Source organism: Brienomyrus brachyistius, chromosome 10, assembly GCF_023856365.1.
Source record: "Brienomyrus brachyistius isolate T26 chromosome 10, BBRACH_0.4, whole genome shotgun sequence".
Taxonomy (NCBI): Eukaryota; Metazoa; Chordata; class Actinopteri; order Osteoglossiformes; family Mormyridae; genus Brienomyrus; species Brienomyrus brachyistius.
This window is the reverse complement of record NC_064542.1, coordinates 16108159-16180247: the sequence shown is the minus strand read 5'-3', so window position 1 is coordinate 16180247 and position 72089 is coordinate 16108159.

The following is a 72089-nucleotide window of genomic DNA, read 5'->3' as shown; positions in this document are numbered from 1 at the left end:
CACACTCTCACTCATGATGTGTGCCCCCGAGTTCAAGATGTTTGAAACCAGTGGGAAAACCACTCCATTTGTATGGTACCTACAATGTGATTAATTCTCCCATTCTGACAGCAGTTGCCTCGTTGCCAGGGCACTTGAGAAAAATTTGATAATGCTGCATATTTATTAAAGTCTCAGGTTGTTTGGCTCCCGTTTAGTTCTTATATCAGTGCCGTCCCATCGGAATACGTACGTGGCCCAAATGCTAATAACTAATTCTGCCCCTTTAATCATATTGGATTCAGGGAGGAGAATTACAAATGAATTGTCTCATTGGTAGGAAGTGATTGAAACGCTATGAGGAGTGAATTGACAAAAGGTATACTTAACATGGAGCAGTGCTGTGGAGTTTAAATCCTACCTCCCACTGTGGGGGTGCAAGATCTCCCTATGTTATGTGGGTTTCCTTCAGATGCTCTGTTTTATACTAGCAGTCTAAAAATGTGCAGTTAGGCTAGGTAACGGGCGTGTTTCTGAATTGTTTGTAGAGTATTGTGGCTGAGTCCTGTGGTGGACTGCCATCCTGTATAGCGTGTACCCTAGCGGTGGACTGCCATCCTGCATAGCGTGTACCCTAGCGGTGGACTGCCATCCTGCACAGCGTGTACCCTAGCGGTGGACTGCCATCCTGCATAGCGTGTACCCTAGCGGTGGACTGCCATCCTGCATAGCGTGTACCCTAGCGGTGAACTGCCATCCTGCATAGCGTGTACCCTAGCCGTGGACTGCCATCGTGTGTAGTGTGTATCCTAGAGGTGGACTCGCATTCTATACAGCATGTACCTTAGTGGTGGTTTGTATAGTTGAAAGAAGCAGGCTGCCAGTGATGGACTAGACCCGCCCCAAGTTCCTGGGGTCATCCTATCCATCAGAAGGGTCAGAGAGATTCGATCAGGGGAGATGGGGAGCATGGGGCACAGCTCAGCTCAGCCAGGTCGGAGGCTGAGATTATCAGGTACACTACCAGCAGCATTTTGAAATAACATGTACAAATTGAGGAAACAGACCAATCGAATAGCAATCATAGCTTTCATTTAACTTAGTGCTGTTATCTGTCAAATTAACACAGAGCAAAGAGATAAAGGACAAAGGTTTTCAAAAATCATGATTGGCACAGAGGGTATTACCTCACACGGCTTGGGTTGGTGGTTTGAATCCCATCTCATCCTCTGTGATAACCACAGATCCCAGACATGCACTTGGACTGATTGTCATCTCTGAATCTCCTGTGATATGTGACTGTGTGTGTGTGAATGTCCCGGACAGGGTATACCCCTGCCTCGTGCACTGTGCTGTCCCGCACAGGCCCCTGGCCCCCAGTTATCCTGTCCTTATAAAGAGGAGTGAAAAACTGGGAAAGTTCAAAAGGATGTCAGCTTTAACAGAGACACGCTCTGCATCAGAAGAGGAATTCCCAAACTGCAGAGTCTGCTCACAAATTAATGAAATCAGGCTGGAAGCTTGTTTTAAATTATCTACATAGCTCGGAAAGTGTTTCCCCTACCACAGCACCTCCACTGTCGAAACCTGCCCCCCCCTTTATGGTGTCAGGTTTGTGCCATTTCGAAAGGCATGCGTGATGAAGGGCCCTCATTACTGGAAAAAAAAGCTGGAAAGTGAGCTAAGAGCACGACCTGGACTTCCCCATCACGGGGCCGTGTGGGAAATGCGTATTTTCACCCGTCTCATACGTGTCAAAAAGGGGTTTGACCCTCTGCCAGGGGGAGGACAAACGATCGTTGGCATTTGTGAAAAGACAGCCTCCACGGGGTATCAGATGCACCTCCCCCCCCCAACAGGTGTTCGATGCTCTTCCTTCCTAATTAGCGTCAAGTAGAAGCCTATACCTTTCAAGGCCAAATTAGCTCAGCGGCGTGCTAGCCCTGACGGGACGCACGCCAGTCTCTGTGGCGATGGCCCCAGCGTCTGTGACAGCACGACACACCCTAACGGGTGCTGCTTTCAACATTTAAAGGAAGTGTGAGGGCTGGGCCACCAGGTGGGGGGGGGGGGATCAGGGCAGGAGGAGGACAGCATGGAGGCAGGAAGAAGCCTCCCACACCCCCTGCAGGCATTAGCTTCTGTCAGGTCTCGTGCATCGGGGGGGGAGACCAATGTAAACAAATTAGATTGTCGTCTGCCAGTCGAAGGGAGGAGCCACAGATTAACTGGGTTAATCTGCCAGAGCCCCGAAGGTGGCGCCATCCCTGTCGCTACCCTGTCCCGCTCCCCGAGAAGCTGGCGGGGAGACACATAACAGCCCGCATGCTATAACGGGCCTGCCATTCTGTGGGCACCCAGTGCCGAACACAGAGCTCCTGCAGGTTGGTTGCCCTCGGAGGGGACCTGCCCCCTCCCTGGTGGGTCTTGCCGCCTGAGCACACACTGGCTGTACATACCCGCCGCCGTCTCCTATCCTCTGGAGTGGCTCCTCCCCAGCCCTCGAGTTTGGTGGGAGGCGGGAGCCAGCCCACAACATGTCCTTCGGAGCGGGATACTCAGGGAACCCTGAACTGTCACCTCGGTTTAATCCCCTGGATGGCTTTGATCACTCGCCTGCCATCGTTGCCAAGACCACCACATATGTGAGATCCATTTGAGCGGGTGGGGTAATCCATTTCAATTATCACTCCGCACCCCTCGACCAGCCCCCTCCCTCGCCCAGCTTTTGTTACGCAAGGTTGATCACCACATTGAAGACTAGTGGCAAATCAGTGGCAAAATACCCGCTTTCCAGCCAGCCAATTGCACAGTGTGGGCTGCAGATCAGACTGCCTCTTAGTATTCCATCGCATTTTAATTGGATGGCCCAGGATACACACGAGTTCTAAGGTAAACACACACACACATACACATACACACATGTGTTCTGGGGTAAACTCACGCATGTTCTGGGGTAAACACACACATGTTCTAGGGTAAACATACACACACAAGTGCTGGGGTAAACACGTGTGTTTTGGGGTAAACACACACACATATGTTTCTATGGTAAGCATGCACATACTTATGTCCTGGGGTAAATACACACACACATGTTCTCTCTCTCTCTCTCACACACACACACACACTCTCCTATACATGGATGTTAGATCAAAATTCTCGCACAGGATTTCTCCCCCCTTGGAATATCAGTGTAACAACTTTGAATTTCTAGAAAGTCTCAGAGGACACAGCCATGTAGGACAGGCGTGGGCAACCTGATCGACAAAGGGCCGGTGTGTATGCAAGATTTTGGGAAAACCTTTAGGTCAGCTGGTCAAACCCAGGCATGAGGACTCTTCAGCCAGTCAGTCCTCTAATTAGTTATCTAAGTGGGGAGTTTGCACCAAAAATCCGCATACGCAGCAGCCCTTTCTGGATAAGATCACCCACCCCTGATCTAGAAGGACGAAAGAGGGAATATTTGGGAAACCATGGAATGTAATGGTTGGAGAATCCAGCAACACAAAAATAACCATCGCTGTCTAACCCGAATCCTCACGAGTCAGATATTTCTCCTGGGCCCCCTGGGGGGTGGGGCTTATGCCCCTCACTTTACCTGCCATTATTCTGAAATGCAGATCAGTTTGATTTAACTCTTTATTGCGACATCATGTAATGAAAGTGTCTTAGAAGGTTACGGAGCATCTTCCGGGTTCCTGCCACTCGCTGGCTGTCCGCCATAACCACCCCCCCCCCCCCCCCCCCCCCCCCCCCCCCACACACACACACACATGCACACGGACCTCTTGCAGGCTGTCTTAGCAAAGGGAGCATCAAAACCCCAGTGATGGACAATGGCGAGAGGACAGCAGGAAGGCAGGAGCTGGGGGCGGAGCCTCTGACAAACAGGTCTTTAATGAGAGTGCAGACCTTGGGGATCAGTTACTACCCTTATGGGATATTCTGGGAGGTAAAATCACAGTGGCGTGATGTCCCTCCATTAAAGACAGGGGACCCATGGGGGGGTCCAGACAGAGCTGCGTCCAGGGGAGGCAATTTATCTGCCCGCAGGGGGTGCCCTGACGAAAGGGGGTCGTCCGGGCATCTGCTGACAATGTCATCGAGGAGTCGAGGTGGAAGGGTGTCTGTGCATCAGGGGCAAGCGACTGAGTGCACTGGAGGATCGCGGAGGCTAGTGGTGATGGCAGGGGCTCCTGCCTGAGCGCCGCCTTACCGGCTTGGAGATGGATGGTTCGGGCAAGTCATGGGACAGCGCGTTTCATAACCGCCCTGCCTCAGGCATGCAGCGCTGCCTTATCTGTGCAAACAGCACGCAGATAACCACCCTTTTCATATCCTATTTGTGCAAACACCCCCCAGGACTATCCGTCAAGGCGTCCCAAAAAAAGCTCTGGAGTTCCCCATTGTAAAAGTTGTCTTACATTCATTTGCTCGCGATAAAATAATGACAATGGAATGATGGGGGGGGGGGGGGGGGGGGGGGGGAAATCACCCAACTGAGCCTCACATTTCCAGCTGGCTTATCTCAGGTACGGAGGGGAGTGTGGAATATGGGATGTGAGGTGCGGGTGGAGGGAGGGGATCTCTTATTAGGAAAGGAGTTAGCATGAGAACAGCAAGAGTGATGCTGACATCACAGAGAGCGGCTAGCGGCTTATTAACGTGCGGCCATGTCCGCTCTGCTCCCTGTAACTGGGTTATATACAGTGGCAGGTAAGGGGGAAACCATCGGCGCTGAACGCAGCCAGCAGTCCAAATGGGCTTTTAGCTCTGGGTCCCAATCATACAAAATGACACACATTTCCCAATAAGCCATATTTTTTACAATCATTTAGTTTTCATCTGCAAAAGGATTTTAAGTAGGCTGAAGCGATGTGATAGTGTTTAACTTTATATCACTTCATTTTGATTTAGTGACCCTGCACATTAACTTGTATTATAAGATTATATTAAAGAGTACAAAAATTGTTTCATGTGTTGAAATTATTTCTAGAAGTAAAGCATGTTATTAATAAAGATAATAATAAAAGGCCAAGAATTCCATTTGTGTCTTGCATTGCAATCTATTCAGCATGAAACAATGCAAATATATTTAATAAAAATATAACATGTTAATATTTACAGAAGCTCTCCACATAATAATGGAAACTGGGCTTCTGCCTTGACATCAAAAGCCGCACGAGAGGATTCGGTTAGCCAAATGTGGAATGCCAGCGGGCTTGCTTATTTTCTAGAATTTTCTTTCTCTTAATTACACAGAGTGTGAAAGGGCCCACTTAGTTGATGTTGGTTGTTTGGCGTGTAGATGAATTGCACTGATGGCTGAAGAGGAAAAATACACCAGACTTAGCCTGAGTGCAGTTATAATGGTCATAAGCCTCCCTTCATATGAACTTCCTAAGTAAATAGTTTCTGGCAATATGTAATGTTGTCATAATGATTGGCAAAACGATTTCACTTCGCATCCCCCTCCTTGTTATAAAATTTCCCTCATTAATTTCACCCTACATGAGTGCCATGGGTGACCCTTATCATTCTACGGTTGACCATATCCCGCAGGAGGTTCTGAATGTGACGCACAGCCATTCCCAGCCTCACTGTCCGTCACGCCAGTGAGGAGGGAGTCTGCAGGCACTGGATGCCAATTACGTGTCTGGCTGACAGGAAGAACAAAGCCAGGGACGCGAGCTGGTGACAGGAGGCCTGAACGAGCATGCACAGCAGCGCCGGACCCCTGCGGACACTGCCATGCCACATCACTCCATACCTTCTGGAAACGGCCCCTTCCCGATACCCTCAGGTCGTCGGGCGGGCATCGAGAGGGACGGATGGCATGGCCGTTGATACCGAGCTGAAATCTGGCGTTCATGTGCCTGTCAGTGGCTGCTTGGATGCTTTTCATAAGCGGGAACTGGGATGAGTCCAAACCAAGCAGGGGAAAACAAAACAGGCTTCAAAAAGGACTGCTGCTGAGAATCCACTGGGGCAAATAAATTTTTAAAAAAAATCATAATGCTCTTTTATACATATACAATATGGCATAAAATGAATCAGTATTTCTGTCTCTACACCTGCCCTGTTCCAGGAGATCCACCACAGGCCATTCGATCAAACTGTTTAAAGTTATGCATAAATTAGAAAGTGGATATTAGGCTGATAAGTGTTTGATTCGGCGTCCTGTGTGGATAAAGTGACCCTGTCATTGGACAGCATGTGGACTGAATATGATGACTGAAGCACTGTGCGGCTGCCGGCATCATAGGCTGTAGAAATACCCAGAATTCTGCGGACACATCACCTGCAATTACTACCATAATACAGTCATGGTGTGATGGTACTGATACAAGGAAGCACAATAAATAATAAATGTGCTCTTTATAAACAAGATACTAGGCGTTTCCTAGTGTTTTTCAACTAATCCCTGCCCCAAGGAGGCGGAGACCCGGATTGGGGGGGTGGCAATTAAAAATTCGGGTGGGCAACTGTTCACACAATGGACTGTACCGCAGTGCAGAAGTAGCTTGTGACCAGAACAATAGGTGGGCCACATGGGCATAATTCATATTTTATGTCTGAACTATTTATCAGCTCTACATCATGCTGTTATGGTCTTCTCTCTAATCAGGAAGACAAATTATTATTACTGATATTATTATTATTTGATTTCTGTAAGGTGCTTTGGATAGATGTGTCTGACAACCAAGAAACGTAACATAAACGTAAACTTATTAAAGACAAATTGGAACTCAACTCATGAACTGGTAACTTATGAGCAGAGCGTGTTGTTTATTTTTGTGAAGGACTAATTTAAGTGAATTACAGCACGTAGTCTGTCTACCAGGTAACTTGATGGCAGTAAAACTGTTACTACGTGGGAATGCATGTGCATGTGTGTCCATACCAAAATCTCACTCCATCCAGCTGACCAAAGTTGCCAACACTGTGCTGATATCGTCGTAGAAAACTGTCAAATGTTAAATACAGTAGTGCACCTGTATCTACATGGGATGCGATCCAACACCTACCGTGAGATCTGAAACTGGATAGAATGCCTTGTTTGTTGTGTACATACATATCTATGATAAAAATTTAATTCACAAATTAAAAAGAGAGCGCAGTTACCAAATCAGTGATCTGTTATGGAATATTATTTAGCATTATGTAAAATAGAATATAAGTATTATGATATTACTACAAAGTATGCCAAATATCCGTGATGTAATTAGTACAATGTAAAGATTATAATGTAATCAACACCATGTAATCAATTGAGTAGCTACTTTATGTTAGTGCTGAATCTATGAATATCCACTTTTATTAGTGTATATTTTATCACTATGTTAAAGGACAAATATATTATCAACCCTCTAGTTAGACAATGTGCAACAGGCTGAAACTGCCAAGGTTACTACTGAAGGAAGGGATTCGCCCGAGTTCACCAGAAGTTCACGGCTGAGCATTAAAAAAAAACAACCAAGCGGAGCTGCTCGCGCCACCATTATGTTCGGCAGAGGGACCAAACGGTAAAAGTAATGGCTGACAAACTTATACCTAGGGGTGTGGATTAAGGGAAAAAACAATGATTGTGAATGGCTGAAGGAATGATGATGCTTAAATGACGAGATATTGTTAAATGATAAGAACTTGTATAAACTTTTATGTAAAACTCATCATGTATTGGATACACCAAGTGTCCGGCCTTGGTTGTAACTTCATTGTTGCAATAAAGACTGAATTGGATGCTACACAATCGGCTTCTGACTTCTGATTTGGTGGGGAAGGGAAAAGCACAACACTGTTCTAGTGAGCTTCCTGGCCAGCTAGCTAAATATCTAAGAGTTAACTAAGCCATTGCTAGCAAAGATCCTTATTCAACACAACGTTACAGCAAACTACAATCTGTAACCCGAAACAATATTGAAAAGGATTCAGATCTCATAAAACCATATATAAATATTAGTGATGCATAATATCTGTTAGTGTAAGTGCATACTACGTGTGTAATATCAAATGTCTTGGTGTGTGTGCTTCGCTCATTTTTGCCTCAGCAACCAGCCTCCCAAGAGAGTCTAGCTGCAGAAGCCTGTAGAGTGGAGCTCCACCCCAAATTCGTCACCTCATAGGAAACACGTGATCTTTAAGGACGCAGAACCAGGTAATGAACTCCGGTTAGGGTTAGGGTTAAGGTTAGGGTTAAGGTTAGGGTTTATTCGCTGTACACATGGAGTTGAGGTCACGTGTTTCCTGTGGAATGACGTATTTCCGGTGGAGCTCCACTCTACAGGCATCTGCAGATGAACCGTTCTCCAAAAACTGGTACCGCGCCGCATGACCTAGCAACGCGTGGTGGGGTAATATTTTTTTTTTACTGAATTCTAAAAATTGCTTTAGTGTATTATACGGCTGGACGTATATTAATAGCAACATCGCATGTTATGCACATGCAGTTCTTTGCTGTTGAGCTAGATTAAGATCAGGCTTTTTCTTATTTTCAATTCTCTATACGGGACATTGCAGTGCAGGGTGTTTCGTTAAATTATTTTTACTCTGTTTTCTGTCATGGAATAAAAACTTATCGAGCTTTTAAATTCTAATTATTATTCCTTTTATAGATTATCTGTGTTGAAAAATCAGCTTAAAGGTTACCTCCACTGCATGCATTCTCCGAGACAATCATAATAATTTTCCTTGCTATTTAAATCACTCGAAGACGGGTTTGCGAGAAATGTATTAACTCCTTTTTTGTTTTATAAATAGCCTAATATTTATTACAATAAAATCACATTGCCATATTTCCAACAAAATCACATCACTGTCCTAGTATCTTAAAATACTTTTTACATTTCTTGTTATGCCATCCTTATCTTATTGTTGTATCTGTTCTTCCGACCAGATTAAAATATGTTTTTTTTACATTGTTTATCTTTGTCTGAGTTTTCTGAGCAGTTGACTTCGCAACTGCCTTCAAGGTGGCGTTTGTATTGTGTTTCAGAGGCAGGCTGTTTGCATAACCAATGGACAAAGAAAGTGTTTCAAATCCCATCCCAAAGTACCGAAGTACCAAAGATGTACCCCAGCAGGTCCGGCACTTTCAGTACTAGAAATTTTGTACTTATACTGCAGCGGAAGACAATGGAAAAGCGAAAGTACCAAAAATACCATACCAAAAGTAAGGTACTTCAAGCAGTGGAATCGCGGCCCACACACTCTGACCAAACTCCTGTCCTCCCTCCCACATCTCCTCCTGCAGGACCCTCCTCTCACCATCACTTCAGCCCCCCCTCATTTGGTCTTCTCCCCCTTGAAGTGCAGGAGAAGCCAAACTGTGATCTACCAGAAAAGCGATCCTGTGACCCCAACACCTGCTGATTTGTTCTTACCCCCCGCCATCTCTGTCAGGGCTTATCTCATCAGAATTTGAAATAAAAACCCTTGCAAACTTTTCTCTACTTAATCCTCGCTTTTTATCCCCCTGCTGACCTCCTCCTTCTCCACTGTACCTGCGATGGCTTCCCAGAACTACTGGGCACTAATAGTATTAGAATGTGCATCCTTCAGCACTTTATGTAAGCCTTCATGTTAAGCTTCTTCTCCCTCCACCATCTCCATTGCCCTGCTTTCTCTAACAGGCAACAACCCATCTGTCCCATTCAAACCTTACATTCGACCGTATGGTCACCCGGTTCCGCTCCACACTTCGTGACCAGTGCTGCCTCCCATACATTCTACCGTTCGATACAATTATGTGGTTCTGCTCCACACATCGTGATCAGTGCTGCCTGCCTTACATTCCACTGTTAGGTTCCATTACCCGGTTCCGCTCCACACCTCGTGGTCAGTGCTGCCTCCCTTACATTCCACCGTTAGGTACAGATACCTGGTTCCGCTCCACACCTCGTGATCAATGCTGCCTCCCTTACATTCCACGGTTTAATACGGTTACCCAGTTCCGCTCCACACCTCGTGATCAGTGCTGCCTCCCTTACATTCTACCGTTAGGTACGGTTACCCAATTCTGCTCTACACCTCGTGATCAATGCTGCCTCCCTTACATTCCACTGTTCAATATGGTTACCTAGTCCCTTACATTCTTAGCTAAAATATCAGACTTTGAGTACCGATATCAGCCCTAGGCATTTTCTAACTCCTTCTCAAATTTCTTTCTCCCTTCCATCTCAGATACATTTAAAATTGTTTCCTCATCTTTGTTTTCCTGTCTGACACCCTTGATCTTAAGCACTTAATTTTCTAGACCCTCTACAGCAACTGATCTCCACTGAGAGTCACCAGCGCAGTGCTGAGCTTAATAACCTTGTAGTACCTCAGGGGTTGTGTGTCCCAGAACCTCTCTAGTGGGATACTGCTGACCTGCATCCACCTCCCATGACTCGCATTGCCTCTGCAGCGGCAGTTCCTCAGGGCTCCATCCACGGTCTCCGTGACTTTCCTCCACATCACATCCATTAGCCTTGCTTTCTCTTTTCCATGCGACTCCCAACAACTTCACTTCCTTTACTGCCGCTTCACATCACTATACCCCCTGGAATAAAAAAAACTAAAACACCTTAATCTGCATATTCATTTAAATCTTCCTGCTCCATCATAGCAGATAGCCATCCTTTTGAAAGAAAAACCTTTGTGTTTTGTAAAATCTATGAATTAAACAAATACGCTTCTCTGCATGCTGAATAACTCAACGGAGATAAGAACAACAGTGTTTGCATTACAAAATGAAAGCTGTTCAAATTTTCCTCAAATATCCACTCAGTTATTGTTCACATGATTTATTTTTACAATTCACTGCTTTTTTTATCAAATGCCCGATTATATATACTGGATATATGGTTACCTTCATTGTTATTGTATTATTGATCATTCATTTAATTAATAAATAATCTTTTTTTTGGCATTTTTAGTACCCACGTCTTTTTATGCTTGCTGCATTTATATATGCACCTATCCAAATTTCATTCTGGCTCAGTAAGTTGCGTAAGAAAGTAAGTAAGAAATGTGACTGGTAATTTTACTGTCAGCAACTGAATTCCTCCTTCCCAGAAGACAGAGCATGAGAAACTCTCTGTTATGGAAGACAGGTGTCAAGCTGTGAAAAATCCAGAAACCAATGGCAGCCAATACAGATAATAAACTGAGGAAGTGCTACTAGCCCAGGATGACGTGGCAGTGTGGAGAATAGGCACAGTCCCTGTGGACGGCACATGGACGGACCCGGTCAGGCATCGATAAGGGACCCGAGAGAGCCAGCGCGGATGAATGTGTCTCTGCGAGGCAGCGTTTTGTTTACGCTATTGTACTGGGCCCTTTGAGAGCGTGAGGTCTTATCGTGGCGTGAGATTATATTACATGGTGTTGCATGAGAGGCCTGCCTTCACTGCACACACGGCTAAATTCCAGCAGATTTAGCCTTTGGCTGGAGGGCAGGCCACGACCGGCTCCGTTTAAGAAGGTCTGTTTGGGAGGATGGTGCTCAGTCCTTGTGGCGATACCTTGAACTGGCGCTTAAATACCTGCATGTACCTTCCAGCTGCCCCCGCTTCACTTTCTCGATTCCTGAAGCAGTGAATCACTTAAAGGGCATCCTGGCCATTTGCATATTTGGGCCGGAGCTTGTGCAGCCCAACCCCGCCCCTGACGGCAATCGGCTGTGACGGTGATGCTCACCAGGCCTCCTGAGGTACGGTACACAGGGGCTCAGCGGCGATTTGTGCTGTGTGTCTGATCTGGAGCAGCTCGGAAGGGGGGGAGGTGGGCTTGGTGCTAGGGGGGGGGTTACATGGGCGTGGATAATCACACAGCCGTGCCCCCCCAGGCTACATGCAGCTCAGAACGGGGTAAATAGAATCCTATTGATGGCTGATTTTCGTTTTCTCGCATCATTTGCTGGGCCGGACTGATTTCCCCCCTCCTCCGCCTCAGATAACCTTCAGCAAGGGCAGTGCGTGCTGATTGGGTGTTGGGGGGGTAAAAGTCACACCCATGGGTAGCGGCTGGTGCCCCAGTAAGGCCCAGTCTGTGTTTTCCAGTTACATCCATGGGTAGCGGCTGGTGCCCCAGTAAGGCCCAGTCTGTGTTTTCCAGTTACATCCAAGGGTAGCGGCTGGTGCCCCAGTAAGGCCCAGTCTGTTTTCCAGTTACATTCATGATGAGCTGCTGGCGTCCCAGTAAGGCCCAGTCTGTGTTTCCCAGTTACATCCATGATGAGCTGCTGCCGTCCCAGTAAGGCCCAGTCTGTGTTTCCCTGTTACATCCATGGCAAGCTGCTGGGTTCCTGGCCAACCACACGTTGAGTATGTGTTGAGTTTGTGTTGAGTATGTGTTGAGTTCACATGCATTATGTGTGGCTCATACACACATAATGCCACTGGAAATGGCACATTGTAGGAATTCCAGAAACAGAGCTTCCCATGCGCTGCCAGATGAAGTAGGAGCCTGATGTAAGGATATCTGTCCTGAATCACATTCTCTTTAACAAACACTGCTTGTGTCCCCTACTACAATATGGGGGAATTCTCTGCGACGAGTTTCTGGAGTCAGAAATGATAAGGGGGACTGGCGAGATGGCAGGGCGAGCGAGCCGTAGCGCCGGTGTCACCACAGTGATGCGTGACTGCCATGTTGACTGTACAGCAGAGCTGAGTGCTGTCCACAAACGTGCGGCTTAACGCATCTCAGATGCCTGAGGGGAACAGCGGGAGGGTCAGACAGGTTCTGAGTGCTGCCCCGCACGGCGGCCTGACCAATGCCTGTTGCCAGATACCTTTTGCCAGAACACTCAGCCGCTCTGAGTGCCGCAGGACAAACGGGGACCGTGAATCCACCATTCCTCAGCAGGATGTCAGTCAGTTGCCATTCCTACTCGAGTTTACAAAAAGAACACAAATAATCTTCACCCTCCCTGTCACCAGAAAATAATGATAAAAGAAAAAAAAATCTGCCTAGCAATTTCTCCTGTTTGCAGACGATATGAAAACAAAAAGGCAAGACAGGAAGACCTTTAATTTCTCTATACCCCCCCCCCCCCCCCCCCCCCACACACACACACACCACACACACAGGCTTCTAATTATCTTTGTGATGACTCTCCACTCTATGGGGGAAACTCTAACCCCAACATGACAGCTGTAACCCTAACCCTAACCCAGCCCTGACCTTAACCATAAGTAAACAAACTAAATATGGGACTTTTGGCAGTTTTTTGTTTTTTGATTGCATTCACAGATCTTTGTGGGGACCTGAAAAATGGTCCTCACAACATCAGAATAACAGGTTTTTGTGGGGGACATCTGGTTCCCACAATGTAATATATAGGCCACATACAAACACACAGCAGATAATCTATTCACCCGTAAATCACAACAGCAGACTGACAGGGACAGTAATGAAAGGTGACACAAATTACACACTGTGTCCCCAGCCCGCCCCCGCCCCCCATACCTCCATCAAACCCCCCTGCATATTTGGTCACTGACTGTTACAAGCCCGGCTTTCAGATGGCCTAATCTAAGCACATGTGCACAGCCTGGAGACCATCGTCACTTTCGCCAATCTTCAGGGTCATCCTGCTCAGTATTACAGTCAATTTCTAGAAGCTTCTGCCTAGATTGTGTCTTCAGCCAGAGTGACACTGACAGGCAGCTCACTCTGCAGGTTCAAAGCCCCTGTCAGAGATCATGGACAGAGATGGTGTCACACCTGAAATTGGAGCAGCCCCCCACTAACCATGTCTGCCTGGTAAAACATTAAAACAGGGCTGTGTGTAAAAATATCTGTCCTCTTCTGTTATCCACCATAACAGAAACATTTGAAGAATCTGGAGACGTGATTTGAGGTTTGACGGCAGAAAGCCGTGTTCTTCTGAAAGGTGTGTTTTAATAGCGCAGACCAAAGACGCCGTTCAATGAAAAAAGGCAAAATAATTACAGAGCTGCCTATGATAGGTAGACGCCCACCAGCCCACAGATCCGGGGCGGGGGGGTTGGGGGGGGGGGGGGGGGGCGGTTTGCTAGGGCTCTAACAGACAGCCACATCCTTTCACGGTGAGGATCGGGTCCCGCCGCCGGTGCTGGTGGTGTCGGCAGCGGGGGGGGGGTTGTGAGTGACAGGCTACCACCCTGTACCCAGAGTCTTGTCGGATTACTTTTTCCCTCTTTCTGACTGGAGGCCCCCCTCCCCCATTTTCTACCTGTATTCATCTGCAGGGTGCGACTCCATCTTTACATATAGATCCTGCCTCTGGCTGGGGGCTGCGATCAGGGGGGAACAGGCTCCTTAATGCTAAAATAAGAGCCCCAAAGCAAACACGGGCCAGAATTAAGGGCTTTTGCGGCTCTACATTAGACGGCGCTTCATCCCAGCCCGCCGTTCTGTACCGACCCAAGCAAGCCTGTCCTTTGTTTAGGCAGACAAAGAGACCTCCCCGATTGGCGCGGTTATAATGACCAGCAGCCCAGGATTGCTCTAAACAATTCAGCCGAAGCTGGTTTTGTACCTGAAAGGCCCTCATTCTCCTCTTTGGTGTTTCTTACTTTGTCACGGCTCGGGATTGGCTGCCTCTTGAATACAGTTTCCTGGTCCTTTTTATTTTTGTAGTGACGCAATGTGTAGAGAGGTGGCATCATTAAAAGTGTCGCCATGGGGTCGGCGGCTGCCCAAAGTGGCCATTACGGGATCACAGAGACTGGCAGAGCCAAAGGTCAGCACTCATTTACCCATCAAGGGGGCTCCTCACCTTTCCAGCCATATACCCTGCGAGACGTAGGGGGCAGCGCTGCGTGCCTGTGGCAAGGGAGGTGTTAGAAATTAACACTATTTCTTTTTTTCCCGCTTCATGCAAATCTCCTGCTCGCTCTAATTACCCTTAACCCAGACCCCTCACCTTATGCCCCCCCCATCAATCCACTGGCTGGTGCTCTCCCTGCTGGGGGGCTTTGTGCTGGGAGCCCATTAAATTTCTGCCCCCAGGCCATTGCCCCATGCCCTGGTGTGTCCAGTCCTAATGATCCAATCAGGCCTAATCTGAAGTCCAAACGCCCCTCACTCGGAACCCTCGGTCCAAAGCAGCCCCCGGACCACATTTACCAGCTCTCTGTGTGTATTTTTAATAAGTCATTTCCTTTTCCCTGCTAATACATTTTCCTGCCTCCCCTCTCCCTGAGCATTGGCTCCTGTTCAACTTCAGCTCTCCTAACTCTGGTATTCCTGCCCCGCTACCTGCATATAACTGGCAAACCTGCATCTTCTTGTGTCACCGTCCATCCTATTCTGAACACGGATTCCCAGGATAGCTCCCATCGCCCGTTTCCGTCGGCGACCCCTGTGCTAACCCCCCTCACCGACAGCCCGAAGCTATTCAGCTTTATACTCAGACAGATGCGGGGAGCTGACCACTGCCCAAACAGGGGAAGCCTTTCAAGTAAATAACCTCTTAGCTGTAAGATGGACAAGCGTTTGTCACAAACATAGATAATGATACAGCCTCGTTTGCCAGGGAACCTTCAACATGGACGTCTTCCTGAGAGATGATCCTGGCCTTGACATTCTGTGTGCGATGACATCATGCCTTTCTGCCATCCTGGCATCACGGAGGACAGATTTTGTTGTCTATCCCACTCACCTCATAGGCCGATTTACTAAACATTTCCCTATAATGGGAACTAAATACTAACAAAAAAACCTTATTGGGCATTTATTGAAATTATCACATTAATAAATCCAGAATTCTTGGTTCCCCCGTAATTCTGTACCGTACTCACAATTCTATGCGAATAATAAACAGTAGGCTGCAGTAAACGCTGACTGGAACTTTCCGGAAGCTTGGAGATCTGACCACCCCCAAGGGTCACCACGACTCTCTCATTCGTCTCGAAGGCGTCAGAATGTGCCGACGGCCTTCAGACCTTAACAACCACCTCCTTCGCTTCGTCTGTCCCTTTAATGTGTTGAATTAGAAACACTAACAGTGAGAATGTGATCGGGCCTCATTTGCTCAGGTAACTCAGCACAGCAGGAGGACATGGCACAGGAGGCAGGAGGCATGACCAGCGACTCATTGGTGTCCAATGAGCACCAAGTACATCATGGGACCCAAACACCCTGGGTAGCAGCTGCCCCCACCGCCCCCCCCCCCCTGGAGACAGGCCCCAGGCTCTGCAGCATCACAGCGTTGACTAAAAGATTCACAAAAGTCTGTTTCCACTCTTTTCTTTCTCCTGGGTAAACAGTCCAGTGCACTTTCAGCAAATAGCTGATAACTCATCTGTAGTGGTGAAGGGGGGATTCTATAAACACAGACACCCAGGTATAGAGACACAAATCCCTGAGGCAGCCATTCTGGGTTCATACCTCTGTGTGACGTATTTACCTCCCCGCTTTCCTTTACAGAAGTCCGTACAGCTGCAGAAATCAAACCCACACCCTCTTCTGCTGTGCGTTTGAAGCACATTTCAGTGCAAAGAGATTGAGATTTTTCATGGTTTATAAGGTATTGAAGCCAAAGACATGGCCTTTGGAAAATCTCAGACCCGACCAGAGTTTTCCCCGCTCATTCTCCCAAAAAGACTAAAGGGATGGGGAAGCCCCCCCCCCACACACACACACACACACACACACATTGTGAGATTCAAGCACCGATGCCAAATGTCTCCGCGTTAAATAAGGGGTGCAAGGGAGGCGGGACACCCTGCATTCTAACAATGATCTGTGCTCTGCTCAAGGTCATCAACTCGCAGGCTTATATTACACCTCCGCAATGTTAGCGGCATCATTAAGCCTCTCGCCATGAGGAAAGGGCCATAATGTGTAGTCTTCAGAAGGTCAGGCACCTGAGATCTGCCATTTTTAATCCTTATAGGCCTCGTGGAGACCAAGTCCCCAGACCACAAAGAAAGTGAACAGCAAACACTGTCCGTCCCTTCCTGAAAGAGGCGGACAGGTGGCAAGGAACAGACGGAAGACACCGTCCTGGTAGGGAAAAGCCCACAGAATAATGCAGGGCTTCTCCTTCCATATTTAACAAGAATCGCTCCCTGTTCATTTGCTTTCCCCCTTTATTTGTCTTTCTTTCAGCTAAATTGCTATTTTTAAAATCACACACCGGAAAGTGAGCGGGACACATAGCCACGTTCATTTGCCCAAAGCTACAAACAGCAGGGAAAACACAGCATATGAAGTTATACGTATGGCTCGATTAAAGAGCACTTAGTATTCTTTATGCCTTTCTAACTACAGAAATAAAAGAGTTTTTTTGTAAGAAAAAATGGTGATTCACTCAAGATTGAGACACCATGCATTCCAGGTTGATGGAGCAAATTAATAGGCATGCAATCTGGATATTTCCATCGCCAATACCATGCATGTGGTCTGTGTGTACTCTCCAACTACATGATGTGGTGGAATAATAACACACCAGATGAAAGGAAAGGGTCATTCCCATTATTAAACATAAATTAAAGCTGACATTAATCAGGAAAAAGACTTTCAAGAAAAAGTTAACTAAGAATCTATCCATTCATCTTCCTGAACTTTTTCTCTGGTACAGAGTTGCTGTGAAACTAAATCCCAACCCAGGAAACACAGGGCATGCGGCAGGGGACACAGATCAGGCAGCAGGGGACACAGGGCATGCGGCAAGGGACACAGGGCATGCAGGAGGGGACACAGATCAGGCAGCAGGGGACACAGGGCATGCAGGATGGGACACAGGGAATGCAGGAGGGGACACAGATCAGGCAGCAGGGGACACAGGGCATGCAGGATGGGACACAGGGCATGCAGGAGGGGACACAGATCAGGCAGCAGGGGACACAGGGCATGCGGCAAGGGACACAGGGTATGCAGGAGGGGACACAGATCAGGCAGCAGGGGACACAGGGCATGCGGCAAGGGACACAGGGCATGCAGGATGGGACACAGGGCATGCAGGAGGGGACACAGGGAATGCGGGAGGAGATACAGGGAATGTGGGAAGGGACACAGGAAATGCAGGATGGGACACGGGACATGTGGCAGGGGACACAGGTCAGGCAGCAGGGGACACAGGGAATGCAGGAGGGGACACAGGGAATGCAGGAAGGGACACAGGGAATGCGGTAGGGGACACAGGGAATGCGGCAGGGGACACAGGGCAATCACTGTCCTTTTCTACATGTAGCAGAGAATGTCGCAGAGTCAAGGCCCTACAAACCAAGCTTAAATGATTCTCAGTCTATTTCACCATTTCAGTTTGCTCATCATCATATACAAACAGCTTGCATTGCTACCATGCATTAAAAAGACATCTGGGTGTCTAGTATTTAAAAAAGGAAACAAGTCTTTATAGGCTGCGTTATAAAAAAGAGAATAAGTTCTTAGTGCCATCCCAAGAATGTCAGTCAGCTGCTTTTTCCATGAAACACACGCAAAATCGAACTACAGGTAGCTCTGATACACCTGTCACGCTTAGCGATAGTTAGCATAGCCTCTTGATATTTCACAGTAAATGTTGGAGTTATCTGCGAAGGCACATGGTAAAGTATAAGTGTTAAATGGATGCCATTAGGTTTGAGTAAAAACACTCCACAATTTTTTGTTATTTTCCTCTGTTTATCTAATGCAAGTTAAAATCTATTTGGTGCTGAATTCTAACTTAAGGTTATAGTGTAGTTTATCGTACTAATGGCTGCTAATTGACAAACTGAACGCTTAGACAATTATTCTCCCCTCTTCTTTAAATGAAAAGTCCCTGAATATCCCTGGCAGCATAGTAATAACCACTGTTCCCGATACCCGTGTGACGGCGTCTGCACGCACCAAGCCACGGCCTGCGATTCTCTCGGCGAAAGACTGCATATGTCTTTGCTGCTGAGGTTCAGAAAAGAGACCCAGGAGGGAGGGGATAATGGCACCAACTGACAAACACCGAAATAACGTGAATTATACACAGAGTACCGCAACGCGAGGGCTCAGAAAAGCGGGAGAATTTTCCAGAAAGCGCGATTGGACAGTATCATTGGGTGTCGGCCACGGCTGACGGGAAGAAGTCTGACATTTAAGCAGGTGAGGCCTGAGTCAACAAAGAAGCTCAGATTCCATTTCCTTTCATGATGAAAACGGGGGTGTGATGACTTGGGGGGGAGGGGAGGGGGGTCACTAAGCACGGATAGGCCGTTGAATAACTAGCGGGGCCAGACCGCGTGCTATTTTCAGCGCGGCTTCCCAGCGTAATGAATCCTGCAGATGGAGGGGCTTCCTGTTAGCATCATAGGAAATTCAATTTCATCAGAGTGGCCGGGGCTGCAGGGCGAACCCTCTGACCAATGGGAGGCCTGCACTGGCCAGCAGCAAAGGCCCACATCCACCTGTCAGTCAGGCTCCAGCTATAGTGTAACACGTCATACGCGTACTAACAAACAGGCAAACAAAGAAATACATCCTCATAGGACTATGACTCTGCTAAATTGGAAATTTATTGGAATCTTCTTTGAAATTCCCATCCCAAACTCTAACTGGACAATAATGCGGAAATTTATGCGGAATGTTCATTTCTTTTAATGAGATACATAACCCCTCAAATGAAAATCATTTCACATGCAGAAGCACATCCATATATTTTTGTCTCATGTGGAAAGTATTTATTTTTCTTTCACCGCTAGTATAATTAGGAAAACTAACTGTTTTAGAGGGAACTGATTGTTTTCTGATTAAGACTCACTAACAAATTCATGCCTATTTTTCGAACTGGGGTAAACAGTATTACTCTGGTTCATCTCCTGCCTGAAAAGTTAGAGACATATGGCCACATAATTGTAAAGATGTGGTGAACTGCTGAAATGAATTTTCCATCTCAAACACTCAATATGCAACTTCCTGCCTACTACAGACCATGGCATTACCTTATCCTATGATATTACGCAGTGCAGGGCACAGCTAATTGAAAAGTTAGCTTTGATAAAGGCTAATCTATTATCTCCGAAGTTCAATTTGATGATGTTAAGCCAATAAATTGCGAATGATAAATGTTAGCTGCTAACCTTTATCATAAGAATTTAGCTTTGGTTTGGTTTTGGGCTTTTAAACCCTTATACCATACCTTGAGAGAGCTCTAACCTGTTTAGCAATTTAGTTCCACAGGGCTGCAGTGACTACATGAGGGTATTTAAGACTTACCCAACTGGCAATCATTTGATTCTGTACAAAATGAAGTAGTAAATTTTCTTTGAATGATATTCCGTTTGCGGGATGTAATAGTTTTTCTCGGAGGTCCCATTCCATAACTGGCCCATGTTGCCCTCAGTGAAGCCGCTTGAGGACTACAAACATGGCACCATTTACCCGGAACTACGAAGGAGGGTCTCAGCTCTTTATTAGTCTATAGGTTTGTCAATCAGACACCTGGAAAATGAAGGAAAATAACCAGGGGCCAAAGCAGGATTCCTGGCTTAACCAGCTTTCCCTGCGGCAGAATATGGCTCAGTGGGCTAAGCCTCTGTGCCTGTGATCAGAAGGTTGCTGCTTCAAGTGCAGCCTTGGCATGTCTGTGGGTCCTTGAGCAAAGCCCTTAACCCCCAGCTACCTGGGCACTGCTACAGGTGGCTGCCCTTCACCGCCAACTTACTCTCACCTATGGAGTGCATGTTGGGGGAGGGGTAAAGAGAATTTCCCCATGGGGATCAGTAAAGTACCGATTATTATTATTACATAGCTTATTGTATTTAAGGTAGTCTAGACTAAATATACGTGAAAGAAGATTGAAACTATTTAAAGTAAGACATACAAGTTATATGACTAAGCATGAAATCCAGCTTCATGATACAGGCCCCAGTTCTCCGCTTTGTTCAGGGTACCCCAGTTTAAATGGACTTTATCTTCATTCACGTACATTTAGCCCAGACTACCTTAAATCCGAAAAGTTACCGAACGATCACGTCATGTGTCAGCCAACAGCGTGTCAGATATACTGTTGCAGACACGGTTACAACAGACTGGACAAATACGTGTGATTTTAGGATTTACAAACACTTTTGACCGTTAAACCTTATTTACTCTACCTGCGAAAAAAATGTTAGCGGCTTTACAGTTAGCGGAACTAAATTTAGCAGAAGCTAATTGGTTGGCTAGCAGTTTTCAAAGTTAGCAGAACCACTGATCCACTAACAAAAAGCTTCGCGTCGTTGATCAGCGGTTAGTGGATTAGCGGCTCCCTGCCCATCACTGATATTACATGATATTACAGCCATAGCACAGGAACTGTAATTCCTGTTTCATCATTTACCAGTAAACTGTTTCTCAGCAATGCGGTAGTTCTGTCTTCCAAATCTGAAGGAGCAGACTAAGGGCTCGATCATGGCCTAAAAACCAGGCTACCCCATGATGTCAGAATCCTAGGGTCAGTCGGTCCGACATGGTACCAGATTTCCCTGTAAACTCTGCATGTCTTGGTCTCAGATTCATAAATGCAATGGCACTGCTGTACATGCAATGTGAGGATTTGACTTCCTGCCCACTAGATCACAACCAAATCGCTTGGGATTTCATAAAACAAATATTTTTTATCTGTATTCACCTGTGTTTTAAAAATGACTTATTCCTATACCAAACTCTCTCCAAAGTACCACATATGCTCCAGCCTCAGGTACGAGAAGAGTCGTGCTGAAGTAAGAGTCTCTCCTTGAGCTTATTCACATTTTTTCTAACTGTGTTGTGGTTTCTACTCTGGGACAAAAACAGCCGGTATTGATAGGCTTAGAACGTTTTATTTGCACACTATTTTTAAACAATGGCAGCGGTTCAAATGTCTGAGCTTTCAAGAGAACCACAAAAAGGATTATGCTACACATCCGGGGAGCACTCTTTATTGCTTTTAGGGCAAGGGAATCTTGCCTCTGGCATAGTGAGGGAGAGTTCAGGGAGGAGAGTGCTTGAGCAAAGTGACGGAGATACAAGGGGAGGATGTGGGTCGGCACGGAGGAGAGTGCCTGGGCAAAGTGAGGGACACACAAGAGGAGGAGGCAGGCCAACAGGGAGGAAAGTGCCTGGGACAAGCGAGAGAGAGACAAGGGGAGGAGGTGGCCAATTGGGAGGAGAGTGACCGGTAAAGTGAGGGAGACACAAGGGGAGGAGGAGGGCTGACAGGGAGGAGAGGTCCATGGGCAATGTGAGGGAGATAAAAAAGGGAGGAGGTGGGCCAACAGGGAGGAGAGTGCCCAGGCAAAGAAAGGGAGAGACAATGGGAGGAGGTGGGCCAGCAAGGAGGAGAGTGCCTGAAAAAAGAGAGGGAGACAAATGGGGAGGAGGAGGGCTGGCAAGGAGGAGAGTGCCTGAAAAAAGAGAGGGAGACAAATGGGGAGGAGGAGGGCTGGCAAGGAGGAGAGTGCCTGAAAAAAGAGAGGGAGACAAATGGGGAGGAGGAGGGCTGGCAAGGAGGAGAGTGCCTGAAAAAAGAGAGGGAGACAAATGGGGAGGAGGAGGGCTGGCAAGGAGGAGAGTGCCTGAAAAAAGTGAGGGAGACAGAAGGGGAGGAGGAGGGCTGACAGGGAGGAGAGTGCCCTGGTAAAGAAAGGGAAACACAAGGGAAGGAGGTGTCCGCCAAGGGGGAGAGTGCACGGGCAAAGTGAGGGAGAGACAATGGGAGGAGGTTGGCCAGCAGAGAGTAGAGTGCCCGAGCAAAGTAAGGAAGGGATTAGAGAGGAGGTGGCCAGCAGAAAGGATGGTGTCCAGGGAAAGTGAGGGAGACACAAGGGGAGGAGGTGAGCCAGCAGGGAGGAGAGTGCCCGGGCAAAGTAAGGAAGAGATTAGAGGAGACGGCTGGTAGCGAGGATAGTGCCTGTACGGCTTCCACAGGAGATTATGGGGTCTGCAATGTGGGATTATCTGTCTTACTTGAGTTGGTTCTTGTGGATGGGAAGTAGATACCGACTTCCCACCTGTAGCTGCTGCTTAGCTCCCTGGCCATTAGGCACTTCTACAGCATCTGTATGGCTGTGCTATACATGCAAGCAAGCACATTTATATATTTTATTATTAATTGCAAATATTCTTGTTTGTATGCTGGATATTTGAATGATTAACAGAAGTGTGAACGATGAGCAGATACTAGTATATATATATATAGCATAACAATGTTTCACGGTAGCCATGTGGGGTGCAGTACACAAATGTTTGTACACATGTATCCTTACTGGGTGAGAAGACAGTAAAGAATCTTGAACCTTGAACAGCACTGTACTTTACTTCTTCCCCTCTACCTTGAGCAAGCGAGGGGTGATGGATGAGCAGATTTGACCTGAAGTTGCTCCCATTTGTAATTAACACACACAAGCTCTCTAGGTAAGTCACCAAACCATGAAACTATACAGAGACCCTGCTGACACACACAACGGCCTGGATCTGCACAACACTGTCGTGATAAGAGTGGTTACGTCTTTTGCCGGAAACTAGATGATCTTTGGTTGCATTGTGATGACCGTGGAAATTCGTCAGTCTTAATGTGGCTCAGACTTCACATGCTTCCAGAATGCTTTGCAGATGACTGTTCCTGTGTCCCTGTTCAAGTTGCACGTGGCTTCTAGGGCACAAGGAATGAAAGTTAAGGATTTCTGTTATTTAAGCTCCATTCAACATCTACATTCCCCAGCAGACAGGCTAACGATGGCAAAACGAATAGACCCAAGACCTTTCACTCGCTGCGATTACATCCGCTATATTAAACAAGCCAGAAGCCACAACTGGACAAACAGAACAGAAAATGGATGGATAGGTGCTCATTCTGACACGATGCCCTTGAAATATCGTCGTTCTGGGGGACGTTAACGGTGGTAGTGGGTCTTCATGAGTTTTGGGGTTCCAGCCTCAGGTGACAGTATTATTTATATGTGTTGTAAGTTTGTACTGCTCCAACTATAAAACGTCCCTATCCACACTTTCAAATCACAATTCTTGCATTTATTTTGCAGACATGTTGCGACAGACATGTGACTGACATGTTGCGACAGACATGTGACTGACATGTTGTGCCATCTTTGCTTTCTTTATTAGAAAAGATACTGGCATATTTTACATACACGCTCAATCATGCCACCAGCTTCATTAGATTTTTACAATGATGGGCTGTGTGCTTTCACACAGGCTACTTTTGTGGACTTCAAAGTGGACACAGAGGACCAGTAAAGATCAACAGGCTTCTCTAGAGGCAGCAAAAACTGTGACCAGGCACTATTATTATGAACATACAATATGCACACTGCCTTAATTAAATTCATTTAGTTAATTTCAATAAATTAAACATGATGCTAAGATACAGGAAAGATCCAGCATATAAATGAATCTACAGGGCTAGGTGGGTTTTTTAATTTAGCTAGAAAGACACGCAGGGGGTGCTTTTATAATCCTGACCCCAGAAAGCACATCATCATAAAGTCTGAGGCAGAAGCGACCATGTGTCCAGTCAGCTTTTACTGGGGCTGCTTCATGGCCTCTCTCTCCAAACGGAACCGCCTGGGGAACTGGGCAGAGCCTTTCACTGAGTGAAATGGTACCTCCTTCATGTCCTGTTCCTCGTAAAACTGTTTCACTGTCTGACAGGAGGGAAAAGAGAACTCAAAGAATTCCTGTACTGTCACCGTCACTCTTGTCCACTGCCCCGTGCCCAGTCTGTGAGCAGGAGTGATTTTCTTTAAGGTGAGGGGGCTTAGGGGGCTTAGGAGGAGCCATTATTCATACAGTTGAACCGACACACGATATGTTTTGAATCGGTGAGTGACCGGGGGCCAGGAGCCAATGAGGTGTCAGCTGGAGCTAGGGCCCCTGAGGCCCCGCCCCTGTCTCACATTTCTGAACCCTCCCCTGAGGAGGATGCAGCCCTCCATGCCCTCTCACCACACCCTCAATTACTGTCCTCTGATTCAGCGGTTAATAGCCAATCCTCACTCATCGCACCTCGGTGGACCCTCCCTTCCAGAGGCCGCCCCTGATCCGACCGTACATCTCCAGAATGAGGCAGCACTGAGATCATTCAGCTCACCTAATAGATAGCCTGTGCATTTCACACATGGGGTGGCCATCTCTGAGAGCTCTCTCCCCCCCCCACAGTGAGCGCCAAAAAAACCTTTTTAGGCTGCATCAGCAGGAGACACCGGCCGGCTGCATAAAACATGCACACTAAATCAATTTCATGCCATAATGAATGCCATAAACTCGAGGGCAAGGCAATTTCATATAAGGATGTGTCCGGTCCAAATGGACGCCATGCAGGAACGGTGAAAGGTAAAACATGTTTTTCTGGTACAAAGCCGGAAGGTCATAACTTCCATGTGTGCAAGAGGTCAGGATAGCATTTGTAGACTAACAGCGAGGGTCTCCGTCATCGTGACACATGTAATTTACCTTTCTTTCTCTTTCAAACAAACGTCTCCAATCTCCATCTCTGTTGAACTTTGTGCTGCAGTCACTTAGGAACACTTTGCTAACTGCCTTGTGAGATAATAGAATGCTAGCAAGGATCCCGTGGGCTTTCTCCAGCCCCAACGTCCTCATAAAGCCATATGAACTTGCCCAGTGTCTCTGCTCTAACTGAGATCCACACTCCTGTTCAGTGATGGATAAAAACGCCACCGAATGAAGCCAGAACAATAGGTAAAATACGCTGAACTTGTTACAGTATGAATCAGAAAGCTATGGCCGATAATGATATGAAATTAACAGACCATAATCACAATAATTTTATCCTTGATAAAATTACAATAATTTTATCGTGCCTCGTACAGTACATGTATGAATTAATACTTCTGTAGCACCACAACATGAAGATGATGCAATACAAGTTTACAGGCTTGCATGACCTTTCATGAATGACAGACACATAAAAATATTTAATATTCAATAGAATGTTTAATATGTACACACCAAAAAATTCAGCTTTTCTCTCATATGGTATTTAGTGGGGGTGTGCCGTTAATAAAGTCACGTGTCGCTCAGAGGCCCTGCCCAGCAGGATTCCAACATGTGCCATTTTCAGCTCTTTTCCCCAGATTAAAGTGATATTTTCACCTGATTAAAGCTAATTAAGCACAGGAGTGAATGTAGTGGGATTAATGTAGTGGGATTAAAGACTCCCATGCTTTTCAGTATTTAAAGTAATTCTCAGAAAAAGAATATTTAAATAAAAAAACACCTTTTAATCAGGGTTTAACAAATTTTCAAGTGAAATATATATTTAAATATTACGTTTGCATTAAGATCAATTACTAACTTTTTTTTATCTGAGTAACTGAAAAATATGCTTCTTATTTTTAGATCTCACAAAAAAAGAATCCTTTATCAGCTGAAATCTTAAAATTAATTTTAACCACTCTTCTTAAATCAAGAGAAGAAAAAGCACTTGTTTAGATTCAAATTCACTTCAGTATCCAGTGATGGAATATTTTCAGATAATTAAACCTTTGAAATAAAGAAAAAAACTAATGAGCAAGAACATTTAGAGTGAAGAGCACTAAAGGTTTCATAGGTTATTAATAAATGTAAATAAATAAATGAATTATTAATTAGCACAAAATAATTTTTGTAGCGTTATTTTCTCCATCATGGTTGTACCCATACTGTGTGCATCCAAGAACAAATAGTGAAAAGAACTGCCCACTGAGGAATTGGATATGTCACAGATAAAGGATGCTAAGGTAATTATGGGTAAAACTGCATAAATGTAATGTTATACAATGAATTGTACTGGGTGACCAAATGTAGCCAGCAATATATCCTATGACTACATCCATCAATGTAGCCTAATGACTGTAGGCAGCAATGTAGCCTAATGATTACAGCCAGAAATGTATCCTAAGGCGGTAGCCAGCAATGTAGCTTAATGACTATAGCTAGAAATGTATCCTAAGGCGGTAGCCAGCAATGTAGCCTAATGACTTTAGCCAGCAATATATCCTAAGATGATAGCCATCAATGTAGCCTAATGACAGTAGCCAACAATGTAGCGCAATGACTCTAGCCAGAAATGTGTCCTAATGACTGTAGTCAGCAATGTAGCCTAATAACTATAGCCTGAAATGTATCTTAAGGACTGTATTCAGCAATGAAGCAGAAGGACTGTATCAGCAATGTAGCCTAATGACTGAATCCAGCAATGTAGCCTAATAACTGTAGCTAGAAATGTATCTTAAGGACTGTATTTACCAATGTAGCCTTTTAACTTTAGCCAGTTAAACTGGGCTGTGTGCGACAGCCGTACCGGAACAAATGCTTACACACTGGGCTGTGTGGCACAGCCAAACTGGAACACACGCTTACACACTGGGTTGTGTGGCACAGCCATACGGGAACACACGCATACACACTGGGCTGTGTGGCACAGCCAAACTGGAACACACGCATACACATTGGGCTGTGTGGCACAGCCATACGGGAACACACGCTTACACACTGGGTTGTGTGGCACAGCCATACGGGAACACACGCATACACACTGGGCTGTGTGGCACAGCCATACGGGAACACACGCATACACACTGGGCTGTGTGGCACAGCCATACGGGAACACACGCATACACACTGGGCTGTGTGGCACAGCCATACGGGAACACACGCATACACACTGGGTTGTGTGGCACAGCCATACAGGAACACACGCTTACACACTGGGTTGTGTGGCACAGCCATACGGGAACACATGCATACACACTGGGTTGTGTGGCACAGCCATACGGGAACACATGCTTACACACTGGGCTGTGTGGCACAGCCATACGGGAACACACGCTTACACACTGGGCTGTGTGGCACAGCCATACGGGAACACACGCATACACACTGGGCTGTGTGGCACAGCCATACGGGAACACACGCATACACACTGGGCTGTGTGGCACAGCCATACGGGAACACACGCTTACACACTGGGCTGTGTGGCACAGCCATACGGGAACACACGCATACACACTGGGCTGTGTGGCACAGCCATACGGGAACACACGCATACACACTGGGCTGTGTGGCACAGCCATACGGGAACACACGCATATACACTGGGCTGTGTGGCACAGCCATACGGGAACACACGCATACACACTGGGTTGTGTGGCACAGCCATACGGGAACACACGCATACACACTGGGCTGTGTGGCACAGCCATACGGGAACACACGCATACACACTGGGTTGTGTGGCACAGCCATATGGGAACACACGCTTACACACTGGGCTGTGTGGCACAGCCATACGGGAACACACGCCTACACACTTGGCTGTGTGGCACAGCTGTACGGGAACACACGCATACACACTGGGCTGTGTGGCACAGCCAAACGGGAACACACGCATACACACTGGGCTGTGTGGCACATACACACTGGAATGTGTGCAAGATCAAAAACTTCAGGACGACTTTAAGTCTCACACCAAGGAATATTCTCTAGATATTAACCTTAATGATATTTTATATTCACTGATAGACAGATGAATTTTGTAATTAAATATATGCCTTAATATATAATATACAACTTCATATTCCATATACATTTGACCTTGTTGACATTGGACTTTTCACTGGTGGTAGAGCACAGAGCAATTGTACTTTTGATTAATCCAGGCAATCAAATCACAACTAAATAGCATTCGCTTCCAAAAAACAAGCTCCGGAGGAATATAACTTTCTACGCCATGAGAAACTCCAAGCTAACCAACCAAGAAAACTAAGAAATTAAAACTAATGCCTCTTTCTATTTGATAGCATGTTACTGGCACAGTTGCCGCCTGCAATATCTCACCCCCCATTCTCTCCCACCCAGGCTGCTAATCTGAAATGAGAGCAACAATTTACAATTAGAGACAGAGCATTCAAAGTGAAAGGATTTAAAATGCTTTGAGACTTAATTGGTAAAACTCAATGATGAAGATGATGTCTCTTTGAGCTGGCCCTGAGTACTCTGTGACTGCCTGTCCTTGATCTCCATGTCACCCACAGGCTAGGATAGGATAGGACACGCAAAGAGGACCAAAGTCCTTCTTTGCAGGCCCGGTCCTGCCAGGTCACATGGCCGATCAGTCTCATATATCAGAGACCCAGAAGGTTCTGGCGTTTCATCCCTGCTCCGTGTCACTCTTAATTGACTTTAAATCAAACACAATCCGATCAGCTATGCATCATGAAGCACCGTAAGGGGAGAAGCCAGACCACGTGGAGCATAAGAAACTCTCTCCACGCCGTGTTCTGTTTGTCATTTTAACAAACTGCATACCTTCACGATTCCCTGAATCATACAGGCCGTAGCTCTTTGCGAGCTCCTGGATCCAAAAGACGGGGCTCTTTTTATATCTCTTCCAGTGTGTAACAGGACAACCCTTCAGCTCACCGTATAAATGCCTTGTAAGTACATTTTACCTGAGGGCAAGACTATGGGGGTATCAGAGATCTCATACCTCCAGTGCTGTCACTCCATGTGTGTGGAACTTGCAAGTGTCTCCTCGTGTCTGTGCAGGTTTCCTCCAACAGTGCAACAGCATGTTGAGTGTGCAATATTACAGTGTGTGCAGTGTGATGGACAGGGCATGTATATTCTGTCACAGACTGTGTGTGTATACTCAGTGATGATTGTGTGTGTATACTCTGTGATGGACAGTGCATGTATATTCTGTCACAGACTGTGTGAGTATACTCCATGATGGACTGTGTGTATACTCTGTGATGGACAGTGCATGTATATTCTGTCAAAGACTGTGTGAGTATACTCCATGATGGACTGTGTGTATACTCTGTGATGGACTGTGAGCATATACTCCATGATGGACTGTGCTTGTATACTCTGTGACAGAATGTCATCCCAATGAGGATGCTTGAATCTGGATAAGTGGTTGGAAGATGGATGGATGGATCTAAGGATTTCTTTATTCCCCTTCAGTATGACCCATAGCTCACATACCTTCTAGTCTTTACCAAAATAAACAAGGAGCAAACCAGACCCATGGAAATACAGAGAAACTGTCAATAAATAAAAACAAAAACATCAGAATACCCCATGTGATTTCCCATGAGCCTTCAGTATCTGCCAGGAAGCTCCACCTCCAGTGAAGAAAAATGATGTAAATAAATAAAAAGAAAATCGAAATCCTTCAGCCACTGCAGAAATGAGCAGCAATGAATCTGCAGCATAAATTCTCCCCTGAGATAAACAAACGTGATATTTCAGGAGCGCGAGGATGTCTGACGGTCTGTTAAAGCTGACCATGCCCCAGACCGTAAACACCCTCACACACTCAATCACTGCAACTGCAGGCACCCACTCACCACCAAGAAGATGCGTTCCCAGATCACTGCCGAGAGGACACGCTCCTGGGTCACTGCAGAGAGAACCCATTCCCAGATCACTGCCGAGAGGACACGCTCCTGGGTCACTGCAGAGAGAACCCATTCCCAGATCACTGCCGAGAGGACACGCTCCTGGGTCACTGCAGAGAGAACCCATTCCCAGATCACTGCCGAGAGGACACGCTCCTGGATCACTGCAGAGAGAACCCATTCCCAGATCACTGCTGAGAGGATGTGCTCCCAGATCACTGCTGAGAGGCCATGCTCCCGGGTCACCGCCAAGAGGTCACGTTCTTGTATCACTGCCGAGGGGACGCATTCCCAGGTCAAAAAATGAGTATACATCACATCGTGGGGACATTTGCTCCTCACAAGGTAAGGTATACCTGAACCACACACACACATACATACAAACACACACACGCAGAGGCGCACAGACACACACATACCTGGACACACACACAGACGCACAGTCACCTGCACATGCACACAGAAGACACACATGCTCACGCACGTTTGTATTCATATCCTTTTGGGGACCATCAGGGTGCCTCCTGGTTGTCTACTTGATGTCTGCTTGAAACAGACCCCTTTGTAGGAATACGAGCACCTCTGCCTGGGCATTTTGTCATTGTACAGGGATGGATAAGCGTCTGGAGGGGGGGGCAGGCAAAAGCTAAATCAGCTAAATCTATACACACAGACAAAGGTGACAGACTGGTATTATATTTCCTGCCCCAAATAAGTCAATATACCAGGCGTCACACGTCGTAACGGCTTTTTGGGTTGTAAAGCAAGAATTCATTTATGGAATTCATTTGATTTTAATAACCTTTTCCACACCCTCCCCCCTCCCTGAAAAAAAATGAAAAAATCAATGTCATCAACAAGAAATAACTGCAAGGGTTTGGGATTATATAAATGAACACTGAAGTTTCATTAGTAACGGGAGTGATCTCATCACTTCAGCTGTCACACCACATACATGTACAGAACGACTTATCTTTTCACCCCTTCAATGAAGATGTCATTTGTAATGACATTTATCAGAAGGGATCCTCCTGTCTGTCGAGGAAATCTGAGACGGGGGCCTAACAGAACCCCCCGTGACGCATCACATGCATGACCATGTGCTTGACGAGGCCCCATCGCATTTCCACGCCCCTCTGCATCTCCCATCGCAGCACATGCGGACATGCAGCCCGCCTCCTCCGCTTCAGGTAGGTTTAATTGCTGCCTCTCGCTAATTAATTTAGGCTATTGTTTTCAAACAAGACTCATTACTTAGAGTTTTCCTCCCCCCTAAACAAGGTGCAATTAATTAATGTGCTCATTTCTTGGCCAAGAAAGAGTCTTGCAAGCAAAACACCAATTGTGATTTCGCAGTCTGGAAGTTGGCAAGGTGGGAACGGCAAACTACCGGAAGGAGTCCACAATTCCCACAGTCGCGCAGCCATCCTCATCGTCGTGGCATGAACGCCTGCAATAAGTCTATCCACATGTAACAAATGTACAGTGGCTGCGTCGGTGGGGTAGAGAGTTACGCAACATTTAGTTCTGAGTGACAATGAAAAACACAGTTCAGTTTGTGGTTCTGTCAGGGGGCAGGTCTGTGAGTGGTCTGTCCACCTGTCACATATCCCTCGCCAATCCCCACATACACATATGGGGATTCATCAATGGGGCGTGTGTGTGTGCACATTATTGTAATTATTACAATGCTGGGACCAGATTTCCACACAATGTGATTAAAAACCTATTATTCTGATGTTGTGGGGACCACCTTTTCGGTCTCCACAAGAAGAAACTCCATCCATCCATCCATCCATTTTCCAAACCGCTTATCCTACTGGGTCACAGGGGTCCGGAGCCTATCCCAGAAGCAATGGGCATGAGGCAGGGAACAACCCAGGATGGGGGGCCAGCCCATCGCAGGGCACACACACACACCATTCACTCACACATGCACACCTAGGGGCAATTTAGCAACTCCAATTAGCCTCAGCATGTTTTTGGACTGTGGGGGGAAACCGGAGTACCCGGAGGAAACCCCACGACGACATGGGGAGAACATGCAAACTCCACACACATGTGACCCAGGCGAAGACTCGAACCTGGATCCCAGAGGTGTGAGGCAACAGTGCTAACCGCTGCACCACCATGCCGCCCCAAGAGGAAACTCAATTTTGCACAATTTGTGACTTTAATCAAAAAACAAAAAATTCCCAAAATCTTGTATTTTGTTTGGTTACTTATGGTTAAAGTTAGGGCTGGGTAGGGGATAAGGTTGTCATTGTTAGGGTTAGATTTTGTCCCATAGAAATGAATGGAGTGTCCCCACAAAGATATGAATACAAGCATGTGTGCATGTGTGTGTGTTAGTGAGGGTGGGGGCTCAAAGGGCCATATTCTACCTGCCCATGGATCCGGGCAGAAATCAAAAGCAGCCGCTAACACTACAAAGGATCTGTCAGCTTCGACTATTTATAGCGTCTGATGCTCCGTGAACCATGAAATTAATAAATAGCACGGCTAGTAATTGCCTCAGAACTCGGCACTGTGCAAAGTGAGGTATGAAATCAGCACTATCAAATGTGGGCTCTAATAAGTTGTCACGTTATTGTCATTGACCTTCCTGCAATTAAAAAGGCGAGAGGTAGGACCTGGCAGGCAGCTAGATGAGCTGAACTTACACCTCCAGCAGAACCAAGTGACTTTTTCTAATCGATATCCCAGCCCGGCATTACCTCACCCTTGAAACACTGCCGAAACGACCCCCCCCCCCCCGCAAAAGCTGCCCCTCCCAGCCGCTGTCTGTGAAGGCACCCTTTTCATGGGTCCCCATGGCTGACGCCCAAGTCATAGCCACAAAACTGCTGATGGGGAAAAGAGAGGACACCTCCCCCCACCCCATGCCCCCAGGAGAGAGAATTCATCGTCTTTGCGTTTTTGGCTCCGTCTGAGTGCAGCCCGGCTGAATTGTCGGTGGTTTTAAATCAACAAAGGGACCTCGCTGAGTACGAACCCCCAGCAGCTCGCTGTAAATTATTTTAAAATGCCACTGAGGCGTGAGACCGGCCTGAATAAGAAAAGGTCTGAAAACTGGAAAAGCTGTGGAGGAGGATGCTCCCCCCCCCCGAGCCCCCACCACCAAAGGGAGTGCAGGCCGGCCGGTGAAGCAGGTGTCTGGACAGGGACGGGCCGCTTCCCCCCCTTGTGCCGCAGCCAGTGAGAAAACAGCAATCAGTGGGCAATTACAGGTGAGCGGCTGGGAGGAGGACGAGACGAGGGCCGAGCGGCACCGGCAGAAGCCTTTTAATAACCGGGCCGGCCCAGGTCCCGCTCACCGAGATGAGCAGCTTGGCGACACCAGCAAGGAGGTCAATGGGGTCGCTGTTGCGGGGGAGTCAGTGCCACGCATCAAGGGCTGACTGATGGCTTCCTCCCCACTGCAGGAGAGGCTTAATTCACGGCCGGATTTAAAAGCTGACCTCTATATTGCGAGCTGTGGGGTCACTGCAGGCCTGTGATGACATTCTTATATTCTCCAAACACAACATAATTATATCTGTGGACACATGGGTGAAGTCCTCTTCCTCCATTATTTTTTGCCCTCCCTTTCATTTTGTGTTTGGGAAGAATGTTGCTTAGCTGTGTTTAGGCTCCCGGGGGCCCTCTCCGTGTCGAATCGCCAGCCATGTTCTCCGCAGCAGACTCTGCCAGGGAGAGTCATTGCTCAGGTTAATAATTCACAGCCTGACTGGCCGCTGAAGGACCCGAATCACCTTTTAGGAGGTTTATTCCAGGCCCGCGGCTCTGTGATCTGACAGCTTCTGCTCTGTTTTACAAAGTGGGAAAGGATCAAACGGAATTTGGAGGCAAGGTAAAACCGTGCGGGGCTCCATGGAAAGAGGCTCAGCAGTTGCCAAGGTCCGGGGACTTAAAGTCACACCCACCGTGCCCGCCGACTGCACAGTGTGAACGGACCAGTTTGATGGCGCCCTTGCGGGCAGAAAATTGCTCAGGGGAGGTTCTGAAGATAGATCGGTGACGTTTCGAGAAGGCTTGGCCGTATGACGAAACTTCTCCTGAACATATGGTGATCCATTATTCAATGTGAAGTCGCACGGTGTGGAAGGAACAGAAGCAAGCCAGACTTTCAGAAGCCGCACCTCGCCTGCATGCACCATAATGCAAGCCATCTTTAGCAGACTCTCACCGTGGCATGTAGCAGTATGCTCAAAATAAGCTCCACCTCCGCCTATTTCTGCTGAGCCTTTGCCTGCTGAATGCTGCCGTTTACAATTCGGATTACGTGTCAGCGTTCCACATTATCCAAAGGAACAGGTGAGCACCTCAGGATTGCTCACTGAAGGACAGCATTTCTGATTCAACGCTGCCCCCGTTGGCCATTACGGAAAACTGCAAGCGCAGCTCTGCACAGGAAGGAGACAGGGCACAGTCGCTCCCCGCGTCTGTCTGTCACAAAATCCGTTCTTTGGTTAAATCTGCTGCTGGCTCTCAGATATACAGACGGGCAGGTCACAGGACAATCCGTGTTTACAAACCGCTCCACATGTGAGCTGTTGGTAAGAAAAGAAAAACGGATCTAAAGGAGGGAAACTTTTTGGCACAGTTGTGCCATCAGTATTAAGCGTTTTGTAGATCCTTCAGTAATAAGTAAATCTGAAATTCCACAGTCTAGGTGGGGGGGGGGGCAGATGTAGCCAGTCCAAGGCGATTCCGTTCTCTCTCATTTCACAAAAACCCATTAAATGGAAGCTATTCTTGGCTGTTTCATCTCGCTTTCTTCAAAGCGGAGAGAGTCCCTGAGTGAAGGCCCTCCCCACTGGGGATGGCGTGGCCCCCCCAGTCCTGTCCATCATGCTCCCCCCTTCCACCCCAACCTGCCGAGTCCTCTGGGAAGAAGCGTCTTTCCCAGCCTGGCCAGTGGACACGCTCCGTCTCCCACCATCGACCCAAAGAGCAGTGCATGCTGGGAGAAACCTGAGAATTTTGGGGGTCCGCTACCTTTTTTCAGCGTTTATCAATTTCCACTATCGGACTGCTGGATTCAGCCTGCGGCATCACTGGGCTATTTGTATAGCGTGACTAGGGAGGGGAGGGAATAGCGTGAAAATGACCCGCGCCCCTCAGCGGTAGAGCCTGAGCAGGGCAGGCAGAGATGAGAAGAACCACTGATTCACTTGTAAGACACGCGAAAGGAAGGGCACCGGAAAAACGGCGGTAATTGTGTGACTGTAGCAGATCGGCCCGCCATTAAAAAGACTGTAATATTCGCCCACATTAAGGACAAGAACAATAACGAATCTCATCAGCAGAGCCGCTGAGCATAGGAGTCAGGGAAGGCTTGGGGCACTGGGCAGGATGCCCTGAAGGGGTGCCAGGCCGTCACGGGGCACGTGTGTGCAGTCATGCAAGGGAACTTACTCCAGAAATCCGCTCACCTGGGCAACCTGCCACTGGCTAAAGGCAGGAGAGTCTGCACACCCTAGAACTGTGAGGTCAAAATACCGTCCAATAATAATAAAACAACAAAGGTTGCTTGGCAACTCAATGGGGAGCTATATGACCTCTGGAGGGGTGTGTGCATCTTGTGTTGTGCAGGTTATCTTGCAGGTGTCTCTGATTTGCTCATTCTGAGTAAACGGTAGCGGCCTCCCGCCCGGGCCGGCTCGGCCCACATGCGACGTGCTTCCCAAGACGAGCTCCAGGCCCCCACATCTTTGCTCAGTGTTTATGGAAGACAAATGAATGCAGCTGTTGTGCTTGTTGCTGTCGTTGTGTGCCTGACATTTAAGGTGCAGTCATTTGATTACTGATCTGTTGAAAGGCTGACAGCTGAATGATTCCTTCTACACCGTATGGCGATGTCTAAACATCCGGTCTGTCGGCAGACATTACAACCACAACGTCAGCTTGATTTCTAGGTAAATGAACCAGACACAAGTGCAACAAAAATATCGATTCATCCATTATTTTCCTGCGAACAAAAGGACACTGATACGAATCTTGGTGTGGATTAAATCAGATTCAATTCTGTAAAACGGTACAAAACAAATCCTCCCCTGATCTCTGCTGAGAACATCCATTTAATAGCACCCACCTGTTTGGCGACGGAAAGTGCTAGTTGCCATAGACATAGACGGACAGATATCTAGCTGGAGCAAATGGATCAAAAATAGGGGCAACATCTGTGCCTGTGAGCATCTTTCTCAAAGGACAGGAGGCAAGCATAATGCCGTCTTTGGTTAAAGGCAGGCAGACAGGCTCGTCTGGGGCCGTCGAACGTGTGTGCGAGGACCCAGGTGCTCAGTGAAGTGGCGAGTCCTTCAGAGACCCACGGAGAGGTGGGAGTGAGGCGAGGCAGCAGGCAGTTCGTTACCGCGAGGCGGTGTGTGCAGGGTGAGGGAAAGATGGGGCGTCGTGGAGAAGAAAAAGGAGGAAGGCCGGTCGGGGCCGCATAGCTGTAGAAAGAGATAAGCAACGACTGTGCCGACCTCGCCTTCCCTACCACGACTTCTGCATCGCTAGCTGCAGGCTAATGGCTGGTTTGAAATGCTTCTGCCAGCTTTCGGAACAACAGGTTTTTCTGGCAACTGCACACCTCTGATATGCTCGTCCCCGAAGGAATCCATAGGCCTGTAAATGAAGCTGTTTGGAATCAATGCAGCAGACAGGAGCGATGCCTCATTCTGGCTCCCCGGACAGTCCAGCCCCTCGAGGACTGCAACAATGATCTACTAGTTAAAAACACGTTTGGAGAGCGAGAGATAGAGTGATGAATCCGGGCATATTGCACGCCTACAGAAGCATCTGTAGACAGATTATCAAATTAACAAGTTTTTTTTTTTCCTCTTTTCTTACGAGGGGGGTGATTAGCGGGAGGTGTTGTCAGTGAACTGAAGTGATTTTATGGTAAATCAGACTATTGTCATTTTGACAGTAATGTGCAGTGGGGCGTGGTGAGTGTTTCGTGAAGGCAGGACGACACAGAGGCAGGAAGCTGCTCCTGTATAAATATAATAATGAAAACACATAGTGGTGGAAACAGGCAGCCTACCTGCCGCAGAGCTCGCTTTGCGGCTGAGTAAGATCTCCCTGGCAGTTAGTGTTGACTTTGCACTTTTCGCCGCCCACCCCCGTCTGGCTGCGAAGTCCAGGATTAGCGCACGGCCCCGTTCATTTCCCTGTCAGCTCGTCGAGCGCTGGGATTAGATGCCCGCTCGCCCTCCCCACTGCAAACATGCCTCCACCTGTCATCCAGCTACCCTGCTCCCCGGCAAACATCCAGAACGCCGCGTGCCCCCAACAAACACGGCCACCCTCCGACAACTGCAAAGCCCCCAGCCTGCTCGCCCAGCTCCTTTCACGTGCTGTCGGTGACGTGAGACACGACTGTTATCGCCAAAGACGAAGGCCTTGTGCCAGGGCTCCAGGACAAGAATCGGCACTAAGGCTTCAGTTCAAATTTATATTTTCCCGTCAAAACTCGATGGGGAAGTTTCTGGAAGCAACAACATAAATCAGGATTATCTACTATTCCTATCAAAAGGAAATGAAACTATCATCAGCAATCATTCGTCAGACGCAGTCCAACTGCCCGGTAAGACGCACAGCACGGGATGAGTTACACAATGAACGTCGTTTTCCTGTTTAAGTGCAGCATTTATGTCTGACCCGCGGGCAGCATGTGGCACTAGCGCCTTCCCACCACACTGACCACCACTGACCGCATGTTGACATCATCTAACAGAGATGCTCGATTGTTTGACAGGAAGTTTAATCAAGTGACTGAAACACTTCATCATCCGAGTAGATGGGTACTCGCCCCCCCCGTACACCCCCTCCTTAAATAAAGCTGGCCCACCCTCCCATCGTCGTCCCTCAGCTTTAATTAACATTTTCGACACAAACGCATGCCGTCTGACACGGAGTGGCAAGCAGCAAAATGCAATTAAAATTAAGAATATTGATTATCCTGGACGACGGCTTATAAATAACGGCACACATAAATAAATGAAAACGACAGGTGAGGTTGGTGATTCATGCCCAGAGTCCCGCGAACGGCAGAATAAATCACTCGGCTCTGTGTTTTTATCGAGCTATGACTCCACCCTGCTCACAAAATAATGCCGTTGTTCGCTTGTCTGCTGCAACCTCAGATAAAACAATGGCTATAGATAAACATTTTTTTAAATAACTGTAACAATCACTGAATTGTTACAATTGACCAATTGACACAATGTGCAGGGATACACTGGCCCCTCTGCAGCACAGCCCCATTAATGTCATTCAAGCAAAGGTGTCAGGCTCTGTGATCCTCTGTGATTGTCCTCTGGGACTATATTCTTTGGGATGATCCCCTAGGATGATCCATTGTGGTTATCCTCTCTGACGATCCCCTGGAATGACAGCCCGGGGTGATCCTCTGTGAAGATCCCCAGGGATCATACCCTAGCTGGAGCGATCATCTGTGATGATCCCCAAGGATCATACCCTAGTTGGGATATTCCTCTGTGACGATCCCCAGGGATCATACCCTAGCTGGAGCAATCTTTTGTGATGATCCCCAGAGATGATACCCTAGCTGGAATGATCCTCTTTGACGATCCCCAGGGATCATACCCTAGCTGGAGCGATCCTTTGTGATGATCCCCAGAGATGATACCCTAGATGGAACGATCCTCTGTGATGATCCCCAGGGATGCCTACACTGTTCACTCAGTGACCTGTCCATGCTTTTATGACTAAGTGATATGGGTGACTGACCGAAAAGCGACTTGCCATCACAGATGTCTCACCAAAAGGCTGGCTCAAAAGAACAGACTGGAAAACACAGTGATAGTGAAGTTACTATCACCATGCTGGTCCCAGGTCAGTTCTGTCCAGCAAGACTCTCTATAAACTCATTGCTAATATAAGAAAAATCTTTATGGGGCCAACCCAGAAATAAGATATTCTATCATCTCACACAATAACACCAACTCGGAGCATTTGAAAATGGCTGCTGAAACAGTGTATGAATTTGAATCCCGCCCAACCCATCCTTATCAATATTTACGAAGTAAACAGCCTGACACAAGATCGGCCTTGGGAAGGACCCATATTCATTTTCAGGTGCAGATTGAAAAAGTTTTGAGGGTGAGCTAAGGGGTGGGGGCTACATGGACAGAAAGTGAGTAAAGTGAGTAAAGCCCCACAGATCACTCGCTGGACCACCTTGCTGTCAGGCTACCTTCTGCAGAGACATATACTACCAGTCAAAAGGTTTTACACACACTGAGATTTTCTACATTACTCACTTAACATTCACTAAAAATACATTGAACATTCTTTAATAAATAAATGTACAATATGTTCACCATTTCAGTATCCTTATTAGCAAAAATGTCACATCTTTGATTCACCAAAGCAGCCTCCTCTAGCAGTTATAACAGCAGAGAGAATGTGAGACATTCTTTCCACAAGGGACATTAAATGCTGTTCTGTTTCATGGGATGAAAGAGTTAACTAGTTAAAGGACAGCCTAGAGTTCAAACTCTGCCATCACCACACAACCAGTTAATAGGATGTCAGACATGCACACTCGTCACATACTCTTTCCATGATATAAAGGGAAATTGTTGTATTTGGTTTATATTTTCATTTATAGTTGTTCACTCGATTTCCAATGCTTAAAAAGAATTAAAAAATCTGCAATTTATGAAATACATGGAGAAGTGGTGCCTGTACGTTTGACTGACATGTACGTCTTATTACCTGGTGCAGGAAGCCCTCTGCGCTCACTCGCTCGCTCACTTCCTGTCCGCCTTCCTCCACCTTGTGAGCCGAAACAAGATTCAGGATGGCGCGTCCAGTGATGCAGAAACGAGGCCGCGTGTTCGTGAGCCTTGGGGAAGAGCACACGCATTACGGAGTGGTTAGAGGCGCGGGTGACCACAGGGGACATTTGTTGGGCAGGTGAATCACAGCAGGCCGGAAGGAAGGTATTCATCCACTGCTATGCAAATTACAGGCTCATATGACAACTTCATTTAAACATCAGTGTACGTGAGATGCACACAGAAATATAAACAGTGAGAGATCAGGCGTCATCCCGGTTCGCCCATATTTAAAGGCTGAGGTGGGCTTTTCTCTGCTCCGGTTTGATGTGTCACCTGTGATGGATGTCGCTGTCGCGCAACTGCCCCCAAATCTTTGGTCTGATCAGGGGTTGCTGTTGAATCAGACATCAGTGTGTGGCATTATTAGATAAAAACTGCAGCTTAGATGTTAGATGTCAGATCAATAAACATCTCAAGTAAAGTTTCTTGCTCTTTAATTATTTATGAACGTCTGATAACCCTGCTGTAAAGTGTATTTTGGATCAGGCTGGACACAAGAGGTAGTTCTGACCAAAATAACAATGGTGCTCTATTCAGAATAATACATTTACACTCAGGTACCAACAGTCTCAACAGTTCTCACACTGCAACACATTATCAACAGCTACCAACCGTCTACACTTTACGCATCAAAGCTATTTTGACAAGAACTGTAAAAAAATCACCTAAATACAAGAGGAAGGCAACAACAAAGGTTTTTACAAGCATGAAATCAGCGATCGCCATTCAATGCAAGTCTCCAGTTACCCCACAACAAAAAACAAGTTTATGCAAACAGAATTTCACCATCCAACCATAATGTACACTTTTGCAAAGCTTTTCTCTCTTAATCTGTCCCTGTACTGGGCTGCCGTGCTCTTTGTTAAGCTCTTCGGCCAGGTCATGTTGGAATGGATGCTCGACTCACATTCTGCTATGCTGCTCAAAATAAATAGCACGACAGGTTCATTCCCGAGCCAAAACTGTGTAGATACCCCCCCCCCAATCTGAGTCAACCCCCCAATGCCTAATCATTTAATGCCAGACATCAAATAAAATAAATCCCATCAACAGGAGTTAAGAACAGAGCGTGTAAAAATATGTGAGCCAGTATTGGCAACGTGTGAAACATCACACATAAACTCTGACTCCACATCTAGTTTACCGTCGTCACAGAAAGCAGTGAAATGCCGACATTGTCTCATTAGCTTCACCTTATTCTTGGTAAGCCTGTCATGCCTCTGAAATGACGGCTCCTTCAGCTTTTCCTCGTGCCATCAATCGAAACAATGGCTGTTAAATCGAGCTAAAAGCATATAACTTTCCTTGGTGAAAGTCAACACGACAGACGGATATAGACCCAGCCGTCATCATACCTTAAGAATCGGCCCATGGATGTTTCTCCAACCTGCTGGCAAATTTTTCCACCGAATGGAACGATATTGATGTCTGATGGCTGTTGGGTTTCTGCCAAGGAAAAGCAGATGTCCGTTTAACGTGGCAGCCGCGAGCTATGGTGACATACCAACAACCAGCGATGGCCAACGGCCGCGAAGCTTAGCGGACAGACATGAGATCGGACATCATCATGTACAGCCCATAGACAGCAGAAGGATCCCCCAAAAGAAATTTTCAACTCAACTGAACTTTCAACTTTATTGCCCCCAGAGGGCAAATGGTTGTGAGGCAAGGCAACAAAAAACAAATATAAAAAGAACATAAAAACAAGGGGCAAAGACACCAGACCACTTTTATCTGGAAAATGCCCGGTATACCGAATGGGCCGTCCACCCTTGGCAGAGGACCATTACTCCCACATGGATGAGCTGGTCCCGTGTGGGTGTGGATGGGGACGGCCAATGATAGCAGTTTGCCTGAGCCGCCGTAGGTCAGCCTCGCCTGCACTCCTGAACATGGCAAAGCCACGTCATTAGGAATGGTGACACATATCCATTGAACACACAGTCCGGTGGGCTCCATCATACTCCGGCTTCCCTCGGTAACCGATAAGCCCCCAACCCAGAAGGGCCATGTTCCCAAAAGAGTAGCTGTCCATTCAACCTTCTCAAAGGCTCCCTTTCAAAACTCTTTCTGATACGGTTATTTTCCAAACCTGTAATGAATGAGTTTATTAGTAAGTATTTTTGGGTTCGTTACTTCAAAAGGCTTCTCCTGACATGATAGGAGGAAACGTGCGACGTCCCTGGTTCACCCGCCAGAGGCCTCTCGTTTGTCCTTCGTTTGTAAGGCGGAGTTTTTACGCTGCGCACGGCGCTATGCCTCTCAGTCACCAGAAGAGTCACGTTACCGTCTGAGGTCCTGCCTGGCAATTTCAGGCTGCTAATTTCACCTCATCTGCTTGCTGCTCTCTCCACTTGGGTTCAACCTAGGATGTGCTGTGGTTCTTTTTACACATAAGAAGGGCTGCACTTCCAAACAAACGTGTGGAATGAAGGCACACTTGAATGGCTAATGATAAGAAAAGGTGAAATTGAACCAAAGCCCCATTTGATCAGTTTCATTTCATGGATCTTTTTGTAAAATATATTCCTCCTTAATAATGCTCATTCTAAAATATTCTTAAGAAGATTAATCAACAAGCCCATTATTTTTCAGTGGATTCTGAGTAATCTACTATGAAACAATGCTGCTTCAAAGCAAGTGAAAAGTGCCTTCAGTCTGTGTGCACAGGGGCCCGGGAAGCTGTCACGTGATTCTCCGGCACGCAGCTCAGCAAGCCGCAGACTGCAGGACATTCATCTTCTGGCGTCGGCATGTGGTGGAGATGGATCTCCAGTGATAAGAGGGCCAAGGCGTCACCTCGCGTCTCTCCGCCCCGATTAGGGACATCGGGGACAGCTCGAATTTTCTCATTTTCATTTTTCAGAAAATGTAGAAAAATTATGCAATGGAAAAACCTTTTTTTCCATTCCAAGTCAACTTGCATTAGTTTTATAAACACCAGTGGTGTTTAGGAGACTATATGCAGGAAGCGCACTGCACTGCTGGTCCACGCCCCGCCGACCCGCAGGCCTCCCATCATCCCTCACCCATGCGGCACAGGCCCCTGAGGCACACGCTCAAACCCGCGGGCGCCGTCCCTCGGGCGGCCTATGTTTCTGCTAACCGATATGTGTAGAGGTATAAATGAATCACAGTTGCAACTCTGAGGGACTGTTTGATAGGATTTCTGTCATCTCCACTTTAGTTCCCGTCTGGCGGAGCCCATCTGAAGCTCATTAGCAGCGGAAGACGTGTGACAGGCTAAACACAGGTATCATTACCGCCTTCTGACAGCTTGCCCCTGTCCCCCAGTCCTACCTGCACGCCTCTTCATAAATCCCAGGCGTGAAGCCATCGCCACGTTAATTGACTATACTGTAATGGGACCCCCTCTATCGCTACGATTGAGAGCTACTTTTTCCGTGCCGAGCCCCTGCTGAGCCCACCCGCTCCTGCGCTCGATTAGACAAAGGAGCGGCCCCCTTGTTCCACCATGTACCCGCCCTGCTCACAAATTTGTAGAACGCAGCTGCTCCGAGTTAAAATCAATGCTCCTGTGGAATGGGGATTGTAAGCAGGCAGCTGTAATATTTTACTCGGATTTTCCTGTTGCGCCTCCATGTGGGGCTAATGAAGGTCAATATTACGCTGCCGGAGGAGAGCCTGGTCGTTCAAGGAAACGCCCACGTTGAGTGATTTAGCCCTTTTCCAACTGCAGGCTAATGCAGGTAGGGGATTTGCCCACAGAAAAATCCTGCAGAGTAACTTCTCTCCTATTCTTGCTCTGGAACAAAAATATCGCAGGAAACTCTGGCATCGGAGCTCAGAAGCAGGCCTTGCCTCATTATTTGTCCGCACTACACCTAGCCAACGCCGCAGAGCCTCATTTCCCTGGCGTTCATTAAAAGCAGACATCACCTGGAGTGCTGCCCGCTTCCCACCTGGAGCAAACCCCCTCCCCACGTCTCGTTAAAATATATATTACCACCATTGCAGGCTACCTGTTCCATGAAGCATCACCTCTTCAGGATCCAACCAGAATTCGCCTGGGGAAGAGGGCCCTATTCTCACCCGATCTGCTAATCTGCGGCTGGAGTGAGGCCAGCAGCCGGCCCACGCACAAGTCCCAGGCCTTCAGAAGCAGCCCTTGGCGGCCAAGTCTCCCCCAATTAGCAGAAAAAACACCGGAGTTAGCAATTAGCGATGCGGGCCAGTGCCAGCGATGGCAGGCGATGTGGTTGGCTCTGGCAGAGACTCTACGCCAATGGTGATGATAACGCAGACCTTCAGTTGACGGGGGGGCCGGGAACCAGTCATCGGTGCTGCCAGGATTTCTTATGCACATCTCTGTTAATGCAAGAACGTTCACCAAAGAGGACCGTATGCATCAAACATTCTTCCATCCCTCCATCTTCCCATTGCTTTTCCAGTACAGGGCAGTAGGTGGCCCGAAGTCTGCACCAAGCAGCACGGAACACAAGGCTGGGTACACAAAAACACAAAGCCCAAACATAGCTGGGGGTGGGGTTTGAGCTCCTAGCCCCGGAGGTGTGAGGGGGAATCTTGGCACCCAAAGGAAAGTAAGCCACAGCACAAAAACTCAAGTGTAGCCTCATGGAGCTGGTGAGATTACAGGGAAGTTTGAGGTTCCCCAGGGGGCTGCTCACCTAAAGAAAGGGGCCCGATTACAGGGACGTCTGAGGTTCCACAAGAGGCCAGCCACCTAATGAAAGGGGTCCGATTACAGGGAAGTCTGAGGTTCCACAGGGGCCCCAGCCACCTAAAGAAAGGGGCCCGATTACAGGGACGTCTGAGGTTCCACAGGGGGCTGGCCACCTAATTAAAGGGGTCCGATTACAGGGAAGTCTGAGGGTCCACAAGAGGACAGCCACCTAAAGAAAGGGGGCCCGATTACAGGGACGTCTGAGGTTCCACAAGAGGCCAGCCACCTAATGAAAGGGGTCCAATTACAGGGAAGTCTGAGGTTCCACAGGGGGCCCAGCCACCCAAAGAAAGGGGCCCGATTACAGGGACGTCTGAGGTTCCACAAGAGGCCAGCCACCTAATGAAAGGGGTCCGATTACAGGGAAGTCTGAGGTTCCACAGGGGGCCAGCAACCTAATTAAAGGGGTCCGATTACAGGGAAGTTTGAGGTTCCACAGGGGGCTAGCAACCTAATTAAAGGGGTCCGATTACAGGGAAGTCTGAGGTTCCACAAGAGGCCAGCCACCTAAAGAAAGGGGCCCGATTACAGGGAAGTCTGAGGTTCCAGAAGAGGCCAGCCACCTAATGAAAGGGGTCCGATTACAGGGAAGTCTGAGGTTCCACAGGGGGCCAGCAACCTAATTAAAGGGGTCCGATTACAGGGAAGTTTGAGGTTCCACAGGGGGCTAGCAACCTAATTAAAGGGGTCCGATTACAGGGAAGTCTGAGGTTCCACAAGAGGCCAGCCACCTAATGAAAGGGGTCTGATTACAGGGAAGTCTGAGGTTCCACAAGAGGCCAGCTACCTAATGAAAGGAGTCCGATTACAGGGAAGTCTAAGGTTCCCCAGGGGGCCGGCTACCTAATGAAAGGGGTCCGATTGAAGGGAAGTCTGAGTTTACCCAGGGGGCCAGCCACCTAATGGAAGGGGTCCGATTACAGGGAAGTCTGAGGTTCCCCAGGGGGCCCAGCCACCTAATGGAAGGGGTCCGATTACAGGGAAGTCTGAGGTTCCCCAGGGGGCCGGCTACCTAATGAAAGGGGTCCGATTGAAGGGAAGTCTGAGTTTCCCCAGGGGGCCGGCCACCTAATGAAAGGGGTCCGATTACAGGGAAGTCTGAGTTTCCCCAGGGGGCCGGCCACCTAATGAAAGGGGCCCGATTACAGGGACGTCTGAGGTTCCACAGGGGGCTGGCCACCTAATTAAAGGGGTCCGATTACAGGGAAGTCTGAGGTTCCACAAGAGGCCAGCCACCTAAAGAAAGGGGGCCCGATTACAGGGACGTCTGAGGTTCCACAAGAGGCCAGCCACCTAATGAAAGGGGTCCAATTACAGGGAAGTCTGAGGTTCCACAGGGGGCCCAGCCACCCAAAGAAAGGGGCCCAATTACAGGGACGTCTGAGGTTCCACAAGAGGCCAGCCACCTAATGGAAGGGGTCCGATTACAGGGAAGTCTGAGGTTCCCCAGGGGGCCGGCTACCTAATGAAAGGAGTCCGATTACAGGGAAGTCTGAGGTTCCCCAGGGGGCCGGCTACCTAATGAAAGGAGTCCGATTACAGGGAAGTCTGAGGTTCTCCAGGGGGCCCAGCCACCTAATGAAAGGGGTCCGATTGAAGGGAAGTCTGAGGTTCCCCAGGGGGCCCAGCCACCTAATGAAAGGGGTCCGATTGAAGGGAAGTCTGAGGTTTCCCCAGGGGGGCCGGCCACCTAATGAAAGGGGTCCGATTGAAGGGAAGTCTGAGGTTCCCCAGGGGGCTGGCTACCTAATGAAAGGGGTCCGATTACAGGGAAGTCTGAGGTTCCCCAGGGGGCCGGCTACCTAATGAAAGGGGTCCGATTACAGGGACGTCTGAGGTTCCCCAGGGGGCCCAGCCACCTAATGGAAGGGGTCCAATTACAGGGAAGTCTGAGGTTCCCCAGGGGGCCAGCTACCTAATGAAAGGGGTCCGATTGAAGGGAAGTCTGAGTTTACCCATGGGGCCAGCCACCTAATGGAAGGGGTCCGATTACAGGGAAGTCTGAGGTTCCCCAGGGGGCCTAGCCACCTAATGGAAGGGGTCCGATTACAGGGAAGTCTGAGGTTCCCCAGGGGGCCGGCTACCTAATGAAAGGGGTCCGATTGAAGGGAAGTCTGAGTTTACCCAGGGGGCCAGCCACCTAATGGAAGGGGTCCGATTACAGGGAAGTCTGAGGTTCCCCAGGGGGCCGGCCACCTAATGAAAGGGGTCCGATTACAGGGAAGTCTGAGTTTCCCCAGGGGGCCGGCCACCTAATGAAAGGGGCCCGATTACAGGGAAGTCTGAGGTTCCCCAGGGGGCCGGCTACCTAATGAAAGGGGCCCGATTACAGGGAAGTCTGAGGTTCCACAGGGTGCCGGCCACCTAATAAAAGGGACCCGAATGTTTATCACGGCGGCTCCAGCAGAAGGAGCTTGACAATGATGAGGCGGCTTGTCAGAGTGAATTAGTCACCACTGACCCAGTGGCACTCCATTACAACAACGTTAGGCTAATGTTAAGCACTTCCATTTAAGAGCCGCATCTGACTCTCCATAAATCATTCATAAATCAATCCTCAAATGCTGCGCTTTTTAAAAACAAACCCGCAACCAGTCCGTGCTGAAGTACTTCACGAGAGCGCCGTGGTTAGGCTCGGTTAATGATGCAATATTCATAATTTATTTCATGCAAATTCATAAAGCTTATATTGATGTAATTTGAAATCCCTAATCTACTTACTTGTTAATGTATCTCACGCGATGCATTATTCATTTATTCAAAGCACAATAATGGAAGTGAGGCCATGATACTGTACCTCAAAGTGGTACAACATGACGTTCAGGCATTGGTGCAACTGGGCAGCCGGTGATGAGAGGTGCCTAATTAATGAAGCGAGAGGCACATCCACTCATTAGCTGGTACTGTGAAGAATGCAGGCGTGTCCACCAAAGAGCAGTAACGTACAGGCGTCCAGTAATATGGCTGACTCTAGGTCTAGCTAAGCGACACCACCTGCTGGATTCATGTCTGTTGTTCCTACTATCTCGGAGGTGTGTCTGCACGTCTGTCTCCAACTGCCTATTTTGTGCTATTGTCACAAAAAAAAAACACCTGGGTACAACAGTTATAAACACAATTAAATGGCACGTGGCTCAGGCGATTAGTACACTGTGCCTGTGATTGGAAGATTGCTGGCTCAGATCTCAGAGTGAATCTACCGTTGGGGACCTAAGAAAGGCCCTTAATCCCAGATGTTCCAGTGACCATCTGATCCTGCTGTCTCAAAAAAGTCGCTTGGGATGAAAGCATTCGCTAAAGAAACTTAGTATAATGTAACAGAGGATACATAGAGGACTGTGGGTGAGAGACAAGATCTCCCTGCAAGGCAGCAGATCCCAAGAGACTATAAAAGGGAGATGTTCCTTCAAGCACCGTAGTGAGATGCTACCAGAAGCTCGGGGCTAAGCATGCTCCCGTCCTCCACACACCTGCAAGACTGTATATACATACACATCCAACCAAAGAGGGAAAACATGAGCATCTCATTCAGCTGCCTTACAGGGCCAAACAATGCAATTCTCCAGCATGGGAGGTCAACATGACTGAATCGATTATAATGTCTTTAAGAGCTATTTGTCTGTGTCCTTGGCAAACAGCAGTGAAAACCCATAGACTTCCTGAGTGTCATCGTGCCAGTCCAGCCTGTTATCAAAGCAGACGCCAAGGTGTCTGTGTCACCGTACTATTCCTTAGCCAGTGACAGTATTCAGAGGCCTACAGGTTTCTCCTGAAGTCCACCACCTGCTCCGGTGTCTTTCGGACATTCAGCTGAAGGTAGTTCACCTCAGTCCAGCCAACCAAATGGTCCAACTCTGTGTCCTCCCCTCCTTGACTGATACTGCCTCCTTGAGTGCCTCTGCGAGACTGGAGCTGATCTAATACTAGTGAGTTTGTTCACTATCAGTGAATATGGAAGACAACGTGTATTAACATTCACATGTTTCACATGCCGGCTAATTACAATGCATGCTGGTGTTTATTCAAAATAAATAGATTCACTGTGACGTTAGTTGGAACAGGCCTAATAAAACATTCTTCAACTGCTCCACCATAACAGTAAAAACCTGCTGATGTTTATCCATTGATGCTGACGGACAACACCATGTGACCTGTATTAAAGTGCTTCTCACATTGCAGCATACTGAAAGCTGAAATTTGGTTCTGAAATGACTACAGGGGTTTCTGACACTATGCCACTCTTGTTCCCCTTGTTCTGGAAGGTCTTGGACTCACCTGACAGTTTGTCTACTAATAAATGTCTGGGAATCAAACGGCAGTTACACTAGTAGCTGTTTAAGCTACTAGTCAGACATTCTCACACATGCTGCTTCACTTATGCGTCCAAGACACAGAAGGATAGAAAACATCTGCAGGAAGCATGTGGGGCCCATGTGTACAAAACTGAGGGTGTGCTGAGGTTCTACAGAGGCACCAGAGAGCAAATCGATAAGCCGTTTGTCTGCTTATTCGAAATCGCCACTCCAGAACTGATTAAACTTTGACAAGGGAGCCTGATGCATTATGCATGCACTCATTAATGTGTCCAGGAGATAGTGTTAGTGTTTCTGGGACATCAAGAACTTGGCAAGAAAGGTTACATAGTTTGATTTTTGGGCCTGGCTGAGTGCTGCTAGATCAGGGAGGTGCCATGCATGAATATTTCCATGCAGTGCTTCATCTGACTTCCTTCCAATAAAACTGGCAGACTGCAAGGCGTCCTCTGCTGGACAGGAAAGAGAGGTGCTCTGCTGGCAGCTGGCAAAAGCTGAGGATCTATAGCCGGAATACGCCACGAACTGAGGATCTGCACCCGGAAGACCCCGCAAGCTGGGGATCTGTAACCGGAAGAGCCCAAGAACTAAGGATCTGCACCCAGAAGACCCCGCAAGATGAGGATCTGCACCCGGAAGATCCCGCAAGCTGAGGATCTGCACCCGGAAGACCCCGCAGGCTGAGGTTCTGCACACGGAAGACCCCGCAAGCTGAGGATCTGCACCCGGAAGACCCCGCAGGCTGAGGATCTGCACCCGGAAGACCCCGCAAGCTGAGGATCTGCACCCGGAAGACCCCGCAAGCTGAGGATCTGCACCCGGAAGACCCCGCAAGCTGAGGATCTGCACCCAGAAGACCCCGCAGGCTGAGGTTCTGCACCCGGAAGACCCCGCAGGCTGAGGATCTGCACCCGGAAGACCCCGCAAGCTGAGGATCTGCACCCGGAAGACCCCGCAGGCTGAGGATCTGCACCCGGAAGACCCCGCAAGCTGAGGATCTGCACCCGGAAGACCCCGCAAGCTGAGGCACAGATGGGAAAATGGGCTTTTTATCACATATTTATGCCCCACACGGCTAGAAGCCTCTGCTATAATGCCGCTATTTTTCACTTTTTGCCTTTGAAGAACTGATCCACCCAGTTTGTTTTTATTAGCACATTATATTTTTTCCCTCATGTTCCACATTATAATTAATAACCAGAGATCTAATTAGTTTGGATGAAATGATTTGTCGTTCTAATTAATGATGAATGTAGTGCAGAATGTGAGATAGGAAATCGCCGGCTGACTTTGTTCACAGTAACCTTGGGAACTATAATTACGTTAGTGCTGAAGGTAAAGCTTCCCCTCATGTCCATTGCATGACATCTGCTCATCAGGGGGGTGGGGGTGAGGAGAGGGTTTCTGGGTAACTCCTCTGGTGAGATCCTAAATTCCCTGATCTCTGTTTGATGTAGGGTGTGACCACTGCATATAGAACAAGTCACGTCTAACTCAGAATCCCCGAAATTCAACATTGATATGAACCTGCTTTGGTCATGGGGGAGCAGGCAGAACTCTGAGGAAGGACATGACACAGTCCTCACAAATTCATCTGACGAGTGTTTGCACAACGTATTATGGTGGGAGTGGGTGGGGCATGTAAATTATTCAAGGCTTGAGTGGACTTGGAAAACCAGGGGAACTGATCAGGTGGTGGCAGCTGAGGTGGGGACTGAGGTGCAAATGGCGGACAGAAGCACATGATGAGGCGGGAAACGGCTGCACCAGTTTTGGGGAGGGCTATTCTCGGCAAAGGGGGGGTGTGATTTGTAGTAATAGATACACAGACTGGGGCGAAGATGACTTGGAGCAGAGAAGGGGGAGATAAAGAGCAACACGGACACAAAAAGAAGCCTGTCAGTGCCCAGGGAGAGCCCAGCGCTGACGTCGGGCTAATTAGCGAGGAGCAGCGTGAGAGGGACTCGAGGCACGGTGAATCCGTGTACGATCAGGCTTTGACATCCCTAATCTGAGCCTCCCTGTCCCTGGGTACGAACCAGAGCAGCCCCCGACTTGTTTAAGAAAGGAGTCCCGGGAAAAGGCACACCTCGCGCATGAAAATGTGGGCATAATTACATGCACGCGATTCCGGCGCATCGACAACAAGCTCCTAAACATTCTTCCTCATTAGGATGCAAATCAAGCCGTTTAAAAGCCCCATCTGAGATGGGGAGGCGGCCTCTGCTTTTAAAGGCACAATAGTCTGATGAATTACTGTAATGAACACCGGAGCACCAAGGCTCCCGCTCGGCACAGGCGGAGGGCTGCTCTCCCACAAAGATCCCCGCTCTGCCAAACCCCAGATTTTAATTGAAATTCAACAATAATTAATAACCAGGGACTGGTTTGCTGCAATTCACATGAATCTGTCCTTCTTTCTAAGGCATTATATGAGTATCCCCCTCAACCCCAGATAATGCAGAAGGAGCCACAAATTCCCTAATGTGTCTCTGAACGTCCCTCTTTCATGCACAGATTTACAAGGCTAGGATGTGACTTTGTCATCGAACTTAATACTTTCCTCACGCCGGAACATCTTTTGGGAACTGGAATAGAGTAAACGTACATCGTTTCTTGTTTCTTGAAGCGCCCCCCCCCCACACACACTACCCCCAAAAAGACATTCTGCCAAATGCAAGTAAAGGACGCCTTTCCAAATGTCATGGAAAGAGATTCATACTGCATAAGGCATCCAGGGAGATATCCTTACCTAAAGTATGACTTCTTCCACACAATTCACTTAACTTACTGGTTAATTCTGTTAACACCCCACTAATCTTTCCAAAGCTGGCAGCTGCTGTGGACATCTGTCAACACTTTGCTACTGAATGAGGCTGTTCCATCTGTAATATAAGTATCTCAATTTGCTACAAAGTTGCACGCTCTAATTTGCCACGTCTCCATTGTCTGCTGCCAGATCTGAGCTCATCCCTAATATTATTTCAGATCTATTTCTGCTTAATACTGTTACACTTCCTATTGTTGTCATTCTACTTTGTTGCTACTCAAACAGCTTCATTTTAAGCAACCTATGCGACAAAGCATGACGGCACATTTGGCTCATAGGTCTTTGATAAACGGCATATATTAGGTCTCGTGGTGTTACAAATACAGAAACCCTTCAACATGTTGCTTCTTTAACACGAACCTCTGCATTCGATCCGAAGGGTAACAAAAAGAGGCAAGACTCCACGTTTTCATAGCAGAAAGGACAGAGTGATGGACCGCTGTCCTCTCCTACAGTAGGACCCCAGTATTCCTCGCCAGTCTATGAGCTGTACTGGCCAGGGTGGGGCCTCCTGGCCTGGGAGGGCCATTGAGAGTCCTGGGGAGGGGAAAGACATGGCCTCAGGCTGCACGCTAACAGACCAGAGAAGGAACAAGACCCCTGGGCAAATCCTCGACTTCATTATTAGGTCCACCAATCAGCTCAGAGGGGGTGTCTAATAGGAGTGGGGTGGGCTGAGGCTGCAATAACAGGCCGTCCCAAGGACTGTCATCAAGACAGACAACTCATTTCTCACCTCTGGCCGTGTAGCGTAAAAAAAAACACCTTGGTGTCTTTGGCTCCGAGGCGAATTTTACTTTCCGACTGTACTCGCTTACAGGAGCAAAATTGCGTTATTTTTCTTCTTCCACCTGTTAATAGGGCACTTTATAGAACGAATGAAGGAGGTTGGGGACCTTTAACGGTTCGATCCCTGGAATGGTGCTGCTCAGACCACAGAACAATTTACAATGATGCTAACAATGAAATGGCAGCATAACAAATTTTTCCAACACAAATAATCGGGCGCCTGTAATGAAGCCGTGACGAGGACGGGCCACGTCAAATGGAGCGTCTGCCAAAGTCGGGGGGCTGGGGAGCCGCTCAGGGCCGTTATCTAAACCGTAACCTGCCAAGTGACATCCAAGAAGGTAACAGGCAAAAAAAATCAAAAAAGAGGAGACAGTGAGTTTCTTCAGTGTGGTCCTTCACTGAGACTCTGCACCTTCCCTGGGGCTCTGTCCGCTCCCGGCCTGCCTGACATGAAGACGCTCGGCATTCCAGGAGCACTGGGACAGTCTCACGCCAGACGAATGTGGGAGAGAGGCAGAGAGACGGCGCGGCTGGAATCTGCAGGCTGTGGGGTGTCAGCGGGCAGTCACCTTTCCCTGTGCCAGTCACCGTGTCTGCTTGTGTCAGGTTACACTGTCCAAGGAGGAAAAGAACGGAAAGCTGCCTGAGAGAAGCATCTGAAAAGCATATCCCAAGAGTTTAAAAAGCTGTTTCTGGGTCAGGGCCTAAGATGCAGGGTCCTCGGCGGGGTGAGCAGAGTCCTTGGCGGGGTGAACTGGGTCCTCGGCGGGGTGAGCAGGGTCCTCGGTGGGGTGAGCAGGGTCCTCGGCGGGGTGAGCAGGGTCCTCGGCGGGATGAGCAGGGTCCTCGGCGGGGTGAACTGGGTCCTTGGCGGGGTGAGCAGGGTCCTCGGCGGGGTGAGCAGGGTCCTCGGCGGGGTGAACTGGGTCCTCGGCGGGGTGAACTGGGTCCTCGGCGGGGTGAGCAGGGTCCTCGGCGGGGTGAACTGGGTCCTCGGCGGGGTGAGCAGAGTCCTTGGCGGGGTGAACTGGGTCCTCGGCGGGGTGAGCAGGGTCCTCGGTGGGGTGAGCAGGGTCCTCGGCGGGGTGAGCAGGGTCCTCGGCGGGGTGAGCAGGGTCCTCGGTGGGGTGAGCAGGGTCCTTGGTGGGGTGAACAGAGTCCTCGGCGGGGTACATATTATGCTGTGAGGCTGCAGTCAAAGTCATCGTTTCATGTTCTCCACTTACTGCCATAATCCCAGGACCCCCCTGAGAAAAATCAGCACAGGATTGTGGTGACTGTGCTCCTCCAATAGGCACATCCTGGAGATCAGAGGTCAGTCCTGACCATTCAGACTGTATAGGAAGTCTATCTGAAGCATTTCTGAGTTTGGCTGGATGCCTCATTCAACACATTGTGACCATGCGGGATAAGTGCCATATGCATTTTAGCCTGTTTTATTATTTATTTAGGTTGGTCATAAAGTTGGAGATTTAAAATTAAGAAAAATAAATGATATTATATCAAAGGGGCTTTAAAAAAACGTGGTATAATGTATTTCTTAAGTGATATGTTCTAAAAAAGTAAGACGAAGGGGCCTTCAGAGGTAAGATTACCAGCTGAATGATGCTTTCTAAAATTATCCTGGTCTTTTATTTCACGCTGGTGAAGAATTCATGCCCATATTTTATTCTAACGTCGCAGATAACAAATGCTTCCCCCCAGCACCTGCTGATTAATTGAGTCTCGCTAAGGTGGTCAGTGGTTTTCAAGGAAGATCCCTTTTATACTGAAAAGCCTCTCCATCTCTGATAGGGTCCATTTACAGTAATTGCCTTGGAGAGAATTCTGATAAATAAGCAGGAGCTGCGACCACACAGAGGGTGCGACCACAACCACAACCATGAAGGTGACTATCAGAAAGCCTATCTGGGGATACAGGGAGGGGGCCTCAGTGAAAGCGGACCGCATTCCTGGAGGGAAGCCTTTCACACCTTGATGTCTGCTGACCCAAGGCATGTGGCAAACTCACTATGGAAGATGTTCCCACGTCCATTGATTTTTGGCTTGTATGTGCCAGAATTTCTGGACATTGATGGTGGTTTTGAATTTTCGGGTGGGGTTGCAATGGCAACTGGGGAGGGTTTCTATCTGCTATGAACGGCCCGCTGCCCACGCTCTGCATGGAGCCAGACGGGAGGAAAATGATCCCTGGTGGGGCTCTTTGCTCCAGGAAAACCACTCAATTAAGGGGGATGGATCAGTAATGTTCTCGCTGAGCTCCCGTATAGGGCCGGGCCCCAGGCCTGTCGCAGAGCCACCCCCTCGCTCGTTTAGGGCCGGGCCCCGAGCCTGTCCCAGAGCCACCCCCTCGCCCGTATAGGGCCGGGCCCCAGGCCTGTCGCAGAGCTGCCCCCTCGCTTGTATAGGGCCGGGCCCCGAGCCTGTCCCAGAGCCGCCCCCTCGCCCGTATAGGGCCGGGCCCCGAGCCTGTCCCAGAGCCGCCCCCTCGCTCATATAGGGCCAGGCCCCAGGCCTGTCCCAGAGCCGCCCCCTCACCCGTATAGGGCCGGGCCCCGAGCCTGTCGCAGAGTCGTCCCCTCGCCCGTATAGGGCCGGGCCCCAGGCCTGTCCCAGAGCCACCCCCTCGCCCGTATAGGGTCGGGCCCCCGAGCCTGTCGCAGAGCCGCCCCCTCGCCCGTATAGGGCCGGGCCCCAGGCCTGTCCCAGAGCCACCCCCTCGCCCGTATAGGGCCGGGCCCCCGAGCCTGTCGCAGAGCCGACCCCTCGCCCGTATAGGGCCGGGCCCCCGAGCCTGTCACAGAGTCGCCCCCTCGCCCGTATAGGGCCGGGCCCCGGGCCTGTCGCAGAGCCGCCCCCTCGCCCTTATAGGGCCGGGCCCCCGAGCCTGTCGAAGAGCCGCCCCCTCGCCCGTATAGGGCCGGGCCCCCGAGCCTGTCGAAGAGCCGCCCCCCTCGCCCGTATAGGGCCGGGCCCCGGGCCTGTCGAAGAGCCGCCCCCTCGCCCGTATAGGGCCGGGCCCCCGAGCCTGTCGAAGAGCCGCCCCCTCGCCCGTATAGGGCCGGGCCCCGGGCCTGTCGAAGAGCCGCCCCCTCGCCCTTATAGGGCCGGGCCCCCGAGCCTGTCGAAGAGCCGCCCCCTCGCCCGTATAGGGCCGGGCCCCGGGCCTGTCGAAGAGCCGCCCCCTCGCCCTTATAGGGCCGGGCCCCGGGCCTGTCGCAGAGCCGCCCCCTCGCCCGTATAGGGCCGGGCCCCGGGCCTGTCGAAGAGCCGCCCCCTCGCCCTTATAGGGCCGGGCCCCGGGCCTGTCGCAGAGCCGCCCCCTCGCCCGTATAGGGCCGGGCCCCGGGCCTGTCGAAGAGCCGCCCCCTCGCCCTTATAGGGCCGGGCCCCGGGCCTGTCGCAGAGCCGCCCCCTCGCCCTTATAGGGCCGGGCCCCCGAGCCTGTCGAAGAGCCGCCCCCTCGCCCGTATAGGGCCAGGCCCCCGGGCCTGTCGCAGAGCCGCCCCCTCGCCCGTATAGGGCCGGGCCCCCGAGCCTGTTGAAGAGCCGCCCCCTCGCCCTTATAGGGCCGGGCCCCGGGCCTGTCGCAGAGCCGCCCCCTCGCCCGTATAGGGCCGGGCCCCCGAGCCTGTCGCACAGCCGCCCCCTCGCCCGTATAGGGCCGGGCCCCCGAGCCTGTCGAAGAGCCGCCCCCTCGCCCTTATTGGGCCGGGCCCCGGGCCTGTCGCAGAGCCGCCCCCTCGCCCGTATAGGGCCGGGCCCCCGAGCCTGTCGCACAGCCGCCCCCTCGCCCGTATAGGGCCGGGCCCCCGAGCCTGTCGCACAGCCGCCCCCTCGCCCGTATAGGGCCGGGCCCCTGGGCCTGTCCCACAGCCACCCCACCGTCTGCAGAGAGCAGGACCCCAGGCCTATCACAGAGCCGCTGCCCACTGATCTCCCGCGTCACTGCTGTGGGCATGCCTGTGCTGTGCTCTGCCTCACCACCCATGGTGAGCAGGACCCCAGGCCTATCACAGAGCCGCTGCCCGCTGATCTTGCACCGCCGCTGTGGCTGTGGGCATGCACGTGCTGTGTTCTGCCCCGCCGCCCGCAGAAAGCCAGCCCAGGTCTATACCAGAGCTGCTCCAATCCACAGGGGGCAACTTCAGTTAACTTTGTGGTGCCCTTCAAGGTGTCAGTTGCTAACTTGCTGGTTTTCATCTTGTCCGGTGAGAATGAATCACTGTGCATGTAATTAGGCAGGGAATAGCTCACTAACACACTCAGCGATGCTCTTACTTTCCAGGTTTTACTGCGTCATGCTCTATTGTGGGGTTTCTATACTGATTCCCATGCAGGGTGACCCAAGCCTTCAGCCCTGTGCTTCCAGGGACAGGGTTCCAACCTGAACTGCAAAAGAGGTTGTAGAAGATGGATGGATGGAAGTTAGCAGTTTCCGTGCTGGGTGGTCATTGTGTGGCCCAGGCGAATGGCTTCAATCACCGAGCCTCTCTCTGCCCGACCAAAGGCTCAGAGCTTTCAGATCAACAGCTACTCTCTGTAAACTAATAGAAATGCTGGAAAACACCCTTTGCGCGTCTCGCTTGGAAGCGCCGCCGAGTAAGTCAGACCAAATCTGATTTCCCAAGCATGATTTACAGCTTTGCTTGATTATAACATTCAACCGATTTCTTACCCACAGTACAGTTTATATGGCTAAATTAAACCATCCATATTAAAATTTAAAAAATAAAAACTCAGCTGTGATAAATGCTATTAAGCCTTTTAAATGATCACATCAGGCCAGCCAACAGCAGACTGAAAGCCTGTGAAATGTATTAGCATTGTTAGCAAAGGCCATGCTAAACAATAACAGTAAAAGCCATCCCATCTTTGTGTGAAATCACACCTTGTTACTGGCTATAATGGCCATCCCATCCATACATCTATTGATTCATGCCTGAAGATGTCATTGTCGATTTAGTGATGATCCAGGTGAGACCAAGAAAACGTTACATCAAGTGAGGGCTCCCTTTCATCAAGGGGGGAAAGCAGAAGCACAGGTCAGTGACTGTAGCTGACTCACCAATCAGGTCTGCTTCATTATCCAACATCGCCACAATGCACACCAGCTACTTCTGGCACTTTTGAATGCGCATTTTTCAGGTAGTCTAACTTTTTTCTTGTGTAGGGGTTCAATCAGGGGGCATTAGTAGGGCCTTTAGGGATTTAGGGAGATTTAGTTGACATTTATCTTTGGACATCTCTAACCAGATGGCTTGGAAATTTGGTTTACCAAAGGTCAACCAAGAATACTTAATTGGTATTCTTAGAATGGATAATGTTTTCCTACTAATCTGTTTACGATGTCACCTGCCTCCCCTCCCACACAGGCGGACTGGCTGAACACCCCTCCAGCTGGTCTAGAACGGCATCTGGAATGACATCACCTTGTTGTGTTATATAAACACCAAACTTTAAATTTTACATGATCTAAGTCTTCATGGCTGAAGTCTAAAAAATGTTTTCTCTCAGTCTGATTCGTGTTTCCTTTGAAAAGAGGTAGATCTGAGTCAATACTTTGAAATATTTAACTCGCCGTGCAGCGTCGATTGGGACGGAAAATTTGTGAGCCATTGGGCTTTCTGATGCCGTGTCTCTGTGCATCGTGACAGACGCACTTCAAAGATCAGGACCGTTCTGTACGCCTGTGCCCCCCCCCCACCAAGGGAGCCCAGGCAGAAACACTGACAGTCAGACAGCATTACTGAGCACGTCTGAGCTGCTCCTGCGTGGCTTAAGCGGGCGTGCAGACACACCACACATGTGTTTGCTGATAAACAGTAACAATAAAAACAACAGAAGCAGTAATGGCTATTAATGATCATCCATCCATCCATCTATCCATCTTCCAGCCTCTTATCCTTAGCAGGATGACGGGGGCCTGGAGCCGATCCGGGAGGCACAAGGCACAGAGTACAGGGCACATGGCACAGAGTACAGGGGACATGGCACAGAGTACAGAGTACAGGACACATGGCACAGAGTACAGGGCACATGGTACAGGGCACATACCTGTAGTACAGGGCACAGGGTGGGGAGGTGCTCTGGATGCAGGCTAGAATCATGATCAATTATTCACAGAAGAAATAACAAAAAAACATCAACAACAATAACAACAATGGTAATGATAATAATGTGTTTTTCACAATGAAGCCTCCTCTTAATTAAAATGCAAACACCATTAAGCAGCAGAAATGGATAATACTAAATTCAGGGAAATTCAGAAAACTAACTGATCCCCACATGGTATGAATGAATAACAACAGCAAACTCATGCATAACATAAGCAACACATATTTAAATGCTACCGCTACCTCGCTCACTCTGATACATCCATTGATCTTTTTGAAGGAATGAAGAAGAACGGGAAAAGCAGTAAGAAAGGACTTAATTTAAGCAGTTATTTTTCAAAATTATGGTGAAGACAGGGAAGCGGATCACGAAGGCAGTGTGTCGATTTTTATGAAGAAACGCAGGGGCTGGAAAACGGGTTATAATAAATTGTAATAAACAAATATTTCGCTTTCAAGTTAATGCGCTCACTTCTATATTTGATTTTAATTTTTCATCGTATGGTGGCTATAGAGGGAAGAGTATGACTGCTGCTTGTGCTTCAATGCGGTTCCATTGTACTTCAGTGCGGTTCCCCTGTGCTTTGACACTCACTATATTTACAAGCACAGCTACGGTTATAGCTTGACTACGCCATTTAAATCGGACTACAGCCCTTGTCCCCGTATTCATCCACGGAACTGGAATCGATTTATTGACTGAAGTATGTCTGATTTTGCTACCATAGGTGGCGATATGGCTCCTTTCAACTTGTTAGTATTGGGCTTTTTCCAGTTGACCTATTACGTCGCAGATGCAAAAAACATAATAAAATTAATAATAATGGATGCGTGGATGGGGGCGGCATGGTGGTGCAGTGGTTAGCACTGTTGCCTCACACCTCACACAACCCGGGTTTGAGTCTCCGCCTAGGTTACATGTGTGCGGAGTTTGCATGTTCTCCCCATGTCGTCGTGGGGTTTCCTCCGGTTTCTCCCCACAGACCAAAGCCATGTTGAGGCTAATTGGAATTACTAAGTTGCCCATAGGTGTGTATGTGTGAGTGACTGGTGTGTGAGTGTGCCCTGCGATGGGCTGGCCCCCCGTCCTGGGTTGTTCCCTGCCTCATGGCCATTGCTTCTGGGATAGGCTCCGGACCCCCCGCGACCCAGTAGGACAAGCGGTTTGGAAAATGGATGGATTATGTGAAACAAGTTTAAATTGCGATCCAGTCGGAAGAACAGATACAGCATATGAAGAAATTTTGTGTTTTGTATAATATGCTATTATGGCATTGGAAATTTTGTCATAATAAATAAATGTGATTTTGCCATAATAAATATGAAACAAAAAAGTTCAACATAAATTTCTCACGAATAGCAGTGATTTCAACAGCAATTAAGGATGAAAATCATTATGATTCTTTCAGAGAACGCATGCAAAAGTAGTAGAGGTAAACTTTAAACTGATTTTTAAACATGTACTAGATGATTTTGAAATGAATAATCATTAAAATTGCAAAACAAGTTTTTTTCCCTATGACAGAGTAAAATGTTTTAGCGAAACAAACTCCTTGAGCTATAATATTCATAAAAAAATGAAGGTAAGAAAAAGCCTGATTTTAATATAGCTGATTAGTGATGTAAGATTTGTACGTGCATAACATGTGACGTTGGTATTAATATTGTTCATCGCCAAGCCATATAATATACTACAGCCATTTTTCTACTTCATTACAAAATACCTGCCTCGCATTATGATGTCGTTTGGTGCCGGTACCCATTTTTACACCAGTGAAAAAACAACACCTTTAAGTACTGTACTTTTGGTACCTTCTTGAAGTACCTAAATTACGGTACCTCGTGTGGTAGAAAAGCGCCGTTTAGTTGAGCGGTGGACTGGACAGCTGTACAGCACTGAACATTTTGTATGTGCCGTACATCCTCTGCTATTCTCCAAGCGTCCTTTGTTACTTCCGGGTCAAACCCCGGGGGGACTGTGGAGCATGTGCAGAGCGCCTGGGCCAGTTTGAGCTGTTAAACAGAATCGCCCCTTTCAGGGCTGGGCCGGAGATCACGGTGCTTTAGGGAGATTCAAAAAATTAAACAGAAGCAAACGGGCTTAGTTCAGACACCAACGTCAATTTCAGCTACACACCAGGAAAGAGGAGACATGTGGAACAAATTAATACGGATAGCCACGGTCAGCCGCATCCCCCTCCCAAGATGCCCCCCCCCCCCCCCGCTGTTCCTCACAGACATCTCTGTGGGATGGCAGTGAGTTGTGAAACAGTGCCATTACACGAATCGGGCTCCCCACATGGGCGAGGGAGCCTGCAGGCGGCCCCCCTCCAGCTGCCCCCTTTTCATGCACCTATCAGTGGATCGTGATTTGAATCCTGTAAGAGGAGATCTTCGAAGGCAAGTAATCAGTGACACTTCCAGCTCAGACAAGACATGACTAGAGCAGAGAGACAGCGGGCGGGAGAATAAAACAGATACATCTGCATAAATGCCAGGTTGCTGGGTTTTATTATTTCACACTGTAGGCCATGGATTCGAAGCCCAGGCAGTGTTTGGTACAATCCCTGTTTCTGATGCACACGGTCCTAAGAGATTAGCGGCGAGGATCTGAGAATCAGGTCTATGCGAGTCGCAGCCACCAGCCCGGGAAGCTTCACCCCCGTGTCCTCAGTCCCGGCGACGACGCCATCGGTGACAAGGGGCCCGCATTAGGCCGACCATTACCCGGCTGAGCCGCGATTCCCAGAAGCCGAAGAAACATTTCTGGAACTGCTGCCTGATGGCACGTACTCCCGGCGGGGGTTTGCGGTGCAGAGAGGAAGGTAGCCATCTCCTGTGGCTTCCATAATAACCAGCAGACTTCGACTCCGTGGGACACTCTTGGATACGTGTGTAGAGGCGTCCCTACAACAGTGGCTAATGACACGAACAAACCGGTACGATCAGGGGACTTCCTGTCAGAGGAGTGGAGTCAGCTTCCTGTCAAACGGCCCGCGGCCCTTGCTGACTCAGACCTTCTTCGGCGCTTCACGCTGTGCCGCATGCAATGGTCTAACACTTTCCCGTGGTGTTTTGGACGCTTTGGCTGCAATCTGTATGTCGTGTGGAAGATAAATAAACATTTTTCTGCAGTCATGGAGGCTGCAGTCTGCTTTACAAAGGCTTGACCCACAGGCAGTTGAAACGATTAGGGAGAAACACAGGATTGTTTAAAATTTATAGTAGCATCTAGGTTGATTGTGGAGAGGTGACATTACTTTACATCGAACAATCGAGTATACGTCACTTTGAAAGCAACAAATGTCACACATTCTCTGGAATATGGGTTGTTTTTAGCAGAGTTTCTATGAATTATATCTATATGGTGATACACTATGATATGAAAAATATGATATTTTAGCTTCTCCAGTGCACCAATCCAGTGTGCTGGTGAGCCTTAACAAGGAATTCATATAAACAGATTTCACATCACTGGCCACCTTCCAGTTGTTATGAGCCATTCCGCAACAAAGATCATTAGAAACCTAGAAAACAAGTTTGATTGTAGGGTTGCTGCTCTCGCATGCTCTCGATGCAGGAACACCTCATCAGCTCACAGCACAGGGCTACATCGGCAGGAAGGGGGGACTTGTCACTGGCAGAGAGGCCCAGCCGATTAAGGTACTTTCCCAGAGTCCCAGAGCCCAGATCATTGTGCCACTTTGCATTTTGCTATTCCCAGATTCAGCTGGGAGCATCTGGAGGTGGAATAAAGCTAATTAATTATGGGGGGAATTAGAGGGGATTTATTCACTCTTTCAATAAGTCACACTGGCTGCTTGGGCGAGGGTCACACTGCCCCCCCCCCCAAATTCTACCTTGCCTTACTGGCACCATACTTTGCTAATCTGCAAACTGGGCCCTTGGCTTTATCCATAACTGTCAGGATTGCTCTCTGTCTTGCTCCGTTCAGTCATCATCTCTCCATTTGGCCAGCAGGGGTCACTAGCCATTCTGTTTTCCTAGTAACTCCTAGTATTCCTCTAGACTGGTGTTGGTCTGTACCCTAGTGTGTTTCCCTGCTTTCTGTGCTGCTACATGATGAGAGGGCTAAGCGTGTGGGTTAGAACTGCACGCCCTACTGTTGTGGGTTTGAGGTCGGCCTCAGCTTCATTGGACTTTTTGAATGTTGTGTAACACTTTATTTGACAGGGCACAAACAATACAGTATTATACTACTGCTTATGTATTAATTAATAACAAACTAAGTCTTAGTTACATACTGACTGAAGGTACAAGTCATAAATAACACAAGTTAAATACTGAGGCATTTTGGTTCATCATTAATGAGTCATGATGCATCTTTCATTCCAAGAAGTTACTATATTTGTTACTACATCTGTTAATTTTTTAAACCTTTGTGAACTAATAATAATAATTTATTGATCCCCCGTGTGTAAATTCTCTTTACCCCTCCCCCAACATGCTCTTCATAGGTGAGATTAAGTTGGCCGTGAAGGGCAGCCACCTGTAGCGGTGCCCAGGGAGCTGGGGGTCAAGGGCCTTGCTCAGGGACCCCAGATGTGCCCAGGCCGAGCTTGAACCAGCAACCTTCTGACCACAGACGGTGGGGCTACATGCTGTCCCCCAAGAACTAAAGTCTCACACTCTCTCTGTCCCACTGCCTTCTGGCAGAAGGTACAAGAGCATCCGAGCGTCCTTCTCCAGGCTCGCAAACCGCTTCTTCCCCAAAGCTGCCAGAACTCCGGGCTCTTTACCGGCCACCTTATAAACCTACCTCACCACCAATACTAGCCAGTGTATCCAGTGAACGCTGCCCAACACTGCACCTTTTACGATGTATCTTTTCTACATCGCTTTTTAAATCACAATTTCTACCATCTCTACCATATCTGACATACCGTGTGGGTACCCCTAGCTCCCCTGTGTGTCAGTGTATGTCCATTCTTTATTTTTATTTATTAGCTATTATTCTCCTTTTCCCCCTCCCTCATGTGTTGCACTTGTCTTGTTTACAGTCTCTGCATTTTATGTATATATCCTGGGGAGTGTTATTTTGTGCCACTGTAAGCTGTGGACTATATACAAATGGTATGACAATAAAGTCCCATTTGACTTAACATCTGATTTTGGGCTGTGAATGACACCCAATTAAATGAAAGAGACCTTCACGGATATGAGAAGGACCTCCACCCAGCAGGGGGCAGCAACCGAGCTCACAGCCGTAAGAAATGGAGGCTATTGTGCCCCACCACTAGCACCCCCACTGCCCCACATCTCCTATCAGATTAATGTGTCTTTACGAAACACAACATGTGAAGATCCACTTGCGAAATGTGCATATTTAAAAAATTGCTCTGATTTACCACCGTCACACTGGACATTTAATATGCATTTAAATGTCAAACGCTGTCATTAGCAAATATTTGTTTAGAATTCTAAAGTAGTATAATGAATTAGTCACACTGGGAGTCGTACCTGAATATCTATCCATTTCTTAAACAAGCATGTCTGAATATATAAATACAGAAACCTGTTTATCCATGAGTCTATTCCATCGTACAGACAATTAAGAAAAAGGGCACATCGTCTGAAGTGTTTATCTGGGCCGGGCAGATTTGACGACTTGACAGGACTGTCGGAGCCTGTGACCAACGCTGTGGAGATACGAGGTCGGCCCACGCACCTGAAATCTGACACCTTGTACCGCCGCACCGACAGAGAGGTAACACCGCAGCGCCAAATGAACACCCCGCCATTTTATCATCACGCAGCAGGTTAACCAGGACCGCCAAGGGCGGGGCGCTGACAGAGGGGCACAAAGCGAGTCCCCGATTACCCATCACCCCCTCGCTTTGGCACAGACTAACAACCTAACAGACAAAAGAAAAGCACAGAGAACTTAAAGCTATCAAGAGACTTTCTTGAAAAAAGACACTTTTTCTTGAGAGAGACTTTTCATGACACCCTTTAACTGGAGATAAGGACTGTTTGATGAGCGCCCCCTGCTGGTGGGGGAGCCTGAACGTGAAGGTGACCTACATGGGGAGTGGCTGCATTTTCTGCAGTGACACAGGGAGAGGCTCCCAGCTGCCACAGGCACCAGGCGGGGAGAGGAGACGGACCTCAAAGGAAGGACTGGCCCCTAGCGGTGGGTCCAAGCCCACACGTGTTGCAGACAGCTAGTGGGGGCACTGGATTGTACTTACTGTTACGCTGTACGGCTCGGCTCTCGTGGCTCCATGTACAGGGAAATTGTGATCTGGGAAGCAGCAGGTTCAAAGGATCAGCCCGGCCTGCTGGTTTAGTAAAAGTCGTGCTAAAAGGCCACAGCAATGGTGGGTTAAATCAAAAACCAAACAGTTTTAAATTCCTCTTAATTTGTTCAATAATGATACAATATCCTTCTTAGGTTGGAACCAACCTCATTCTCAGATACTCAGACACATCTCTTTTGCAAGGAAAAGTAGAAAGATATGTGAAAATGTGAGCATTTCCCTCCTATATCAGGAAAATAAGCTCATGTCCAGCAATGGCGCTCTATTGTAAAATATTAAAAAACTTTTTGATTCATATTAAGGGGCAGAATAATTAATCTTTTGTTCTGTGACCATAATGCTGGAATAGACAGAATGCCACACCAATGATGATGGCGATAATCACGGAATTAATTACTGCTGATTAAAGTAGCATGTTAACATTAAAAAACATAGGAACACTACCTCACGCTTCTCACATCCATACAGCAAAATGTGTGCGTTTGTGCCACAAACGGACTGCAGATCTGAATCTACTAAAACTAGTTTTAGATCGGATTACTGGGCTATCAGAGGGAGCCGAGTTTAAATCACCCTGCAGGTGTCCATCTCATTGGCTGACCTGCCGGTCTGTGTCTTTGTTGGCATGCTGTGGACGGGGAGCCGGCTGTCAGTGCAGTGACATTTCCGCACCGTCTCTCACTTCACTCGTGTGATTATATTCAAACGTGAGGTTCAGCCCGAGGATAAAAGGGGTAGATTAAGAAAGCAGACAATACACTTACCACTCAAAAAATACTTTGTATGTTACAGATAAAAGCCCTCATAATTTACCCCCACTACACAACCGGCAAAGTATAAAAAATTTGCTTTTACATCAACCTTAAACTGATGTTTAGTTAAGCTAAACAGCCACAGACAGACAAAGAGACAGACAGAGACACTGACTATCTACTGACGAAAAACGTTCTTTAACTAAATGAACACTGCTTGTTGGCAGTGATTGCTGCAAAAGGTAGGGACACAAAATATTAAACTAAGGGTACCATCTGTTTTTTGTCTGTGCCATTTTCATTTGTTTAATTATATACAATATCAACAGAATCAATAATCAAAAGCAAAGTCTGATTTGTGTTAAACATGGAATAAACAATAAGGGATAACGTTACATTCTTGCCAGTTTCAAGTTATTTCAGAGATTTCACTGCTTTCTTTTGGGGACGGAAAAAAAATTATCCCCACTGCGTTGGGGAGTTTTTATAACACTGCGGATGATCAAATGTCCCCCACAATGTAATGTATATCTGGGCCACACACAGACAGACAGGCACCTGCAAGCACAGGGCCTGCTGATGAAAAAGCAGGGTTCATACAATCGGGCTGCCTCTCTCCATACATGAATAAGTGGCAGAGTTTTGACTAAACACAGGCATGCAAACACACACACAACCCTCATTTCCCACTATTTAGCTTAAACAGGCTACTTTAATTAATGTAACTGCTAATTGGACTATTTCAGTGAGTCTGCATCTTCGCTTCTGGCATCCTGTTCAGTACCTCACTCAGGGTTACTGATGCTTACAGCTTTTTATGATTAATTTAGCACAACACAGGTCACAAACCATTTCTGCTATATTCTCAGTTACCCACAGGACAAACACAGAAGTAATTTTACTCCAGTGAAGCAGGTAAAAAGCTTGTGTATACCTCTCTGCTCCAAGGCGCCCCATATCCTGGCTCATTCTCCAAGTTATGTGAGGAGTTGAAGAGCACATGGGCTGGGGAGGGATGCACCCATTTATCCGTCATAAAACTAACCAGTGTGTCGTTTGCTTAATTTTTTATGAATGTTTGTGAAGATACGGGAATAATTCACTGCAATGCTACTGCGAGATGTGAAGTTTACGCTAATGGAATAATTCAATGGCTCGTGTCTAGAGGGGCACCTTCACGGGTGGAGGGGCTGCAAGGGCGCCAGAGACTGCACTGTGTGTGGGGGGGGGGGGGGGGGGCAGGACCAGGGAGGAGAACTCAGCTTAGTTGAAGTGTCCTTCAAAGCCCCATAGTATTTTCTGTTTCTCTGATTGACGTCAAATAGGCTCAGTGATTGTTTCTCGGTGATGGAACAAAAGGTGAAAATAAAAGAGAGAGCGAGAGATGCGTCTAAATGAAATGGTGATTATATGCAGTGTATTTACACCATACAGTATGTGTGTTTTATAGACTTGAAAAGAACACTCTGCATCACTACAGAATTTAAGTACAGACCTAAGTGACATGTTCTTTAATATTTCTTGTGAAGAGCAACTATTTGCATTTCTGCCATTCTGAGAGCTGAAAAACATGAAACAACTGATAAACACCTTAAGAGTTTTCAAAGACCGGAACCACCCTCACACACGCCAGTCATCCTTCTCACACCTGCGATCCTTATGACACCCAAATACAATGATGTAACTTCCTGTTTCATGAGAAAGAACGACCACAAGGCTGGGGTCCCTGTCTCAGGGACAGATGTCACCCCACCCCTCTCGCTGCCCTGCCGATGGAAGCTCCCCCTGCCACTGGCTGTGCCAAGCGGGCTTTACAGATTTCATGTCACACCTGTTGGGAAGTCGGTCACATCCCAGCTCACACCAGTAGGGAAGTCGGTCACACCTGCGAGACCGCTGTGCATCATGGGAGAGAAAGGCCATCCATCAGCTATCCTCCCCTCCCTAACACCCTCCTCATGAGAATACATGTTAAAAATAGAAACACCAGAGAGCAAAGCTTAGAATGGTCACCAGCCTGAGCACAGTCTGAAGTCGCCAATAAGCTTATTTCATTATTTAATGGAATATATATACTTATTGACCTGAGCCAGCAACTAATGCCAACATTTCTCCATAAATCCTCCACTAGGGTTGCGGGCTATTTTGTTCTAATATTTTAAGAGGCTAGACCAACTAAAGTAAAAGGTATTTGTGTAAGGTAACAGAGATCATGACTGCCTTATGACATCAGGCCAATCAGCTAATCACCCCAGTAGGACCGTTTTTAAATCCAAAGGGAAAAAACAGACAGGAAGCGAATCAATGAGAGGCTGTTTCAGGTGGATATTAATCCACAGACGTCGTGGGGTAAGTAAATAAGTGTGGAAGGTTTACATATGGGAAAAACAGAGCAGTCCGTCACAAGGCCCTGATGGAAGGGCACTTTATCTGAGCGACAGGCTTTTTCCTGCTCGCGGATCACGCAAAATGGACGTAGGCATGTTTGGCCGCTATAGAACTGTATTACTGGAAAACGGGCCGGCCGGACGTGTTTGTCAGATTAGCATCCTGGAGAAAGGTGCTCCTCCCTCAGCAATAGCTGCTCATCATCTATCATGCTGTATAACTGCGCATGGCGCACCCACTCAGGACCACCCGCCCGGGGGCTTAATACCTCTTCAGTGTGATTGGATGTTTATAAATCCCCCCGCCCCTCCCCCATAGCAACTCTGTCTCTGTCCTTCAGCTGCATCTCCTAGTAGCTTGGCCTTTACCAACCATCGAATAGGCAGTTATAGATAACCACCTGCGTGTACCCCATCATCAAAGAATGGCGCCTCCTACTGGGCGGCCGGCTGAAGGGTGGCAGAGATGTGTAGTAAAGCAGTTCCAGCCAAGCTGAGGTTCAGCATCGCTGCCGATGGGTGAGGAGCACCTCTGCTAATCCTGAAATCGGATTAGAGGTGGCGAGTCACACCGGATGGCCAATGGAGATGACTCCACTCAAAACTGTTTAGCAAAGTAATCTCTAGCGCCATCTTCCGTCTTCACGGCAATTTTAATTTAGCGACCCCCATCATGGGGCTTACCTTTGCGACGTGACGCATGCTGTGTTCTTGCTCTCGTGGGCTGCCCGCCCGCCCGCCCTTCCTGACGACACCGCCCAAGCCGTCCGGTCCTGACATGGGGCATCTAATCACATTACTGCCCTCCAACTGCATGAATGACGAGCGAAAGGGCATTTTGTAGAGTGAACCAGATTTATAGGTTTTATATAAGGGCACAGGGTTGATCTTCAAAAGCCTGGCAATTCCACTGAGCTGACATCACAGAACACTTGATTTAATGGATACCTTATGCAGGTTAAAAAATAAAAAAATGTAAGTCAGAGTTAAAGCAAAGGAAAACACAAATGGTATGGAATGTGGTAAAGGGCCGAGGATGGCGGAGGGGGTCTCTACACTGACTTGGCTACGGATTTGGTGTGTGTGTACAGTAAGCCGTCGGACATTCGCAAGGTTACGTTACGGAACCCGTTGCGAATGAGGAGGTAGAGTCGCTAAAAATGGCAATATGTGCTTTACCTCTATAGTTTAAACCCTAAATATGCCCCCAAAACACTTTAATTTCATTTAAATGTTAGCTTTAAAAAAAACCCAAAATGCTTGATGCAAAAATAGAGTACAGTATCGCGTAACGGATATTTGTCACATTAGCACATTTACTGCACAGTATGCTAATGTTACCCCTGCTAATTCATAGAACACGCCACTGGCTACCGTTTTCTTTTGCATTCACAGTAAGGTAAAATGAGTAAACAAACCATTTCAGTGTTTATAGCAAATGTGTTTCGAGAGGGAAACCTGGGACGCTCATCCTTCTGGGTCGCGGGGGGTCCGGAGCCTATCCCAGGAGCTATGGGCACGAGGTGGAGAACAACCCAGAATGGGGGACCAGCCCATCGCAGGGCACACTCGCACACCATTCACACACACATGCACTCCTACGGGTAATTTAGCAAGCCCAATTAGCCTCAGCATGTCTTTGGACTGTGGGGGGAAACCGGAGTACCAGGAGGAAACCCCACGACGACATGGGGAGAACATGCAAACTCCACACACATGTGACCCAGGCGGAGACTCGAACCTGGTCCCAGAGGTGTGATGCAACAGCGCTAACCACTGCATCACCATGCGCCCTAAATTAACTATTTTCTAATATTTATGTAACCATTATCATTCCTGTCATGTATTGCAGGGGCACAGACTGGGGAAGCAGGGACATAAAGTAAGGAATCAGGGAACACGGGCTTTAATGAAAAGGTAAAGACAAGCAGGACAACAGAACAGGCAGCAAACTCAAAATGACGTAAATCACCGGACTCGGGGAAAGAGACTCAAACGCACACTTAAATACGCAGGACTAATGACAGCAACTCGAAACAGCGCTGATCACATGGGGATTCCACACGAGGTAGGTGAGGGGCCGTGGCACACGGAGGATCGAACGAGCAGGGCATGACATTTCCAAAGGGAATAAACTTTGCGAATGGGATTCGCATCTTGTAAAGGTCCAGCACAGTACAGCATGTATATAAATAGGAACGTTTCCATAAGAAAGCCACGTTTTGTAAGGGATTTTTTAACTGATTTATATTGCATGTTTTGAACTTTCCACAAAAACACAGTAGAATCTTCATTAACTAAATTTTTCTTACCAATTTTACACTTAAAAGCATGGAACCTTATAAATAACTACGAAAATTAAACATAAACACTTCTTTACGGTTTTTCGAGGATTTCGCAGATGTGTGAAAAAATCGCGAATGCAAATAAGTTCGGTTCCAATGAAATTTTCGCAGATCTGTGAATTCGCGAATGACGACGCGCGACTGCACGAGAGCTAACTGTACAAAGTGCTTATGAGGGCAGACATGACCATCTAGCATGGAACCAGGCAGGGGAGAAAGACCCAATATCACTGACTAATAATCTGTACCCCCCCCTGTGATGCTGGGCATGACCCGAAACACCGGAATGACCGGGTGAGTTCTGATTGGGAATGTAAGGAGCGCGAGGGGCTGGCGGGCTTTGGGAGGCCATCGATCACGGCATAGGGACGCGCCGCTCCTGGGCTTCTCGCATACATCACACGTCTGTGCCCAAATGGGGCCATCATTCAGCATCATTTACATACGAACCAGTGAAAGATCATGAAGCACAATGCGCCCACATGCTAATTGTGAATGTGATGCTCAATTTGCTGATTAATGTCTTACTGAGGGTTGGGGGGGGGGGGGGGGGGGGCTGTAGCTAGGCATTTGCTGCTGGGAGCCCTGAGAAGACAGTCAGGCAGAGATGGGATGTGTGGGTGCGGGGAGGGGGGGGGCGGGGGGGGTGTCGGTCAGGCAGGGTTGGGCTGTATGAGCAGGGGGGTGGGGGGCATGCATGCAAGGAGGTAGAGAGGGCGTCTCACTTTACAAGCGGCCATACACAGCACAATTATCTGAACGCCTATAAACTTTATAATTAAGTCATAAATCCTCAGAGAGAGCGCACATGTTCATCGTGCTAATATTTCATGTCAGAGGAAAGAAAAAGTTTGATTAAAATCAAAACCAGATGAGTCACAATGAATTTTTGAAGTATGGTGGGGCAAAGCGACTACAGACCTCATGGCATTGGATGGGATGGTGCCATGTAACGGGCAGGGTGCCAGCCTGGAAGCTCACCACACAGGGGCCTGTGCCCGTATACAACCGCGCAGGGGGACAGAAGAACAGGAGCACTGAGGCAAAGGGTTACAGGGTAACAGGGGCACTGAGGCAAAGGGTTACAGGGTAACAGGGGCACTGAGGCAAAGGGTTACAGGGTAACAGGGGCACTGAGGCACAGGGTAACAGGGGCACTGAGGCACAGGGTAACAGGGGCACTGAGGCACAGGGTTACAGGGTAACAGGGGCACTGAGGCACAGGGTAACAGGGGCACTGAGGCACAGGGTAACAGGAGCAAGGGGGTACTGAGGCACAGAGGTATAGAGTAACACAGGCACAGGGACACTGAGGCACAGGTTAACAGGGTCACTGAGGCACAGGGTAACAGGGGCACTGAGGCACAGGGTAACAG